At 39.4% G+C, this 63,427-nt stretch overlaps 2 protein-coding genes across 2 annotated transcripts in view; both read right to left on the minus strand.

Annotated features, from left to right (window-relative positions):
* The window catches only part of LOC103721073 (transcription factor asR4), a 1,518-nt gene extending 130 nt beyond the window's left edge, over nt 1-1,388 (minus strand). The window contains exon 1 of the mRNA XM_008811106.4: nt 1-1,388. This exon is cut by the window's left edge and continues 130 nt beyond it. Within this exon, the coding sequence (XP_008809328.1) occupies nt 29-757 (729 nt within the window). The 5' untranslated portion in view covers nt 758-1,388 and the 3' untranslated portion in view covers nt 1-28.
* Nucleotides 1,389-29,977: 28,589 nt separating this feature from the next.
* On the minus strand, nt 29,978-60,520 carry LOC103721247 (cytochrome P450 97B2, chloroplastic). The gene is made up of 14 exons (XM_008811371.4): nt 60,263-60,520; nt 57,160-57,340; nt 53,095-53,202; nt 51,443-51,527; nt 47,653-47,888; nt 45,522-45,695; nt 42,217-42,264; nt 42,017-42,076; nt 41,785-41,871; nt 41,543-41,631; nt 41,144-41,235; nt 32,533-32,594; nt 30,490-30,639; nt 29,978-30,405 (listed from the first exon to the last, which is right to left on the minus strand). Exons 1-14 carry the CDS (start codon nt 60,379-60,381, stop codon nt 30,178-30,180), a joined length of 1,719 nt encoding a protein of 572 aa, XP_008809593.2. The 5' UTR covers nt 60,382-60,520; the 3' UTR covers nt 29,978-30,177.
* Nucleotides 60,521-63,427: the final 2,907 nt, after the last annotated feature.

Genomic DNA, 63,427 nt, shown 5'->3' on the forward strand with positions numbered 1-63,427 from the left:
TTCTCTCCCTAATCCTTTACCTTTTTCCTCATGAGAAAAACCCATTAGTTCTGCTGTCAGTGGAGTTTGTCCTTGGCATCAGTTGGTTGGACATGCCATCCAAGAAAAAGCCATCAGTCACCTCCATGTTAGCCCTTGGGTTGCTAAAACCTTGAAGAAAAATATCATGGCTACCATCAAAAATGGCACCATCATATGATTGCTGCTGCTGCTGCTGCTGCTGCTGCTGAGGTTGGTAGTGCTGTCCTTGATGTTGGTGCTGGAAAGATTGCCTTTGGTATTGCTGCTGCTGCTGCTGCTGCTGCTGCTGCTGCTGCTGCTGGTGAAGGTGCCCGAAGGGCACCACCGTGGCTTGGCGACGAGGATCATTAAAATTAAGCCCGAAGTTGATCATTGGCCGGTTGCTAGGCTGATAACTAGACGAATACGGTCCCGAGGGGATGCCGGTGAATTGCTGCACCATTGCACGGAAATTGGTGGTGTCGGTGTTGAGTAGCGTCGTCGGGGCCCTTCTGGAGGCCCTCGATCGCCGGCGGGCCGACTTCCCCACCCGGCCCTCGATAGCTTGGTGCGAAGTCGGGCTGCCGCTCGATCCGGCGACAGCCGGGCTCGACGTGGTTGTGACCACCGTCGAGTCGGCAACGGCGGACACGCGGCTGAGCCTGGCCGGCGTGGCGGTCGCGGGGGATCCTAAGCCGTGCTGGCCGTAGATCTGAGCCCACTCCGCCGGGCTTGCGCTGGTGTCGCTCGTGGCCATGGCTGGGTGGACTGGTGGAGGCTCCGGAGGGGGAGCCAAAGGTTGGCCTGGTTTATGTAGAGGAGGGTGGCGTCAAAAGGGATGACTCTAGATGAAATCCTGGCCGTCAATCATTCGAAGGAATGAGATCGAGGGGCCGTAGGGACGTCACGTGGGATTTTTGAAGCTTCCTCTTGAGTAGGTCTGGGGCGGTTCTTCGGGAAGAGGTTGAGGTTCGAGGAAGCTTCCTCGATCAATTCTTGTGACGTGGCGATTTCTGAGTGGTGATGTCACCTGCTTCGTGACTTTGACTTGTGGGAATAGGGGTGGGGTGTCGGCTTGGCTTAACTAGCAGTCTTGAGTCTGAACTCTAATCTTCTCTCTCTCTCTCTCTCTCTCTCTCTCTCTCTCAAGCATGTGGTCGAATGTTCTCCGTGGACTAGTTTTGCTGACCATTTTCTTTGATGGAACAAAGCTTTATTAAATGCCGTTCTTTACTTCAAAATAGGGGAGGGTGAAGCATTTCAGAGGCATGGCTGCACTTTGCAGCCCTCTTGTTTGACTTGGATTAATCAGCAATCAGAGCTAAGGCCTTTTAGTGTTTACTTCCATTTTATAGACTTGTATTCTGCTTTCATGCACAAGGCAAAGACTGAAAATAAATAAAATTGTTACTGAAACAAAGACTTGAGTGTTTGATTTTTGTTTAGGAAGCCTCAATCGTCAAATTGCTGCTAATTGGGAAACTATATTTATTTTTTTGGGTACAACGGCCGATCACACTGCTCTAGTGTGAGTGCTGTCCACAGAGTCAAGGGAAAGAACATGGCATAAAGATGGAGGGGCGGCTACAAAGCATGTCTAAAGGACTTTTTCCGAGTGGTGAGCCATGAAGAAGACGACCTAATCTGCAGCTTTATTACCTCCCGATACACATGAGCAGTCTGAAATGAGACGCAATCTCTCACTATCCTGTGGATATCTCTGAGCAATGGGTGGCCATCACCCTCTAATCCTCATCCCGAATCCACTTGACCACCATCGTTGAGTCTCTTTCTAGAAAGATATTGTCAGCCCCTAGGATACGCCTCACGAAGGTGATACCCTTCCACGCTGCCTTGAGCTCCGCCCTAATAGTTATCATGTCATAGATGCGACGCCTCCCACGGCAATCAACTTGGAGTTGTGATCCCTGATCACAAAACCCATATCTCCTCTGTCTCCATCTGCCGATACATTGCTATCAAATTCACCTTGAGATAGCCAGAGGGTGGGGGCTCCCAAAAGACAAACGTAAATTTGGAGGAACTAGAACTTTAGTTGCCTAAGTTATCATAAGATGAGTCATGTGGGCTTGAGAGCTTGAATTTTGGAGCATAAGCCTTGTATGTGTAGGTTGAAGATAGGGTTAAGTTAAGATTTTAACCTAGACCTATACCCATTAAGATTTTGGGTCTAACTTTTGTTCCATAACCGATCATTAAGGATCGGGTAGGGTTCGAGTTCGAGTAAAAATATATGTATCGGGTTTGTGAAGGGTGGACCTTGAGTCCAAGTACCCATAAGGTATCAAATCCTATATAATGATCATGCACTAAAAATTGGAAAGGTATACTTTGCTTAAAATCAAGTATAAATACTCAAACATATTCTAACATTTCATTATTTTTATTTTTTAATTTAAAGATTTATAAATAAAACTAAGATCATATGTATGGATGGATGGATGTGATAAACTAGGTAATTTATGCGAGTTTAGATCCGGTTCTGGTCAGGTACCGAGATTGCATATTAGAGTCACAACTAGGGTATAACATAAGTTTTCTATTCGGCTAGGATTAAAAGTAGAAGAAGGAATTAATCTAGGATGGATTACTAAAACTTGTGATCGCAATTTATCTTTCAAATAAATTTTGATATCCCAAATGCAAATGTTGTTGAAAAATCCCATTCAATTGCTATACTAATCCATCTAATGAAGCAATTCTTCGGTTGTTTCTTTTATCCATATACCAGATATTGTCAACCAGAATCAGATATGTTGGCATCCTTGAAAATTATGCAATATATAATCACATTAGAAAGAGATTAGAAATCCATCCATAGCAAGATTTAAACCTACACAAGCAGAGCCCAATAGATTTTGAGTCTATCTCCTTTCGTTAGAAAAGAGATTAAATTTATCTAATAAAAAGTCTAAGAGATATTGGGGACATCCATCTCCTTTTATCACTATAATCATTTATAAAAATGAGGTGATTGGGGACGGATCTAGGATTACCAATAGGGGGCGACATTACATCATTAAGTCCTAGCCTATCTATGTATAATATAAAAATGATTTTGGTCCCTTCATTGTATTGATCACCTTATATCTAAAGTTTGATCGAATTTATATTTAATTGCCCCACAATTAAAATCATGTGTTTGATGAAAATGTCTTATTTTAGCATCTTGATGGTATTATAACATTTTATTTTTTACAATATTTTGAACTTGAAACAAAGATTAGCAAAACTATACAAAGAAAATTTTTGTTAGACTAGTAAATTTGATTCATAATATTATTGTTTTTTAATTTGTTATTATAAAGTATATGTAGAACTTTTGGCTATTTATCAACAAATTAAGTAATGATGCAAAACTTATTTGGTATATTACTATTATGACAATAATCAAAGCAAATACTTTCTACAGCTCAAACAGATATTATGAGAATATTTCATAATATTAGAGTTTTTCACGAGCAAGAATGGGTACTGGAATAGAAAGAGGCTTTCAAGATGAAGTGATTCTCAACAAATGAAGGGACAAGTGAAAAGAAAATTTTTATAAAGACAATTAAGGAAGTTTTCAAAAAGATAACTACCATCTTTAATTAGAGTTTTTCATGGGTTGAATAAGGTTATTTAAATTTTAATTTACTTATTTAAGAGGTAAGGGGCTTGGAGGTGATTTTACAATTATTATTTTATATCATGCTCTATTAAAATCAGACAATTCAAGATGCTTACCACCTTTGGAACCAAATACAACTAGTGAAATCTTGAATCTTGAATCTTTTCCATGGTATCAATTTGTGCAAAAAAATTTCCAATCATGTTATACTAAAAAGGTCTTCTAATCCTTGTCACTATATACCAGCTGAATCATTAACAATAATCTCAAGCTATCAAATGGTTATTATAAATTAAAGCTAACCTCCTTTCTCTCCTGAAAATTACCTTCTCCCTTTCTTCACTCCTTTTTTATTATGCAATAATATAAACCGGGAAAATTTCTTCTTCAATAGATATTTTATTCTTTAAACTTTTTTCAGTTTTTTATAAGAAACTATTGAGGAGGAACCATATAATATTATCTTTTCTGTGTGTTTCAAAATATACACATACATCTTATATAGGCAAGGCACCCTTCTTTAGGATTGAGGTAAAAATTAAGATGCATTTGAGACATCTCATTTAGTTCAACAATTCTCTGCCAAGGACTTGCCTTTGGTAGAGGTCTTAGATTCAAATCTTGGGCATTTCTTGAAAAAGATGTATCCAAATGAGCTAAATGATTCTCTTCTTAATTTCAATTATTGTCTCTTATAAATTTTATTGGATGTGTGCAATAAAAAAAATCCAAGAAACCAATATGAATAGATAACAAGTTAGGAGGCATTAAGTTGAAAGCTCATAATCCTGTATTTTGTGAACATCATTATATACAGCAGTAGAAATGCATCTTGTATGCTGTGCAAATATTATAAAAGTTGTATGTTTAGGAAAAATGAGTATTTTAAAATAGCAATTATATATATATATATATATATATATATATATATATATATATATATATATATATATATATATATATATATATATATATATATATATATATATATATATATATATATATATATATATATATATATATATAAAATAAAGGAAAAGCCTTTGTAAGTTTATTTAACTTTTATCACAAAATGTTGACATCAAAAAATAATGCTATTTTTTTTTCTTATTCTGGTACATTCTTTTTATGAGAAAAGTTAGATGAAGCCAGCTAATGCATTGTGTTATTTTATGAGATGATATAATATAGACATATTTAAATCAAGTAGGAATAAGGAAATCCACTTGGATGTGGATTTTTGGAAGCATGGTCAAAAGCCAATACTAAAGTAAAGTTGCATTTTTCTTCTCTTTTTTGAATAATACATACATGTCAAGTAGATGTACCCATTAGCTAACAACAAACGAACCATGAATTTTCTATAAAGCTTACATTACCGCCGATGAAATAATTAAGTATTCATTATTAGAATAATATGTCTACATGAAGATACCGTCGCTGCCAAAGATGCCTCCCAAACCCTATGCTATTTTTGCTATGCATTTTGGGGCATAGGTTTTTCCTTTGTACTTCAATTATGTTTGGATAGCATTTCCATCCATGGCATCATAGAATTCTTGATTCATCAGGGCTAATTTCATATGGTTTTGGTGTAATCAATTTCAATTGGTTTAATTGGAATTTTAGTGTCTCACATTGCACATAACGAAAGGAGCCGAACCCCATCATCCATTGCTTTCAAATCCTCCAAGGACCAGTCAAAAAAGTCCACCAACCCTGGTAAACCAAGGTTTGAGACATGACCTCAACGTGCTCCAACACCAGAATCCTCCGCAAACACGCCACCGTCGGTCACGGGCGGTCCTGATATCCCGCCGTCATGCTTTAATTGCCGTGCCCCTGCAGATGTAGCGGGGAGTCCCCCCTTTGGAAGATGACGCCAGGTGATTCGTCCGATCCGGGGGAGCAGGTTTGTTAAAGCGGTGCCGGAGGAACGGGGAGAGGAGAATAGACAGCTCGTGGGTTTGAAGCCGCGCGCGGGTTGAGGCTGCCGCACGGCGCCGACAGTGGGGCCCGCCGCACCGGAACGGGACGGAGGGGATGACGTCAGGGATGATGGGATTTTAAGGGTCAGAAAGGATGACCTAGGGTTTATTATTTTACTATAAATGTTGAACTCTTTTTTAATCTTTAGTGCCTTCTTTTTTGGCCTTTCTTGGGTGCAGCTTAATCTTTAAATAGGGCGCAGCTTTAACTAGGGGTTACGTAGGAGTGGGTCCCACCCAGATCATGACGCTTGGACCCTTTGTGCTTGATTAGCGGGCAGCAGGGGTAAGAGTTATTCCTCCTCGGCTAGTTTTTTAAACCCGTTTGACATAGAAGATAAGTAGCAGTGGGATAACAGTTGTGGGCCAGTTTAGGTGAGTTGTTGGCAGTAAAATTTTTAACAATAAAGTTGTTGGAATCGCAATTTTTATAAAGGGCTATTTACTATTTGATAACTATATTTTTAAAATATTATATTATTTTAATATATATTTGGTAAATAAATTTAGAAAGTACTTTAATGGCCATAAAACATATTACACAGTATCATACAAAAGAACATAATAAAATATAATATATATTAATATATAAATATATGATATAGTATAATATTATTGTAATGCAATATAATATTATTATAATATAGTAATATAATATTGTATACTATAGTATAATAATTTAATATTATTAAATTATTTAAAATAACATATCACTGTATTATGATTTAATATAATATTATATTATATTTATAGTATAATACAATAATAAATGTATAAAATATTATATTTATTAGTGTAAATTAATTTTTTATCTTTCTAACAAACTTTCTAGCTAGACGATAAATATTATATTTATTTTTTTTCTTTTATTTTATTTTTTTCTTTTTCTTTTCTTCTTTTCTTTTCTTCTCCTTCTCTTCTTTCTTCTTCTTTCTTTCCGAAGCTTCTCCCCAAACCTGCCACCAACCACCTCGCTGAATTCCACCGCCTCCTAGTTAGACTCCCCCAGCCCACCTTCATTCCCCTCCATCCCTCCGCCACCAACACCGCCTCCCTCTTCCTCTCCCTCTCCTTACTTGTTGCCCAGAGATGGTCACCCAAGAGGGGGTGAATTGGGTGTTTTAAAATTTTTAGTCTAATTAAACAATACACACAAGTGTAGGTGCAAGAATAAAATTAAAGCGGTAAGCACAATCAATCGTAAACACAGAGGTTTATAGTGGTTCGGAGCTTCCACTGCTCCTACATCTACTCCCCAAACACCTTTGGGAATTTTCCACTATAATCGGCGATTACAGTCCGGTAGTTTTTCGAGTGAACTATCCAACTCGTTGTTTTAACCCGGGCTAACAACGAACCCTACAATCCCCCAATTTAAACTAGGCTTGGGACGCCTAACCCTTGTTCCAAGTCCCTTGACTGGAACAAGCACAATGTTTAAGAGTTTTACAAGAGTTTAAAAGCTTCTATGAAAGCAAATAAATCAATAAAGAACAACAAAACTGGAAGAACCCTCTTTGCCGTTGAAAGCTTGGATGATGGTGGTTCTTCCAATGTGGATCACGTCGGCTTGAATGCGAGCTTTGATTGCCGAGTGGGAGTGAGTAGATGAGCACGAAATCAGATGAAGAAGGCTTGAATGCACTTGATTTCTCCTCTTGAAAGCACCAACTCCCTTGAGACTCTCTCTCTTTCTTCCCTCTTGAATGCTTTTGTGTTAGCTTGGTGAGAAGACCCTTTTCATGCACTTAAAAACTCCTTTTTATACTCCTGCAAGCAATAGATCCGTTAGAAACAAAAATAGAGCCGTTAGGATTTCAAACAAAACCTGCAAAAATGTGTCAGTCGCATTCCAGGCATTCCGGAGACGTCTCCGCTTGAACGAGAGACGTCTCGGCTGCATAAAAAATCCTTCGACAATGTCGGAGTCGACTCGGCGCTTTCTGGGGACGACTCCGAAGAAGAACAGCCCGATTTCTTGTTTTTCTGTTTTTCTGAGAGAGCCGGCTCGCATGCCTCGGGGGACGTCTCGGGATTTTTTGTGCTTTATGCGTGGGGACGACTCCGCGACGTCGGAGACGGCTCCGACGTTTTCTCAACGAAAAACGGGTCCTCTGGAATCCCTGAGAGAGTCGGCTCCGCGTCCTTCGGAGACGACTCACGCCCATCCCTTGAAAACGACCTTTCTGCCGTCTCTGAGAGAGTCGACTCTGGAAAGCCGGGAGTCGACTCCGACCCTACGAGACGCCTCGGCAAGTGCTGGGGACGTCTCCAGACGTCCCAGCTTCTTCTCTGCGTACCGGAGACGTCTCTGGAACAAGCCGGAGACGTCTCGGCCGCCCCTGATCCGTTTTCTTCATCTCAAAAATCTTCAATAAATCCACCGAAAAATACGGGAACATGCCTTGACAATACTTAACAATATTCTTAGTTAAACACCTGAAATGCTCAAGTAATTTGTCAATATAAAGGGAATTATACTCTAGTGTTTTGTATTCATCAAAATCCATTAGGGGGTCAACAATCTCCCCCTTTTTGATGATGACAAAACACTGAGTATATGCAAAATTTAAAATTAAACATATCCACAGTATTTGATCAGATGTACAAGTATTGTGTTTTGGTTAGAGCTAGATACAGTATGCATAATTCAGTATAGTCAATTGTCAGTTCTATACTTATGCATAAGCATTGATCTTAGTAGCTCTTTTGAGCAATTTTGGCATATCATCTATCACTTTTAGATTTGAATCAAGTTAAAGTGTAAATTGATGAAATATTGATGCTAAAGACAATCAAAAGCCAAATACTTTTGACTCCCCCTTTCTTTTCCAGAAGGACAATTATCTTTAAGCCAATATTCTTCAATTTTATCTTTTCATTTTGTTGATTCTAATTAAACTTTCAAGTATGAGTGTGATAAACATAAAAAATTTTGCATTTTGCATTCCATATTGGTTCTACTCCCCCTTTTTGTCATCAACAATGAAGGGGACAAATTAGTGCCAATTTTCAGGATGCCTATTGGAATGGTTCTACTTCCTTTTTCAGATTTGCAAATAAGATTTCAGCATCCATGTTGCTTTTTAGATTAGAATTCAGCATTTATTTCTAATTAACATGAAACATTCAATGATTTGGGAAAGTGAATTTTACTCCCCCTTTGTTTTGGAATTCATTTCAGACCATTTAAATTCAATTATTACAAGTTGTGCTCCCCCTGTTTCATATGCGTTGTCAAGTTGGCAAAATAGTGAAATGGTTGCACATTGTCAAGTTTGAACATTCAAGGTATATTATGACATTTTAACATCCATAGCACATCACAATATTCAAAAAACATACTCCAAGATTCAAAAAGAAAGGATATGGCATTCATATAGCATTACAACATTTGATGCCATTACAAGGATTGATTGCAAACACAAAAGAAAGAGTTTCATATAAGCCTAGGGCTTTACAAAAAGATGAACCCTAGATGTCTACAAAATGTGCCTCACCGGCCAGCACCCTCAAGAGCCCCAGTAGCAGCTTCCACAAACTTATGAATTGCTAGCATTAATCTTCTAAAGTTATCTCCCTGAGACTGATTGAGCGCTTTCATTAATGCTTCAATTTCATGGGATGCTTTATCAATCCTCCCTCTAAGCTGGGCAGCCACACTGCCCAAATTGCCTTCAGGGCTCGTCAGCTCGATCTTGAAGACTATCCGATATGATCTTCAATTCAGCTTGTATCTCAATTGATCTTCTAGTTTGGTTTGATGCCACACAAACCAACTCCTCTGACCCTATAGCTTCCATTTGAGTTCTAATTGCTTTCAACTCTTCCAAAAGTGCTTCATGTGAAGTACGGATAGGAGCTATCTCAGCAGAAACCACTGACCTAATTTCTTCCCTCATTTGCTGGCATACCATGGATGCTAAGGTGTGCATCTGCTCATCCGACAAGAGAGTCGATCCAACAACTGGAGGAGGAGGCATGGAAGTGGATGGTCCAGCCGAGCTGGAAGGTACATCAGGAAAAGGAAAGCTCTCCATATGATTAGTAAAGGGTATAGGGCTATGTGGAGGAGAGAGGTGGACAGGCTCCTGATGATGGATCTCAGGCTCTACAGTTTGGGATTTTCTTTTACAAACCTTAACCCAAGACCCGTCTTTTTTGTAAAAATCCATCCTATGTAGTGTGCTCTCGTTATAGAAGTCAGTGTTTCTCAAGGGTCTCTCTGGCTCATTTTCAGGGATAGGAACCTTAAAATGCTTGAAAAGTAGGGTAAAGACCATCCCATACGGGATGCTGAACCTGGAGTACCTATGACAGATTGAAATGTAGTTTAACATGAGCCTAGGAAGATTTAGGGGAATCCCTAACAGGATGTGGTGCATAATGGCCAAATCTCGCTCCGAAACGAAGTCGAAGCGACCGGTTTTTGGGAACAAGACCCTGTTGATTATGCTCAAAAGTAATCTCATTTCAGCATTGAGGTCTTGGGACTTAACAATGTCAAGAGGACCGCAGTTCTCTCTACCTAGAATTAAGTTTAGAGCAATCTCTCTTTGGGGATGTGAGGTCGGAGCCTCACCGTACTTAGGTATTTGCAATAAACTAGACAAGATATCCTCATTGACTTCTACAAATGTGCCTCGGACATACCCTGTGTACCCCGAGCTCCCTAAGGCCAAATTACCAAAAACTTCTCTCACTAAGCCAGGGTAGGTAGACACGTTTAGGGAACATAGGTGTTCCCAACCTTGGGCATGGAGTCTCTCTCCAATAGAGAACCCCTCACCCGCTAAGAATTGAAAATCTATATGCCTACCTGTTGTTACTGTGCGATTCGCACAGGAGGGAGTCACAGTTGGCGGAGCAACTGGAGGAGACGGCGCGGAGGGCTCTTCCCGCCGTTCCTCGTCGTTCGCCACCCTAGGACGCCTCCCACCGCTACGCCTAGCTTTCTTAGGTGCCATCGACCGGAAATCTAGGGAAATGGGCAGTGATTTTGGTTCGATTGGTGGTGGAGAGAAGATGGATGTGAGGGTTTAGGGTTTTGTTGGGGACAATGGAAAACAGCTCGGGACGGCTCGAGCTGTTTCGGCCTGTTTAAAAAAAAATTCATTCTGTCCTCGAGACGTCTCCGCGACTAATGCGAGACGTCTCGCTGGGGGGACGTCTCTGCGATTTGCCAGAGACGTCTCCGGCACTGAAAAAATTTCAGAACGTTTCCAATCTTCTCCCAATTCGTTTTATTCAACCTCAATGATCAGTTTAATTTCTTTTGGCGATTATTAAGTGAGCTTGCTTGTGATCCTCCCCCTTAATAATTCATCCTATAAAAGCTTGACAATGATTTTTGAATTATCAATATTGAAATGAGGAATGTTTGATCAAATTTCGAATGCCTATAGAATAGGCTCTGAAAATATCTCTATGAAGAGTCCAAGGGGGATAACTATCCTCCGGAAAGTCAAACAATTCGTCATCTAATTTGATAGATTCATATTTTCACTTATTAGGCACTAGGTTTGCTATATGTGACCTTGAAGTGTATTATGAGTTTGAGTAGCATTCATATGTACCTCTAGAGCATACAAAGCATTGCATATGTTTGAGGAGTTAAATCATTTAAGCTATAGCATTGAAGTCAAATCATGCTTGCATTACAAATTCAATCTACTTGCTAGGATCATACAAGCACAAGGCATTCCTTAAAAAATTGAACCTATCTTTACAAAGGGGCTTTGTAAAGATGTCGGCCAATTGATTTTCAGTGCATACATACTCAATCAATACATCATTTTTCAACACATGATCTCTTATAAAGTGATGCCTAATCTCTATGTGTTTTGATTTAGAGTGTTGGACAGGATTTTTTGTTAAATTGATTGCACTTGTATTATCACATCTAATTGGAATATTGTCCATTTTGATACCAAAATCTTCAAGTTGTTGCTTAATCCAAAGAACTTGGGCACAACAGCTTCCGGCTGTAATGTACTCAGCCTCAGCTGTGGACAAGGCAACTGAATTCTGTTTCTTGCTAAACCAAGAAACCAAGTTAGCACCCAAGAATTGACAGGTGCCACTTGTGCTTTTTCTGTCGAGTTTGCACCCGGCAAAATCAGCATCGGAATAAGCAATTAAATTTAAATCAGATTGTTTAGAATACCATAAACCTGCATTAGATGTCCCTACTAGGTATTTGAATATTCTTTTAACAGCTTGTAAGTGTGATTCCTTAGGACATGCTTGGTATCTAGCACACATGCAAACACTGAATAATATATCTGGTCTACTAGCAGTAAGGTAAAGTAAAGACCCTATCATACCTCTGTACAATTTGCAGTCTATACATTTACCTTTTTCATCTTTGTCAAGCTTGCAACTTGAGCCCATGGGTGTGCTGATTTCCTTTGCATCCTTCATCTTGAACTTCTCCAACATTTCCTTGATGTACTTGGACTGACTGATGAAGATGCCTTCCTCTGATTGTTTTATTTGTAGCCCAAGGAAGAAGTTGAGCTCACCCATCATGCTCATTTCGAATTCTCCCTGCATAAGCTTAGCAAACTCTTGACAAAGACTGTCATTAGTAGCACCAAAAATTATATCATCCACATAAATTTGCACAAGCAATAAGTCATTCCCTTTTCTTTTAATGAAGAGTGTTTTATCTACATTTCCTCTTTTAAACTCATTTTCAATTAGGAAGTTACTTAATATTTCATACCAAGCCCTAGGGGCTTGCTTAAGTTCATACAATGCTTTATGCAGTTTAAAAACATAATCTGGATGTAAGTGGTTTTCAAAACCTGGAGGTTGTTCTACATAAACTTCCTCCATTATATAACCATTTAAAAATGCACTTTTTACATCCATTTGATAGAGTTTGAAATCCATGAAGCATGCATATGCCAAAAGTAGTCCTAATAGCCTCTAACCTAGCAACAGGAGCGAAGGTTTCATCAAAATCTATGCCTTCTTCCTGATTGTAGCCTTTGGCTACCAACCTAGCTTTGTTTCTTATTACTACTCCATCTTCATCTAGTTTATTTCTATATACCCACTTGGTCCCTATAATTGAAACATTAGGGGGTCTTTTCATTAGAGTCCAAACTTGATTTCTTTCAAATTGGTTTAATTCCTCTTGCATAGTATTTATCTAATTTTCATCTTTTTCGGCTTCCTCTAGTGATTTAGGCTCTATTTGTGAAACGAATGCAAGATAATTACTAGTATTTCTTAAAGATGATCTTGTCCTTACCCCTTGTGAAGGGTCACCAAGGATTAGATCCCTTGGATGACCATGTGCATACCTCCATTCCCTCAGAAGATCTTGATTTCTTGCTTGGGGTTGATCTTCTTCATCTTGCTGAATTGTATCTTCCTTGATTTCATCCTCATGTTGTTTGTCTTGTATGGAGAACTCCTTCATTCTGTCTTCAAGTATACCTGCATCACCATCTTCTTCTTTTCTAGAAGAATCTCCATTAGCTTCATCAAAAACAACATGAATGGATTCTTCAACAACGAGAGTTCTCTTGTTGAAGACCCTGTATGCTCTACTAGATGAGGAATAACCTAAAAAGATCTCCTCATCTGATTTAGCACTAAATTTACTTAGATTGTCCTTTTCATTGTTTAAAATAAAGCAGCGACAACCGAAAACATGAAAATAACTTATATTGGGCTTCTTATTTTTCAACAACTCATAAGGTGTTTTCTTTAAAATAGATCTAACTAAAGCACGGTTTAAAATATGGCAAGCAATATTGATTGCTTCAGCCCAAAAATACTTTGGTAGATCCGATTCGCACAACATGGTACGAGCCATATCTGCTAGTGTGTGATTCTTCCTTTCTACCACCCTATTTTGTTGGGGTGTCCTAGGGGCCGAAAAATTGTGATTGATACCGTTTTCTTCACAAAATTTTTCAAAATGCTGATTTTCAAACTCGGTACCATGATCACTCCTAATTGCTTTTAGTTTAAGGTTAAGTTCATTTGAAATCCTATTATGAAACTTGATAAAAGCGAAAAAGGACTCATCTTTGTGGGCAAGGAATGAAACCCATGTAAAACGTGAAAAATCATCAACAATTACAAGACCAAACTTCTTACCCCCTAGACTAGCAGTTCTAGTGGGTCCAAATAAATCCATGTGAATTAGTTCTAAGGGTTTTGATGTTGAAACTATGTTCCTAGGTTTGAAAGAGCTTCTTGTTTGTTTTCCTAGTTGACATGCAGCACAAATTTTGTTCTTTTCAAAATCTATTTTTGGTAGTCCTTTAACTAGATCTTTTCTAATCAATTTAGAAATTAAATCCATGCTAGCATGTCCTAACCTACGATGCCATAACCAGCTAGTCTCATTGACCTTGGCATCCATGGCTACAAGACATTGGCCATCTTTCATGGTGAGATCATCAAGATCTACCATGTAAACATTTCCAAGCCTATGTCCCATAAGTATGATCCCATTGTCAATTGGGCTACTAATTATGCATAGGGAAGATTCAAATGACATTTTAAAGCCCTTATCACAAAATTGACTTATACTTAGTAAATTATGTTTTAATCCATTAACTAACAATACATTGTCAATAAATGAGGAGGGTGATATAGAGATTTTACCAACGCCAATGATTTGGCCTTTAGCATTGTCTCCAAATGTGACTACTCCTCCTTCTTTTGATTTCAAGGTGACGAAGTAGCTCTTGTCACCGGTCATATGCCTTGAGCAACTGCTATCAAGATACCACATTCTCTTTTTGCTTCCGGCTGCAAGGCATACCTACAAAATAATCATGTGAAGCTCTTAGGTACCCAAGTTTTCTTGGGTCCTTCTTGGTTAGTGTAGTTGGTTCCCTTAGGAACCCATATTTTGGTTGTGTTTTTACCCTTTACAAATGTGTTCTTATTAGTTTGAATCTTTCTTTGAATGCAAGAATAAGCTTTATGTCCATTTTTCTCACAACAAAAGCATGTAGGTTTTTCAGTTTTAACATCTTTTGCTTTTACAAAAAAGTTCTTTAGATATTTTTGTTGTTTGCTAGTTTTGTATCCTAATCCGGCTTTAACAACTCTTTGAGTGGATAGAATAAGATTTAATTTTTTCGAGCTATGTGTAAATTTCTGCACAATTGGTTTATACTTGTGTAGCTCATCCTTAAGGTCCAAATTTTCTTTAGCTAATACTTCCTTATCATTTTTAAGAGATTTGATATTTTGTGCAAGTGAAGTATTACTATTGAGTAGGAATTTGACTCTTAGATTTAATTCCCTAATGAGTGTATTTGCAGTTTCATACTCAATGCTAAGTTCTGAAATTTTATCCTTTAGGTCAATAATGCTATCATTTTCATAATTTTCCTTTTCAATCAATAGGTTTTTAATGTCATCCTTCAGTTTTTGATTGGAGGCCTTTAGTTCTTTATTCTTTACTCCTAACATACTACAATCATTCATGAGTTCTTGGAAAGCTTCATATAATTCTTCTAAAGTAAAATCTGTAATTGAGCTTTGACATACCTCATCGTCGTCGAATGCCATGAAGCACAAGTTGGCGGTCTCTTCCTTCTCTTCCTCGGAGGAGGATGTGTCACTATCATCCCAAGTCGCTTTCAATGCCTTCTTCTTCTTCTTTCCATAGTGCTTCTTCTGTTGAGGGCATTCGGAGCAGATGTGTCCCGGTCTCTTGCAATCATAACATATGATTGGGTCTCTTTCTTTTTCTTTTTCCTTTTCCCAATCATTTCTCCCTCCAAACTCTTTCTTGGGAAGGCCTTCTTTCTTCTTATGAATTTTTTGAACTTCCTTACTATTAAGGCCAAGTCTTCATCTTCACTTCCCTCTTCACTTCCACTACTTTCTTCTTCACAATTACTTGAAATGGCCTTGAGGACGATTGTCTTCTTCTTTGGCACATCTTCTTCATGTTGCTTCATTGTGAGCTCATGCGTCATCAATGAGCCCAATAGTTCTTCAAGTGCCAAGGTGTTGAGGTCTTTGGCTTCTACAATCGCCGTGACCTTCGCTTCCCAAGTCTTTGGCAAGGACCTGAGAATTTTCCTCACAAGTTCTTAATTAGTGTAAGATTTATCCAAATTCTTTAGACCATTAATTATATCAGTGAAGCGTGTGAACATGCATGAAATAGTTTCGTTGGGTTCTGTTGCTGGAAATTGGACCCGGGGGCTGCCGCGAACCAAGGGGGGAGGAGCTCCACTGCCGGGACGGTAGATGGCGGTGCGTTGACGGGCGGCGTCCTCCTAGAGAGTCCTGCAAGAAAGCCGGTGCCGGGCTTTCCGGCGCCGGCCCTCTGATGCCTAAGTCAGAGGGGGGCTTAATTTTGGAGAAGAGAGAGGGACTGTATGTGAAGTCCGAAAAATCTCTTTGGGAGGAAGAAGCCTCCCTCTCTTCTTTTCAGAGGGAGAAGCTCCCCTTTTATAGGGAGTGTGGTAGGGTTACCTGTGATGTGACTGGGCGAATTAATGGGTTACCGTCACTGTCAGGGAGCTGTCACGATTGATCGGACCCGTTGGGGTGGTTGAACCGTCGGCCGTGGTGGGCCTGGGGTTCGTAGATGGCAAGTGCATTGATTGCTGAGTGAACCGGTGGTCAGCAAGAGCCATGCGCTTTGATGGTTCAGTGATCCGGAGATCACCTTGAGACGTGTTCATTTAATGACTGAGTGCATTGGAGGCCTGAGGGGGTCTCATGCATTAATGATAGGGTGTGCCGAATGCCTGCGGAGATCTTGTGCCTTGATGACTTGGGGATGGTGGCAGATTGTAGTGGAGTCATGTATTTAGTTGTCAGATCCTTTAGAGGGTTAGGCGGAGATTGGATATTTGGCTAAGGCACGGGCCCGGCACGGGTGTCGAGCCAAGCTGGTTGCTTAGCAGAGTGTCCTGTGGCGGGGTTGCCTTTCTGGTCGGCGCTTTCTGGTCTCGGCTTTCTGGTCTCGGCCTTCTGTGCTCGGCCTTCTGTGCTCGGCTCTCTGTGCTCGGCCTTCTGTGCTCGGCCTTCTGGTCTCGGCCTTCTGTGCTCGGCTCTCTGTGCTCGGCCTTCTGTGCTCGGCCTTCTGGTCTCGGCCTTCTGTGCTCGGCTCTTCGTGCTCGGCCTTCTGTGCTCGGCCTTCTGGTCTCGGCCTTCTGTGCTCGGCTCTCCGTGCTCGGCCTTCTGTGCTTGGCCTTCTGTGCTCGGCCTTCTGGTCTCGGCCTTCTGGTCTCGGCTCGGCCTATGAGCTCGAGAGCGGAAGAGCCCGATCACTTAGATGAGCTCGAGAGCGGAAGAGCCCGATCACTTAGATGAGCTCGAGAGCCGAAGAGCCCGATCACTTGGATGAGCTCGAGAGCCGAAGAGCCCGATCACTTGGATGAGCTCGAGAGCGGAAGAGCCCGTTCACTTGGATGAGCTCGAGAGCCGAAGAGCCCGATCACTTGGATGAGCTCGAGAGCGGAAGAGCCCAATCACTTAGATGAGCCCGAGAGCGGAAGAGCCCGATCACTTGGATGAGCTCGAGAGCCGAAGAGCCCGATCACTTGGATGAGCTCGAGAGCCGAAGAGCCCGATCACTTGGATGAGCTCGAGAGCGGAAGAGCCCGTTCACTTGGATGAGCTCGAGAGCCGAAGAGCCCGATCACTTGGATGAGCTCGAGAGCGGAAGAGCCCGATCACTTGGATGAGCTTGATCTTGCTGACGGATTTGGGTGCTATAATTGCACTTGTGGGGTGGTCCATTTTTCCACCAACACTACCCCCCGACTTCCGAGTTCGAGCTGCTTTTTGGCTCGGACGAAGGAAGTAGTCCAGTCGTCGATCGTCCTGTAATATAGCCAAATATGTATAGAGATGTACGTGCCAAGTAGGGTGTACCTCTCATGCAGTTGGAGTTAAAGTGCTCCAGGTTGACTTAACGGCCTTCTTTGGCCTTGTCTGTTGGCGATCAAGCCGAAATCGAGCCGAGCTCGATGTTTGATGGAGATCGAGCCGAGCTCGATGTTTGGTGGAGACCGCATCCCGAAGTATCGGGGCATCCCGACCGGGGTCGGGATAGGAGAACGAGCCGAGCTCGTTGGTCGATGGAGAACGAGCCGAGCTCGTTGGCCGGTGAAGACCGCATCCCGAAGTATCGGAGCATCCCGACCGTGGTCGGGGTAGGAGAACGAGCCGAGCTCGTTGGCCGATGGAGAACGCATCACGAACTTACGAACATCTTCAGGGAGTCCACATAGGTGCTCCATCATCCCGAAATATCGGGGCATCCCGACCGTGGTCAGGGTAGGAAGGCGAGCCTGGTTCCGTGAGCGTTCTTGCGCCGAGGCTGTGAACATCGCCTGGCGACTGAAGACGCTCCTCTGCTCGGAGTCCGTTCTTTGAGGATGCCGGCAAAGATAGAAGAATCCAAGAATAAATGAGATAATGTAAAGATATTAAATGAATGGGTACCTGGTACCGTGAGCGTTCTTACGTCGAGGCTGTAAACATCGCCTGGGGACTGAAGACGCTCTTCTGCTCGGGGTCCGTTCTTTTGGGGATGCCGATAGAAAAATCCGATTGTCAGTCACGGACTTTTCGCTGATCACGAATAGGAAGTTGAATCAGGTTCCGTGATCGATGGAGAACGAGCCGAGCTCGTTGGCCGATGGGGAACGCATCACGATCTCATGGACATCATCCCAAAATATCGGGGCATCCCGACCGTGGTCGGGGTAGGAGAACGAGCCGAGCTCGTTGAATACATCCCGTTGTATGGGGGCATCCTGACCATGGTCGGGGTAGGAGAACGAGCCGAGCTCATTGGTCGGTGGTGGACGCATCCCGTTGTATGGGGGCATCCCGACCGTGGTCAGGGTAGGAGAACGAGCCGAGCTCGTTGGCCGATGGAGAACGCGTCACGATCTCACGGACATCATCCCGAAATATCGGGGCATCCCGACCGTGGTCGGGGTAGGAGAACGAGCCGAGCTCGTTGAATACATCCCGTTGTATGGGGGCATCCTGACCATGGTCGGGGTAGGAGAACGAGCCGAGCTCGTTGGTTGGTGGTGGACGCATCCCGTTGTATGGGGGCATCTCGACCGTGGTCAGGGTAGGAGAACGAGCCGAGCTCGTTGGCCGATGGAGAACGCGTCACGATCTCACGGACATCATCCCGAAATATCGGGGCATCCCGACCGTGGTCGGGGTAGGAGAACGAGCCGAGCTCGTTGAATACATCCCGTTGTATGGGGGCATCCTGACCATGGTCGGGGTAGGAGAACGAGCCGAGCTCGTTGGTCGGTGGTGGACGCATCCCGTTGTATGGGGGCATCCCGACCGTGGTCAGGGTAGGAGAACGAGCCGAGCTCGTTGGCCGATGGAGAACGCGTCACGATCTCACGGACATCATCCCAAAATATCGGGGCATCCCGACCGTGGTCGGGGTAGGAGAACGAGCCGAGCTCGTTGAATACATCCCGTTGTATGGGGGCATCCTGACCATGGTCGGGGTAGGAGAACGAGCCGAGCTCGTTGGTCGGTGGTGGACGCATCCCGTTGTATGGGGGCATCCCGACCGTGGTCAGAATAGGAGAACGAGTCGAGCTCGTTGGCCGATGGAGATCGAGCCGAGCTCGATGGTCGATGTAGCATGACGTTAATCCTTTAACTGGGGGATCCGAGCTTGGTCGGGATCCGATCTTGGAGACATACAGAAGATGGACTTCATTCGTTGGCGATCGTGCGCCCTTATTCGGAGCGGGGCGACGTTGGAGATAGAGATACCCGTAGGTCGTTTTTTGGATTCTCCGACCCTTTGTCACAGAGGCTTACAATCCCATTTTAAAGCTTCATAACTCTCCTTCTCCAGACCTCAGCTTTTATTTCTCTTTCCCCCCAACTCGTTGACGTGAGACTTGGACTACTACTTCTCACTGGTTGCCCCCACATACGTCGTTGCAGCGGGAGCCATGCCTGATTCGAGATGGCTCGGGAGTCGGGAGAAAGTTTCTTCCTCTGCTTAACATGATTCCGTGGAGGCGGCACAGGAGGGGCCTCCACTTGTTGCAGGCTTTGGGCTGCAATGGCTAGCGCTTGGACTTGCTGCACTAGCGCATCGAAGTGCTCGAGTTGGACTTGTGGAACTTGATCTACCGAAGATCTTGGTGGTGAATTCTGGACTGAGCGTTTGGGACTTGGAGCATGATACTCGAAGGGGAAGCCCGCTTGTAGGGGGCTCCGGTTGAACTGGAGCCGGAGGAAGCGATGCCGTCGGGACGCCCCTAGGTTGCAAGCCTTGAACAGCGGTAGCCAAGGCTTGCACCTGTTGCACCAGGGCATCAAACTGCTCCGGCCGAACTTGAGGGGTTGACTCGGCCGGAGGGGGTGAGTTCTGGACAGAGTGTCCAGGACTAGGTGGAGGACGTCGAGAGGCATTGGAAGCCCCCTTACTTCTTAGTTTCATGGCAGCAACTCGGGCCCTTCCTCTAGCGCCAACTGTTGCTGGAAATTGGACCCGGGGGCTGCCGCGAACCAAGGGGGGAGGAGCTCCGCTGCCGGGACGGTGGATGGCGGTGCGTTGACGGGCGGCGTCCTCCTGGAGAGTCCTGCAAGAAAGCCGGTGGCCGGGCTTTCCGGCGCCGGCCCTCCGATGCCTAAGTCAGAGGGGGGCTTAATTTTGGAGAAGAGAGAGGGACTGTATGTGAAGTCCGAAAAATCCCTTTGGGAGGAAGAAGCCTCCCTCTCTTCTTTTCAGAGGGAGAAGCTCCCCTTTTATAGGGAGTGTGGTAGGGTTACCTGTGATGTGACTGGGCGAATTAATGGGTTACCGTCACTGTCAGGGAGCTGTCACGATTGATCGGACTCGTTGGGGTGGTTGAACCGCCGGCCGTGGTGGGCCTGGGGTTCGTAGATGGCAAGTGCATTGATTGCTGAGTGAACCGGTGGTCAGGAAGAGCCATGCGCTTTGATGGTTCAGTGATCCGGAGATCACCTTGAGCCGTGTTCATTTAATGACTGAGTGCATTGGAGGCCTGAGGGGGTCTCATGCATTAATGATAGGGTGTCCCGAATGCCTGCGGAGATCTTGTGCCTTGATGACTTGGGGATGGTGGCAGATTGTAGTGGAATCATGTATTTAGTTGTCAGATCCTTTAGAGGGTTAGGCGGAGATTGGATATTTGGCTAAGGCACGGGCCCGGCACGGGTGTCGAGCCAAGCGGAGTGTCCTGTGGCGGGGTTTCCTTTCTGGTCGGCGCTTTCTGGTCTCGGCCTTCTGGTCTCGGCCTTCTGTGCTCGGCCTTCTGTGCTCGGCTCTCTGTGCTCGGCCTTCTGTGCTCGGCCTTCTGGTCTCGGCCTTCTGTGCTCGGCTCTCTGTGCTCGGCCTTCTGTGCTTGGCCTTCTGTGCTCGGCCTTCTGGTCTCGGCCTTCTGTGCTCGGTTCTCCGTGCTCGGCCTTCTGTGCTCGGCCTTCTGGTCTCGGCCTTCTGTGCTCGGCTCTCCGTGCTCGGCCTTCTGTGCTCGGCCTTCTGTGCTCGGCCTTCTGGTCTCGGCCTTCTGGTCTCGGCTCGGCCTATGAGCTCGAGAGCGGAAGAGCCCGATCACTTGGATGAGCTCGAGAGCGGAAGAGCCCGATCACTTGGATGAGCTCGAGAGCGGAAGAGCCCGATCACTTAGATGAGCTCGAGAGCCGAAGAGCCCGATCACTTGGATGAGCTCAAGAGCCGAAGAGCCCGATCACTTGGATGAGCTCGAGAGCCGAAGAGCCCGATCACTTGGATGAGCTCGAGAGCGGAAGAGCCCGATCACTTGGATGAGCTCGACAGCGGAAGAGCCCGATCACTTGGATGAACTCGAGAGCCGAAGAGCCCGATCACTTGGATGAGCTCGAGAGCCGAAGAGCCCGATCACTTGGATGAGCTCGAGAGCGGAAGAGCCCGTTCACTTGGATGAGCTCGAGAGCCGAAGAGCCCGATCACTTGGATGAGCTCGAGAGCGGAAGAGCCCGATCACTTGGATGAGCTTGATCTTGCTGACGGATTTGGGTGCTATAATTGCATTTGTGGGGTGGTCCATTTTTCCACCAACAGGTTCCATCTTAAATAATTCATATTTGTGAACTAGAATGTTCACTTTAGACTCCTTGATTTGATTAGTACCCTCGTGGGTAACTTCAAGCCTATCCCATATTTCCTTGGCGGAACTACAGGTGGAGACTTTATTAAACTCATTTACATCTAGAGCACAATACAATGTATTCATGGCTCTAGCATTGAGTTGAACCATCTTGCTATCATTCTCATCCCAATCCTCCTCAGGTTTGGGAACCAGAACGCCATTAACTATGTGAGATGGTTCGTGTGGTCCTTTGATTATAGCCCTCCACAAGGCATAATCTTGTGCTTGAACAAAAATTCTCATTCTAGTTTTCCAATAGGAATAATTTGTCCCATTGAAAAGTGGAGGTCTATTGGTAGCCTGCCCCTCAGCAGAAACATTGTTGAAGGGTGTTGCCATCTTGTTCTTTGGCAAAGACGGTTAGGTCTTCAAGAATACACAGAGCACCTGCTCTGATACCACTTGTTGCCCAGAGATGGTCACCCAAGAGGGGGGTGAATTGGGTGTTTTAAAATTTTAGTCTAATTAAACAATACACACAAGTGTAGGTGCAAGAATAAAATTAAAGCGGTAAGCACAATCAATTGCAAACACAGAGGTTTATAGTGGTTCGGAGCTTCCACTGCTCCTACATCCACTTCCCAAACACCTTTGGAAATTTTTCACTATAATCGGCGATTACAGTCCGGTAGTTTTTCGAGTGAACTACCCAACTCGTTGTTTTAACCCGGGCTAACAACGAACCCTACAATCCCCCAATTTAAACTAGGCTTGGGACGCCTAACCCTTGTTCCAAGTCCCTTGACTGGAACAAGCACAATGTTTAAGAGTTTTACAAGAGTTTAAAAGCTTCTATGAAAGCAAATAAATCAATAAAGAACAACAAAACCGGAAGAACCCTCTTTGCCGTTGAAAGCTTGGATGATGGTGGTTCTTCCGATGTGGATCACGTCGGCTTGAATGCGAGCTTTGATTGCCGAGTGGGAGTGAGTAGATGAGCACGAAATCAGATGAAGAAGGCTTGAATGCATTTGATTTCTCCTCTTGAAAGCACCAACTCCCTTGAGACTCTCTCTCTTTCTTCCCTCTTGAATGCTTTTGTGTTAGCTTGGTGAGAAGACCCTTTTCATGCACTTAAAAACTCCTTTTTATACTCCTGCAAGCAATAGATCCGTTAGAAACAAAAATAGAGCCGTTAGGATTTCAAACAAAACCTGCAAAAATGTGTCAGTCGCATTTCAGGCATTCCGGAGACGTCTCCGCTTGAACGAGAGACGTCTCGGCTGCATAAAAAATCCTTCGACAATGTCGGAGTCGACTCGGCGCTTTCTGGCGACGACTCCGAAGAAGAACAGCCCGATTTCTTGTTTTTCTGTTTTTCTGAGAGAGCCGGCTCGCATGCCTCGGGGGACGTCTCGGGATTTTTTGTGCTTTATGCGTGGGGACGACTCCGCGACGTCGGAGACGGCTCCGACATTTTCTCAACGAAAAACGGGTCCTCTGGAATCCCTGAGAGAGTCGGCTCCGCGTCCTTCGGAGACGACTCGCGCCCATCCCTTGAAAATGGCCTTTCTGCCGTCTCTGAGAGAGTCGACTCTGGAAAGCCGGGAGTCGACTCCGACCCTGCGAGACGCCTCGGCAAGTGCTGGGGACGTCTCCAGACGTCCCAGCTTCTTCTCTGCGTACCGGAGACGTCTCTGGAACAAGCCGGAGACGTCTCGGCTGCCCCTGATCCATTTTCTTCATCTCAAAAATCTTCAATAAATCCATCGAAAAATACGGGAACATGCCTTGACAATACTTAACAATATTCTTAGTTAAACACCTGAAATGCTCAAGTAATTTGTCAATATAAAGGAAATTATACTCTAGTGTTTTGTATTCATCAAAATCCATTAGGAGGTCAACATTACTCTCCCCCCGATCCTCCAACCCTAACCTCTTCCAAAGCCTCACCTCCCCGTCTCCCCGGCAGCGGCGGCTCCGACAACATACCCCCTGGCGGCTCTGGTAGGGAGGAGGAGGATGGGGCTCCGACGGTGCCCCTGGCGATCACCACCATGGGGAGGAACCCTCCTCCGATCACGGCGTCGGCAGCCCCCTCGGGCTCTTCCTCAAGGGGTGGCAATCTAGGGTTTCTGCCGACCCCCAGTTCCCCTTCAAGGTCCTCATGGGGGAGCTCGTCGGCGTCATTGCCTGCGTTCTTGGTGACATAGCCTCCCGCCCCAACTTCGGCCTCAACAAGCTCAACTTTGTGTTCTCGGGTATGGATGGAGTGGACGGAGCGGCCGAGGGCAGCGGGGAGATAAAATGGAGACACATATATCTTTTACCAAACATCTTTTTTTAACCTAAAAATACTTTTGGATGGCCAAAAAGTGCTTTTTGGCTCTCCAAAAGCTCCCCCAATGGGCCCTTAGTCCGTCTTTATCTTGGGATAGATCCGTTGTTCCTTGCGTTCTCTAGAACCGGGGTATTCTCGTATTTTTCATCCCACTCGCATCTGTAAAAGGAACAAAAAAAATTATTTTATTTATTTATTTTTATGCTAGGATAGATGTATCATATAGTCCAGGTACGAACACATCCAAAAAAAGTTGAAAAATAACAAGTTCCGGAGCACACCAGGTAACCCCCTCTTCCCTACCGAAAGAATATCTCTGAAATGGTTGGCCACATAAGAGGCTACCCAATCCACTGCCATGTTGGTCTCTCTATACACATGCTTAGCCTGCAAGGTCATTCTACCACCAGCCATAGCCCAAATATTCCTTAGCAGCGGTTGATAGTCGCCCAACCCTCCCGTGCTCTACTGGATCTAGCTAATGAATATCGCCGAATCGCTCTCAAGCAGTATAGCACTAACTTGCAACACTTGCCAAGCATAGCTCATGCCGGCCCAAACCGCCCACAACTTTGCCCCCAGGATTGGGGTGCCGAAAATCTGGCAACCACCAGCCGCAATCACCCTGAAGTCTGGACCTCTGATGATGAAGCTGGCACCTTCCCTACTTCCGCCATTTTATTTACTCTTTTAAATACCCTTAATCTCCTAAATTTTGATAAAAGCGAGAACGGACACGGTACAACTAGCAAAAATTTTACTAGCGTGATAAGCTTTAATTAATAAAAGGTAATCCAAATCGGTGGCGGTCGAAGCCGGCAGATCTTCGATACTTCTGTTATTAGTACCGAGCTTAGAGCCGCATGGGAGAACATCACCTATGCGATGCTTGTTCTAGGTACGGACCGCATCCTCCTTGAAGGGTACTCGTCTACAATGATCGAATGGATTCGGGGTCGGCAAAGCGCTGCTGGTGGGATGATGTTGTTCCACGGTATGTGTAGACTCTTGAGAGAATGTGACTCCTTCCGGGTCACCCATGTCTACCAAGAGACCAACAGTGCTGCTGATTGGGTTGCCTCCTATGTGGCTCATCACTCTAGAAGTTTCCTCTGGAAGAACCATGTGTCTGCTCCTCCTTTTTGCCAACCTTTTTTTTCCTGATTTTGTTGGCTGCACCCACATTGGTCGTGTGTGAGGTGCCGTTGTACAAAAAAAACAAAACAAAAGGTAATAACAAAGTTGAGGGTATTTTTTTTTTCATCCAAATATTTTCACTATGCTGTAAGCTGTAACCACGATACGTTATAATCCTTAGATGGGTATAAAAGTGGTCCGTCTAAATAAGTTTAAATACTAATCCTGTAAGAAACAGGCCAACTAGGCCTTACCTGGACCAAAGTCGGTAGGCCCAGCCGGCTTCTAACTCAGAAGATAAAAAGAGGGGGGAGAAGAGGAGAAGGGGCACAATCTCCTGTCCAAGCTTCCGAATGGCCGCCATAGAGGCTGGCCGAGGGAGGTTGCGGCCAGTAGAGGCGGTTGCAACCATCCAGCGGCCGGTCAGTATGGCCGTTACGGCCTTTACGGCCGTTCGGCATTCTTATCCCTTCCGAAGGGGAGTTATAAAAACCCCTGATCACCCACCCGATCGCGGTCGCCGCAGGTACTTGGTCGCAAGGGCCACTGGCCTCAGCTACAAACACCGCACGCTGCAAGCGCCATAGCCCTTGACCGCGCCACTGCAAGCCTCAACTCTTCTCTTCCCTTGTCCTCCGATAGGGGCCTCTCTCGCTTTTCCCCTCCTATCTCATAGGAAGAAAGGAGGGGAGGGCGATGAAGGGGAAGGAAAGAAGAAAAAGAAAAAAAGAAGAAGAAAAGAAGAAAAAGAAAAGAAAAAAAAAAGAGAAGAAAAAAAAAGAGAGATCCAGGGTCGACTTACCCAGTGGAAACCCAAAGTCTACTCAATTCCATTTCGGGTTGCTTAGAGGTTTTAATTAGATTTTAAATAGTGAATAGCAAGTAATTTATTTTAAAACAATTTTGATAAATGCAACGGAGTTGCCCAACTGAACCTAAAGATTTTTGAACGAACAGAGGTAAGTAGCCTTAGCACAAACCTTAGTAGTTTTAAAAATTATGAAATAATTTTTAGTGGTGAAAAATTATGAATTATATTTGACATGATGGATCTTGTTTTTTTGAAAATATAGGTTCAAGCATGCGATTGATTGATAACCATCCTTGTTTTGGCCAAATAGCATCTTTATTGAATTCTTGTTGTAAATGATTTACATATACTTCATGAAAAATTGCATGAAATGATATATGTGGCATGATTAGAATACTTCAGTAAAAATTTTATATTTGGCATAATTATGTATGTTAAACTTTTGTGATGTCATTTAGCATTTTCAACCTACTTATTAAGGTATGATTTATGAAAAATTATGAAATGTTTTAAGAGCTCTAGGATAGCTATGACCGCCTCTAGAAATAGAGGCCAATCAACACCCTGGAGCTAGGATCCAACGAAAACGGCCCTCTATCAATGGATTAAAGTTGATAATGAATATGAGTTATGAAATCTTGTCGATTACGAAGACGATCCTGTCACAGGATTATAGTCACCATAGCAACGGATTAAAGTTGATAATGAGTATAAATTATGAAATCTGTGAACAATGTTTGGAACTATGATATGGCTAAATAGCAGAAGAATGATTTATGCAAAATGAACTTGAAAATATGTTTGTGGAAAATAAATGATTTATGCATGCATTGCTTTATGACCTGTTTTAATATGTGTTATGAAATGCTTATTTTGGAATATTTGTTATTTTTCTTAAATGATGCATTGATATGAACAAACTCATACTTGATCTGGTAAGGTGGTGCATGGTTACTTACTGAGCCCCAAAGCTCATCTGTCTCTTTATTTTTTTTTCCAGATAAATAAAGTTGCTAGGAGTGGAAAAGAGTAAGTAAAGCTTGAAGAATAGTTACAAGCTACCATAGCTGTAACAATAAATATTAAATATGGGTTATAATCTTGAATACTCAAATATTTAATACAGATGCTATGGGCCTGCTTTTCTTTGATTCGCAAATACAATTGAATAAATTTTATCTTACTATATAAAAGAATATTTTTGTCATGAGCTTCATATTATTGTAGGCAATAAGTATGGTAGCCCGACCATATCATACTTCGGATATGAGGGGGCAACAAATCAAGCGCTGATCCGGGCCGTGACAAATCTCACATTATAATCCCATCTTATCCTGAAAAATACGCCGACAACCATGACTTAATCCTCCTTTTTTTCTATCATTGATGGTTCGGTCAAATCAGGGATAGCTGGGAATTAGCGACTATTCTCCAGGAATAGAGTTATGCCTACGTTTAAGTTTATCCCGACTTGATGCTGGTCACGCTCACCCAGAAAAGGTCACGGAGTCTTGAATGCCCACCAACCATAGTAGCTATATCCGTACCAAATTGAGGGCATGGTAAAAAAACCAAGGTTTGGGGTTCTGCGAGGGTTTTGTGACGCCCCAATCTATTATATACTTCGGTCAATTGGAGCATGCATGAGCAATGACAGAATTATTGTTGCCGGGCACTCCACATCTGCATGTAATGGGCGTGGTTCTCACGAAATTATTTTGATTAATTTTAAGTAACTAGCACCAGGGGATTGATATGATCCGTGGAATTTGTGAGATGCGTGGAAGAGTGGTGGAATAATGAGCCGCCATCACAGTGTTAGCACCCAAGCACGAGAAAATTTTTCCTCTGCGCTAGCAATTATCCCAGCATATTTTCCTTTCTAAATGCATTTATAACGTTTGAAGGAATAATTTTTTGATGTTATTTGTCACACAATCCAAAGCATGATTACAGCATAATTAGACGGAATTTATAGATTATCTAACACCTAAAATAAAGTTCGTCATTTCGGTACTAAACTCCTTACCGATACCACACTAGCATAGTGTCGGTACGATATGGAGTTTTTTTGAAATACCAAATATCGGTACGCTATCCGTACCGAGTACTGATACTGAACCGGTACAGTACGTCCCGTATGGCATACCATGATCTAAAATAATCAAAACTATTATTGGGCCGAGCTATCTTGATCATGTTAGGCAATTCTCTATGTTCATCCGTGATCTTATTAGGCAAAAAGATAGGTAAAAAAATTTTTAGAGGGGTGGCTGCAAAATAATGATTCCCTCTTTTACATTGAAGTAGGGAGGGCTCTCTTCCCCACCATTCCGAACCTATTAAGAGATCTTACCACGTAGCTTGCTTGCCCAAACCACCCACTGGAGAAGCTAATTGCCAGAAGAGCGTCGCAAGAAAGAAACGAGTTTTGTTTACAAAATGACTTCGGGCAACTGAAGTTTAAGGAAGGAGCCAATAAGGGGGAGCAATGAGTTTAATGTACTTGTCAAATCCATTCCTACTTGTACTGTAATGTTTTCGTATCAAAGCACAAAATAGATTAAACGCCTGGTTCTCACCCAGAACAAGCTAAGATACTGTTGGGTCGAGCCATCTTGAATTCATTTCTCCAAAAAAGAGAACGAGTAGATATTTTTATCTTGAATTCATTTTACTTCTTTCTTTCAGAGACCATCTCACTTTGTCGTGCCTTACAAACTCCTGGCTTCACAAATGCAGCAATGATGCACGGTAATGGATGCCTCTGATATTTGTGGTCCAGAATACGAAAAGCATGCAACTCTATTCCATTCTGCTTGATAATGTAGTGGCTAACTACAAGCTTGCACTATAACATGTGTCGATCTTTAGATAACAACATGATGTGTTGCTACCCAATCACAACTAACTTGCTCCTATAAAGCTAAGAACTAAATTTGTGATTCGATCTAACACTAGGATGATAAAATTTATTTTGATGGTTATAACTTGATGATGAGGTGATACTTAAGAGGCAAATACTTACAAATTAATCCGAAATTGCAAGAGAAATACTTTCGAGAGCTTATTAGTCTATATAAAGTTTTCAAAAGCAAGAAAAATTGCTCATGAAATGCATCAAGCCTAATGGTAAATCCATAAAAGTGCAAGCAACCTTGTGCTACAATATTGGCCTACAGAAAGACTTAGAACTACGTGGGCCTAAGGTCCGTTCAGTCACCCTTTTTGAAGGCAGCCATTGTCCATCTCAAACAATTGCCAAGTTGAAGCAAAAGGGATGAAATAGCGTTTTGTACATAGTGTGATGAGAGTATCTCTGCAATGGAATGGAACGGCACGATCGGGTGTCAGTTTATCAGGTCATGGCTGCTTCAAATCTTAGATTACTTGCCTTTCATCTCTGCAACCTAGAGAATATAGGTAAATTCTTTACCAAAACCCAAAAAGAATATATATAAAATTTAGACTATTGTTTGCCGCTTTGCCCTAAATCAAACTCTCAGTATTTTTGGAACCAAACCGTATCCCATCTATAGAAACTTACCCAAATATTGTGGCTTTAATAATCATATACCTTAGAAGACAATGGGAAAAGGCTATCACACTCAATCATGATCATGGTTTTCATCTTGGATGTACTCCTGTAGAAATTGGTGTTAGGCAGCCACAGACAAAGGGCATAAAATCTATTGTTCCATTTCTAATAGACGATATACTGATATCCCAATTGTTCTGTCTCAGCCCAAGTGCATGGATACCTCATCCACATAAAAAATATCTTAAAAGTCTTCATCCTTTTATTGATATTGCCACTTGCCAATATTGCTGACAACTCAGAGTTTATTTACCTTGATCATGATCTGCAACTCCGACAATAAAGGGTGGAAGATATGTAACCAATGAGTCTACTCTAAACCCCAGGGGCATCAATTATTGAATGAGGTTCGTGGCAACTTGAGAAGATGGAGAACCATGAGAGAACTATGTTTGTATTCATTGCAGATGCTCTCTTACATCTGGAATAAGCATTGTAAACGAAGATAAAAATTAAGAGAAGATATTACATTATGTAACTTATCCAGAAGATCTTGCAAAGATCGACAATTATTATACTATGTAGAAGGGCTCCCCCAAACTTTCAAAAACTCCACTGGGCAAAACCATTAAACTTGTTGTAATGTCCTTCTCTTCAGTTTGCACCACAAACCATTTTTAGTGTGAATAGTTGCTCCTGTGACCGGTTCAACGTCATCTGGTGATCCTTTCAACTCAATATCGTACTTCTGTAATAGCATAGCCAATGCTACAGTTGATTCCAAGAGTGCAAACTGGTCACCAACGCATTTGCGTGGCCCACCACCAAAGGGAAGAAAGGCAAAATCAGCAATTATCTGACGACACATGACACTAGGTATCAGTTAGAAGCCTGGCAGTAAAGCAAGAGGAAAATCTTTTAGGAAAGTCTCATGGCAGACCTCGTTCGGGTACATTGCTCCGGCACTTCGGTCAGGATCAAAGCCTGCCCATCCTTCAATGTCTTCGCTCTTCTTTGGAACTAAGAATCTCTCTGGTTCAAATTCATTTGGCCGGTCCCAAAAATGTGGTGATCTGTGGAGGTTATATACCTGGAGATACAAAAGTCTAAATGTAAATGCAAGTTACTCAAGAAGACCACAAGCAAAACAAACAAAAACTCATCCGAACAAAGTAAATGCACTCTTAGAGATTAAAAGCAATAAGCCTTAACCAAAAATTTGAAAATACTGATATTCCACCATTATGTGGATATAGAGGCTAGCCGTGCAAACAAAGAAACAAAAAAGTTGCAAATCAAGGCATTGAACAGGCGAAAACCCAACTGGCAATAGTTGTACAGTGGTTAACCAGAAAGAATTTTGAGACATATTCATGTGAAACAGCTTACATCGAATGTGGCATTAAAGAAACTTTCCAACACACGCTATCATTTGAATTGGGCTATACCTGGGCACAACATAGAAACTTATTTTCAGTTCAACACCTTCCTCTTCCACCTAACATAGCAACACCTTCCTTAAGCACGAAATTAAGGGCAAATCTATACTTTTGCACCCTTATAACATATTTGGTAATTATAAGAAATATAATGCAATGCTTTTTCTAGGATATGCATGCATATGAATTTCTCTGCAGGCTCCAGAATTGCCATCCTGTACGCCAATCAGACACAATATACCCACCATTGAAAGGTGTCATGCCCATGCATCAGTTTTCCTTGGAAACGATACATGTATGAGATGATGGGATAGCTTTACAAGGACATATCTAAAGGCACATCAGGACCTGCCTATTGTTGAGAAGGGGTCTATTTTCCGTTTACAGCTTTCTCTCCTGCGCCTATCTTCATTATTCTACACGATTCTTTTGTTCTCTAATATTCTATCTAATTTTCACAGATTGAATATATAGATTTATCCTACAATATTTGATAGCAACTTAGGAGTTAGCTAGGTATAAAATGTAATTAGGTACAGTTCAAAGTTTTGGATAGGCGAGTAGACATGTACACAACATAAGCAAATTCAGAGCAACGGGTAAAAAAGAGGCTAAGATCATCCATACTGACAGCAAAGGTGGGCCTTCATAGACTGCCCAGTAGCTGGGTGGTTGCCGCCCAGCTTCCCCTTGTAAGTGGTTCTGCATCCGAAACTGGTGAAAGGTATTTTGGGGTTTTAAAATTCAAACAGGAGTAATTTCATGGATGGCGGACTGGTGCAGTTTGGCAAGGGGCATCTTCCAAGGTGTAGTTTGCGGACATGTCTGTTGGAGTTTCCAGCATGGTTCATACACGTGCTGATGGCATGGTTTTTTGAGCTCTCAGGTGCAATCCAAATCTAGTTGTTTTTTGAGCTGAGGATGCAGCCAGTTGGGGGAATTATATAGCTTAATACGTATGCAGCCTATGGACACATGTAATAGAAAAAATAGTAATGGCTAATTGCATGAGAAAAGAACTAAATGCTAAGAGACAGGATACAAAATAAACCATGAATCAGCTGACAGTAGACTAAGGTGTCATCTAATGTGAGATGAAATTGTAGAACATTCTAGAGGCAATTGATTGCATATAAACATGTCACTGATGATGAGTTTTAAGCCATTTTGACACCATTTACCTCTCTGATTCCACTACCAAAATGTTACATAAAATTTACATTGCGCTTGCAATTGGAGTCTGATCTATAGAAGAGAAATTAAAATGTTAATGATTCAAACGTGACAAGTCAGACCTGAATTGAAATTTGGCCATTTAATCACATAAGGACCAATTCTTTAACATAAGGAGCTCTCTTTACTTGTTCAAGAAACCTACTTAAATTAGAAGAATTCGATAACTGTAGTTGTATAAAGGAATGAAATAATGGTTTCTTCAAACATTAACAGGAAGAGCATTAGTAATTTTCCACCAAGATATGTGAATGAAAACCAGAGAATAATGCACAAGAATTTAACATTCTACCAATTAATAATCAACTTACCGAAAGAAATATATCAGTCCCTGCTGGAATTTTATATCCATTTTCATCACCCTTGTATCCTCCTGAGTAATACAATTATATGTGCATGGTTAGTTCAAAAGTGAAAGAAAATCTACTAGAAAAATGGAAAACAATAATGTTTCATATGAATATTTAACATAAGCATGGAGAAATATGGAGTCAAATTCTCATTGACGAAACTAGGATGATCCTAGAACTTCATAATTTCAATTGAAAAAAAAATGACATACATACGTCACTAAAACATCATACTGCATGAAAGAAAAAAGGGGCTGCTTCATCATAATTTTAATATAATGCCTTCTTTCACCATATATAAGGCCATCAAAATTTTATTTAATGAATGAATTGGCATTTGAGAATTGAGATTCATTAAAGGATCCAATAGCTCATATAGTGTTCCCACATCTAAAAACGAAACTACTCTCCAAAACTAGATTCCCTCAATCACAATGCTTAACTAGTTTCAATTTTCTTAAATCTGTCCTTTCTTTATGCAAAGACTCTCTGGCCATGGTGAAGCTTCAAACTACTGAGCTACCTATTATGTTCTAATTTGACATATACTGCATCAGTTTTGGCACTTCACTTCCAAAAATCAATTTCTTTAATTTCTGTTTTCCACTTTTCCTCGTATGTCCACCTCATGCTTTTCTTCCTTGCCAAGTTCAAGTTCCCTCAGCTGGTGTTTTAGATATATTTCATCTTCCAAGTGTCCATGGCATGGCACCTTTGGGATTACCCTCCATTTGAGTCCTTATCCCCTTTTGTGTTGCTATCAAATTGAGACTTCTGCGAACTCCCCAAAGATATCATTTTTTATGCTTGTGCTAGTCACCATCCAAGTGTGGCAGGAATATATGTTCAACTTATTGGTACATAAAACTGTATACCTTGATGGCTTTGATCCAGTTTGCGTTGTATGCTTAACCCAAGGTGAAAAGCTTGATCCCCACCTTGTCTTGTCTATACCTGCCAAATGATGTTGATGATGCCAAAGTTTGCAGTCTTGATACCAGGCCTTCTACCAGTACCCAACAAATACACCCTATACCATGTGTCAATACAGTTCATACCTCGGTACCGACACCCACAACCAGGGGCAACCATTGTATAGAGCCAAGCCTCACTATGATAAGGTATGCCCTGTACCATTGTAGTATGGTCCAGTGCAGCAACCATTGACGGAAACATATTTTTTTCATCTCTTATTATCAATGTTTTGATAGCATAGCAAATATGGACCAACCCCTTCATCCTCTTTGTGAATTGAGTTGAGGTTACAAGTACCAGTTTACATGGGACACTTTCCTTGGTCCATATACGAACTCATACCAAGTTTTAGGCATGGCATTGAAGTGATGAAACAATCACACGCTCCATCATTTCAAGCTGTTCATGCTTCAGGGTATGGGCAAGAGCTTCCTTACTTCTTGATGTATCAACTTGATTCAATATACTTGAGGGAAGTTGTTTCATCACCAACTTGTTTTGGTTGTCAATTTAGCATCTGAGGACCTATAGTTGTAACAGTTCATTAGGTTCCACCAAACATTGGCTTAGAGACTGTGATGCTGCTCTTCTTGGGGTCTTCTCATGGGCTTCCTGTTCCTTGAGAGTGCCAGTGCTGTATTGTTGTAAAACATATTTTAAGAAGAGCATCACAAGTGGCTCAATAAGGGGGCATGCACAGAAAGGCTCCTTACCAGTACTCCAAATGCACTCTATGCAAGTTTCTCTTTAATTTTTGTTCCCTCAGGTGCATCTTAGCACTCTAATCGCCCTCAAAATGATGGTTATGCTGCTTGACCCTTCACATTGTTATAAAGTGGTCCCGATGTTTTCTTGATCTTCTTTATTCTTGTCCACAGAAATCAAACCTCTACAATTTTATTTGTTCCATGTAGTTATACTAGATAATTAAGCGCTCAAGTCCTATTACGAGCAATATTTAGAGTGGAGTTATGTTATAAATGAGAAGCTATGTGCTCATGGAAAAGTTCTCTTCTGTAAAGTAAGTCCCTACTAGTCATAAGTTGTTCGATAAACTCAAGTCCATTTTTACTGTCATACGAAATATAACAAGGCTCATTTAACAACTTGATGATTGATATATTGATCGAGGAGAGTGATTAACAACGACAGCACCTTTGGTACAATGGCAAAGGTATGCACTATTAGCACCTTACATTGTTATTATTGCCCATTGTTGCTTCTTTATGATAATAATTACGGGTGCAAATGGGTCGGGTTGGGCCATGAGTGACCCCGACCCAATCCAATTTCTTGCTTGGGTACTAATTTGGGACCCAGACCTGGCCCGATAGAAGATCGGGTTAGGTCAATCCATCGCTACAATTTTTGACCCATCGGGTTATTCGGGTCGGGTCGAGTCCATGTATAACTCGAACCCAACACAGGTCAGTCCATCGCTACAATTTTTGACCCATCGGGTCATTCGGGTCGGATCGAGTCCATATATAACTCGGACCCAACACAAAAAATTCGTGTCTGGTTCGGAACCGAGTCAGGTCCGGTTCGGGACCGGCTCAGGTTCGGTTCGGGTCAACCCATCCATTGCTTCAAAATTTGTGTTTGCACCCCTCAGACTGCTGCCCACAGGCCCAAGTAATTACCCAAATTTTAAATGGGTCGGGTTGGGTCGGGTTTGAATTCAATAAATCCAAACCCGACCGGGAAAATGGAATGGGTCCAATTTTAAGACCCAACCCGGCCGGGCTCCACGGGTCCTCCAAAATGGGTTGGGTCGGGTCTAAGCGAGTCGGGTCAGGTCGGGTCGGGCCACGGGTCGACCCGACCCATTTGCAGCCTTAATAATAATATACTAACTGAAAATGCCTCTTTATGATAATAATATACTTACTGAAAATGCATTTTCATGCAGACCACTTCACAATGTTTACATGCAACCATCACCTAGCCTTCCAAACCCACTTAACATCTGTTGCCTCAGCTAAGCTATATATGCACTCAACCAATCAGAAGCATTTCAGCAAATGTCGTTCTTATTGGAAAATATCATCACTGTACTCTTTGCAGAAGCACTTTTCCAGCAATATCTTACAAATCCATATAGTCATTCTTTCTGGTTATAATGCTTTCAGTACTTATAATTTTAAGTAACATCTTTGACATGAGTTTAGACAAAGAACCATGGTCCTCTTTGCTATGTATAAGTTGCCTTTTCTCCCTAAAAGTAAATGCCGCAATAGGACTACACTTTCAGTATGATCAGTTATGCCTATGCACACCTACAGTACAATTTATGAAATCCATCAAAAGCTTTGTACCAGTGATGGTGAGCAACTCAACAATTCTACTGATGGTGTATAAATTTTAGTTTAGAATAATAATAATATGTTTCATTGCATTTCGAAGTTTTTTCAGATAATTTTTGGAGTAGGTTTTGGAGTACTATTTTTAGTGGAATTAGCGTAAAAGAGTCCTATTTTAAGTATATGTTGGGTTGGGTAAGTGATAGAGTTGTTGCAATTTGATTTATGATTGTTTGGACTTATGGCTGCTTTAGGTGTCTTTCTATTCTAAGTTTTCCATTTAACGGAAGTTTTTGGAGGCTACTTTCTTGGTTATTAAGTTATAGAAGTTTGTAAAGAGCCTGTTAGGCTGGCTTAGAAAATCATTGTACGTGATATGTTCTGGAAGAAGAAAAGGCCCTTCTTATCTCCCTCATCATGTTCTCTACTCTTTTCTATTATCTCCCCAATTTGTATTATCTCCAGGTTATGGACAATCGTCAATCAACACATTACCATTAAAAACCTGTTTTTAGGACCCATATCCCCTAGAAAATCTTTTGGCTTTCTTGAATTTTACAATCATCAAAAAAAATCTTTGCTTCCCTGTTTTCGGTAACAGGATGGCCAGGAAACTTCTTGACTTAAATCCTAGTTTAATCCCCTCGTTAGGTCCACCAACACACTGCAGGTCATTCCTAGTACGTCCCACATAACCTTCTCGACAGTATTAACTCATTGATGCTATTTGGAATCATAAATTCTGAATTTGGTTTTTCTAATTTAAAACCTTGAACTTCTAGTGGGGGTTGGATCATTGGAAAATTTGTTTCTTCCATTCTTTCTTCTGGTTTTTCCTTAAGTTTCATTAAAACTTGAATGTCTCTCTGTAAAGACTTATGGATTTGACTTAATTTTTCTTCCAGTTGTATTAACTGGTTTCCTATGCATACTAAATATGTATGTGTATAATTTTGGGATCTAATTACAGAGTTAAGTTCTCTGATTGTCACATGAGTATTTTCGACCTTACTTAGATTTAAATATGCTGTTGCTTCTGTTGACTTAATTTAATCAACTGTTGAGGAGGAAATGGTGAAGTTATTACTTCATCTTGTACAGTTATCCAAGTTCTATGAATGACCGATAATTGGTCTTCCTGTTCCTTCAGGTAAATACCAATAAACCATGGTACAAAGAATTGAACATCTTGTTTTTGTTCTAATTCTTGATAATATTGAGTATTATAATATTCTAACTCAAGAGGAGAATTTCTTAGAATACCAATTTCTAAATTCTCTGTAGATTTCTGATTGAAACTCTTTATTAAGAGCTTTTCCAATTTCACTTCCTGGTGCAAAATTCATTGAATGTGAAAACTCATTTCTGATTGATTAGGAGATTCTCTACTCTTTTCTTTTGAATATATTCCATAAGGAATATCATTTTTACTTAATAATTTAAGTGTTTGACTTGATCCTGATACTTGGATCGTCTGTTCTAAAGTCTTCATAGCCATTTTTGAGCTAAAATAGTTTTTCCATCCTATTTCATAGATTTGTGTTGGTGGAACATTAGGAATTGTCCATTTATTCAATTTATCCAGATCTTTTGGATATCCGATTAACTGAGCATTCTTGATCAATTGATCTTTGTTGGATTTTGTTAGGGATGCCAATTCCATTATCAGTTTTTACTGATGATGTATGTGCATAGCTTTATGATGTTATAGATATTAATCTCTTCATTTTAGACCATCTATCATAGTCCTTAAACTCTAGACATTAATTCTCTCACGGATTTAGTCTATGACACATCAATCTTTTTAACTATTATATCATTTCTGAGTTTGATCATCAAGTCCATCACGAAAGCGGCCTTAACGCCCTACTCGCCATCCCGAAATCAACAGGCAAACATGGCCATCCTAATGACTTTAGCACATAGATGATGTTAAATCAGCGATTTCTGCTGAGAATTGACTGCAGTGCAACTGCAGTCAATCAGATTATTCAAAAAGATGTCAAAAATCTTATATCCAAGCAAATCTTTGCTGAATCGCGGGCACAACTGTCTGCCTTTGATTTTGATATAGAATATACTAAATCTGCGAATAATTCTCTTCCTGATTTCCTAACTAGAGAAGTTTTGCAAGAATGATTCCTTTCAGAAGAAATTATACCTGAGGAAGAATGTCTTCCTGAGGTGGCAGGGGACACAGCGGTAATCAGCTTTCCATGAGTTCAGTAAATTTGCTGTCTCATAGAGAAACAGCAAGAAGACCACAAATGGTGGATCTTGCAACCTATCTTAATATAAAAAAAAGGTTGAATAGCAATCTGCTGTAGAAAGAAGTAATGAAACTTCATCATCTTCATAGAAGCCTATGATGAAAGAAGTGTTACAAGAAAATGTTCTTGACACCAGTTATTCAGAAAATCATTCTGAACAGATAATTATGTACCTGGATCATAATGATATTGAAAATTTGAATGACCCCTGGTTCATACATCAAAAATATTTTGACGAATTGGGTTATCCTTCCTAAAAAGAAAAAACAGACAAATTATGGAAGCAGTTATGCTCCTAACTGATTCTGTGGAAATTAATCACAATTTCCAAAATAACAACATGAGGAGCCATATCAACTATAGCAAATGTGCTATGCATAAAAATATTCAACCACAAAAATGGGGACTGGACCCTAACAAGGGCAGACCATTCCAGGTAGGTGGGCAGACAGTCCTAGTAAATTACTAGGACTATGTCCAAGCTTTTACTAATATGTTCTTTTATGAGAACCCCAAGAGAGAACACTCTTGGTTTATACAAGTTAATCCGGAGGTCCTACAGAAGCCTATTCCAGGCTGGTTTCATCAATGGTGGATATATTTCGGTCCAGATCTCACAATATTACCAACCGAAATATTGATTATATGAAGAATGGGTGGATAATCATCCCACCATTAACAAAATGACTGATGAACACATTTGTTCAAGTCTATGTCCAATGATGTATTTTATTGAAAATAAGATTCCATGGATTTGAAAATGGACACTATCTGCAAAATTTACTGACAAGAAAAATCTTCCTATATTAAAGAGAATTTCTCTACAAATGGTGGATGAAAATGCCCAAAAAAAATTATATGATATTATAGCCACCATTAAGAGTAATCTTACTCTATGTAAGAGCATGAATTATCGTGCCATAACTCAGCAATCTGCTGATTATTCTAATGATAATTATTTTAAACAATTAAAACAAGCATTATCTCACAAGCATCCAAATATCACCAATGAAGAAGCAATGGCCAAATGCCTGGGATACATGAAAAATCAGTTTCTCAGAACCTTTAATGATACTTCAATAAAATCTACATCATCAAGGACTTCATCATCCTCAACACCAGAAGACGATAATAAGTTCTTGTGTCTAGCAGGGGAATCACAAGACCCCAATGAAAAGAAGTACAATCTACTCCTACAGAAAATATGTAGGACGGAGTACTCTCCACTAGGCCCCGCAAACAACAGCGGAAACCAACCAGAGCAAAGGCAAAGAGCCAGCTCGGTGAAGGACAACCGACAGAGCAATCTCAGTCAGTATCAAGCATGCAACCCATCAGAATCAACTTTTGAGTCACCGACAACTTCCACGGTGGAAAATAGAGATGCCAAAAGGAATCTACTTTCGGTGCTACCTACTTTACCCAAAGCAACTTTATTAGCCGCCACTTTTGACTTTGGGCAAAGCATCTCTATCCATACTGGCAAAAGATAATGTTTTTCCAACCAATATATTTGAGTTCTGAGCCAGATGAAGATCACTTAGTCAGGAAGAAAAGCATCTTCTCCAGCAAAGGAAATCCCCTTTTGAAAAGCAAAATAGCTTTAAGTCTTTTCTTCTTTTCTTTTCGTAAAGCATCTTTACTTTAGTCTTTTCATGCTGGCTACTTGGCTAAACCTATCCGACGGACTTTAGAATCATCTGAAATCTAGTTTTATTTTTCTTGTCTATAAAAGGGAAGGTCCTCACCCTTGTTGAGGCATGACTTAGAAATAAATCTTAATTTCTTCAATTCCAGTTCTTGCTCCGCTCTGTTCTCCTCTCCTCTCTCGATCCTCTCCTCTCAATTGGTATCAGAACCAAGTTAGCCAAGTTCGGGCATTGCTAAGTTCAATGAATTTTGCACCAGGAAGTGAAATTAGGAAAGCTTTTAATAAAGAGTTTCAATCAAAAATCTACAGCGAATTTAGAAATTGGTATTCTAAGAAATTCTCTCTTGAGTTGGAATATTATAAAACTCAATATTATCAAGAATTAGAACAAAAACACGATGTTTAATTTTTTGTACCATGGTTTATTGGTTTTTACCTGAAGGAACATGAAGACCAATTATCGGTCATTCAGAGAACTTGGATGATTGTACAGGATGAAGTAATAACTTCACCATTTCCTCCTCAACAGTTGATTAAATTACAGTCAACAGAAGCGTCCTATTCCACTCCACATGTAGGCATCTTCTGTACTCTTAGTTGGCCTTAAAGTTCTACGACTAGAGCTCAAGTCCTTCATTTAGTGAAATGCACATGCTTATTGACTGATATTCTGCTGCTAGCTGTGTCTTCCAGCAAGATTCTTTAATCAGAAGAAGCAAGATATGTTTCTTGCTCAAATTCTAAAGCCAAGTAACATGAAGCTCATGATGATAGAAGGTTATTTTGGCTCATTTCTGATCTCTTTAACATGAGCATCCCACATGACACTACCCTATACATATATAAGTGGTACTGTACTGCCAGTACATTTTTTATGAGTGCAAAGAACATATTCAAATTGTCAGTTACAGCCATTGTGTCTACTGAGCTAGTATCACTTACTCCCAACTGCTTGAGCAACTCATAGCATTCTTCACAAAGAAGTGCTTTCAGAATTGTTACTCTCAACGATGATCAGCCATGAATTTAAGAGAAATGTTAGAGAGAATGCTACAAATGGTTGTAACATAATAAGTTATTTGTACATGTATTTTACTCAAATGCTACAAGAGAGTGTTTGTATATATTAAACTGTTATCCTATTGGATTCTATTTCAAGTTAGCTCTTCTAGCACTTTCAAAGTATATGCATAAATGCAAAATAATCATGAAAACTAGGCAATCAAGTTTTGAAATTTTGAAGTACATGGATTAATCAAGCAAGCATATCAATATAATAGGTTTCTCAGTTTCATTTTAATATGCCAATCTACTAACAAATATGCTCAAGCATTGTACAAGAAGCTGAAACATTCTCAAATTTCAAGAAGTACCAGGAAGTTTATCTGGTTTGAGAGCACGCCTGATAAGTAAAGGAGGCTGAGGGTATAGGCGAAGAGCTTCAACAATGATAAGTCGTATGTAACTGAAAAGATGGTAAAGTGTGATAAATATTATATAGTTTCATAATATTTATTTTACACGATGGTTTTTTATCTGTACTCCATATACTATTGATTCTAAAGCCATAAGCTTACAGAGACCAATAAATTTAATGAGCATGAAACCATGCAAAAACTCTCAGACTTAAAACTCCTTTAAAATTCACAAATAAAAGATTGAGCATAAATTGTTAAGAGTTATATTCATAGTTAACATATTATATATTGGAACAAACAACAATATTCTAGTCATTTCAACAGTTAAAAATCACAACAGATTCATTGACCTACTCCAGTCTTTTAAGGCATGCCAGAGTCATTTTCTCTTGACCAAGTACAGAATCAACCTCTGCCTGAGCCTTTCTCATCTTGGAGGGGTTCTGCAACTCAGAACAGATGCTAATATTCAAAAAAAGAAAGTCAATCAATTCTAAAAGAATGGCATTTACATAAGTTCAAGAAATATGGCGTCTTAAACTACTGCAATAAAAAATGATAGCTATGCAAATTCAGTTACTTCAACATGCATGTACCTGGGCAAGTAGAAAAGCAGCCCATGTAAGAACAGCAGCAGTTGTTTCATGCCCCGCAATAAGCATGGTCATGAGATCATCTCTAAGCTGTTGCAAGCAGAAAGGTTTTATAAGATGAAAAATGAAATGGAAATCATGAGATATGATAAAGTCTTCCTTCTTTAGGAGGGAAAAGGTGGAGACTTCCAGTAAACTCATCGTAACATAATACAGAATAAGGGGCAGATTCTACCTGACGATCATCAACATCAGCACCCCGCATATCAACAAGGAACCGCAGTATGCTGACATCCTGCAAACTTAGCCATGAATATAGCACCCAAAGTCAACTAGATTATATGAGCTTCATGAAGCCTTAAACTGACATTTTTTTTATTTTTATTCTAATTCATAAAGTAACATAAGTAATTTCAAAATAAAACATCAGACAACCTTTAAAGATGAATAATCTCTTTGTTGAAGATTCTCAACATCAGCTTCCTGCCATGACACAAGAAGATCAATTTTACCCCAAAGAGAGAGAGAGAGAGAGAGAGAGAGAGAGAGAGAGAGAGAGAGTGGCACACAAGTGATAAATAAAACAGGAACTCAGAAAATAGGTTTGAGAATGACTAAACTTTTCTCATTGAGAGAAGGGCATATACATTGAGCAAAAACTTCCCTAAGAAAAAGTGCAAAATATAACAAACTCCATACATATATAGATTGTAAAAAGAGAAAACAGGATCATATGCAAAATAAGAGAGCACACAGGCTTATATAATATGTCCAGCCCTTGATCCTCCTCAAACATATAATGAACCATAAAATAAGAGACTTGCCAAGAGAAGACATATCAGGGATGCAAACCAAAGATAGGTGCATCAGCAGACAAACAGTATAACGGAACCAGAAAGCAAGCTATCTAGTATGGCTATATCTGATGAGGTGTGGCCAAGATGCCTCATATGACGAGCCAAGATATTGGCTCAAAGACAAATGATCAACGCTAAGAGAACATATGCATGGGAAGACACCTATTTAGCTGATAAATCAAAAAGATGTAAGCGCAGTCTTGGCGGGGCAAGTTCATAGATAGGTAAGATGGGCCTCTTAATCTATAAAGAGTCAAATTGTAACAGATAAAACAACATGCTTTTGCAAAAGCAAACCAAACAGATGGTCAAATATGATGAGTTGGTATTCCTAATAAAGCAAAAACAAAAAACTTTATATTTTGCTTTTCATAGGCTACGGAATATGGATATGACATTGCATGGATAAGTCAATTTGGTGAATCGTGAACAAACAATAAAACTAGATTATTTAGGCTCCATTTGGCAAAGCTGTTGGCAGTAGAGTTTTTTGAAGTAAAGCTTTTATAAAAAGCTATTTGCTGCTTGGTAACTATATTTCTAAAGTGTCGTGAAACGTTAATGTGTTTGGTAAACAAACTGAGAAAGTACTTTTGTTATGACAAAATAACCATAAAGGACATTGCATAGTATTATACAACAAAGTATAATTAAATATAATATGTATTAATACATAAATATATGATATATTATAATATTACTATAATGTAATATAATATTATTATAATATAGTAATATAATATCGTATACCATAGCATAATAATACAACATAATTTGATATTATATAACATAACATATCAATTTATTGTGATATAATGTAATATAATATTATATTTATAGTATAATACAATAATAAAGCTATAAAATATTATAATTATTATCATTATATATTAATATTTTATTAATATAATATTTTTAGGAACTAATTTTTGGGTTCCTTATTTTCTTTGTTGAGATTTCTGCAGATTTCTGTAATATGAAGGAACATTTTCTGTAATTATAATATTTTATTATGGGTATCTTGATCCAAAAAGAAAAAATTTTATAAATCAAAATAGCTTTCCAATGCATGCTAAAAGTGCTTTTCCGAAGAAGCTCTATTTTGGAGCTTCTCCCAAAAAGCTATTTTAGCTTTCTGACAAAACTAAAATAGCTTTCCAATTTTTTTTGCCAAACACATCTATTCCATCCAAATGTACTTTTAGAGGGTCAGAAAGTGCTTTATGGCCCATCAAAAGCTCGGCCAAACGGAGCCTTAGTCATTATTCAAACCACGTCCATACTCCACACAGTGATATCAAGATTACAAACTCTAACATTAACCACATATCATTAAAAGGTCAAGATTCATCAAAGAGGAGGAGGAGATTGCAAGAAAGAAAGAGAGCAGAAAAAGAAAGCCTTCTTCCTTAGCCCTAAAGGTACCACAGAAGTATCTCGAGCTTATCTGAGAAGTATATGCGGCCTTTTCTGAATTTTCAAAATACTTAGAAAAGTATCCAATGTACATCTCAGACATATAGGAAAAGTACCAGTATTCAATACATATCGGTACAAACACAGCATGCAATTTAAGGTATCCATGCTTCCTCAATTCTAGGATTCAGCTCGAATACAAACTCCATGCAATTTAAACATATGGCCTGATGTAAATCAGTGCAGGAACATAATGTAGCTCAAGATTTGAGTTGGACAACCTGGAAAAATAAATGGGGTAGGGGTGGATGCACGAGTAATGTTATTTCTATGATCTGCATGCAGATGTCGAGGTAGGTAAACGTAGCATTATTGTGGTGTCAGGCAGTGAGCACAAAGATGTTGGGTGACATCATTTGGGATATGTCTGCCACATAGACAAGGATCATGGTGTGCATGGACATATTAATAATCAAATATTATTTAAAATATGGACAAGACAGATACTGTTTCAGACAAAGGCAATATGATCAGAATTATAGGGTTGGAATCTAATTTATTAGGAAATTGTCCATATGTATATTAACCATCAGGAGCAAGTCACAAATATATGCATGTGTGCATCGTCACATAGACAGGTTTTTCATTTTGCATCTGATAAATAATCAGTTTCAGAATCAGACTTGAATCCTTGTCTTTATTTATTTGATTTTGATTCACATCCATGTAACTTTCAACCCAAATCCAACTTGCTGATTGGTCTGCTGACCATCTGCATTAGTATTTCCAATGAATAAGTTCTGCACTGTCGTTACAAAGTAAAGAATTATTTTGCACATTTTAAGAGATCTGCTAGATTCTCCTCCTTTTTCAATACATTTTCACTATTGTTCAGTCTTACCTTCCTCTTCTTTTTCCATTTTTTTGCCTGTTCTAGATATCCAACATCTTCGTGACCTAGTTCCATTCTCCTTCTGACATTGAATTTCTTTGTAGACAGACTGATGTTATACCCTGACCTCAATGTATTTAATTTTTTTCTATCATTCCTTATGACATATCATGCCACGACATCTTTCCAGGGGATATATGTGAATGAAAGGACAAGATTCCTCTAAAATTCAAATGCATGGGAAGTAGCTTATTCCAATAGTGTTGCTGCACTAAAACAAATTTAGCAGAACAACCATGTAGCATTTCTTTACTTTCTAATAGTATACAAAATTATAATTAAGTTTAAAGAATTTCAATTAACGAACAGTTAAATAACATGAAATCCAACATGGGAATCTGATTCAGTTTAATGTTATTTAATGAATGATCAAAACAACCAATAGGACTTTGGGGCAACTATGAGGGTCATCTGACAGTAACCAAAATAAACTTCTTAAATAGACAGGAGCCTAATTAATAAGCAAACATGAACAGATTATCAAGTTACATACTCCCTTATTCAAATGTGCTCACCTGTCTTGTCTCCTTTGCATTTTTGATAAGTCCATCAAGGCAGTCATTGATAACCTTGAGGTCATTGTGGAACTTACGCTGCCTAGGAACTATCCATCTTGCAAAAGGGAGTTTCCAATATGGAATGTAAAAGGTTGCTCGATGTTCAGCTTCAAAAAGAGTTCCATACACTGCCTGTTTTACAGTACAGAAACAGAAAGTGAACTTCTGCAATACTCAGTAGCGCTCAAATTTAATGCAGTTATTTCCAGAGAAAGTTATAAGCATATGAACTCCATGAAACTTCTACAAATCTAGTTAAAAAGTTGTTGCATTATCATAAGTAACAACTCTTTTGTTTTTTAGGATACAAATTTATTTTCAAAAAGATATTAGAATTAATAAAAGTTTATACTTGTACTTTGGATACAAACAAAGTTCACTATCTCAGTATCGGGGCCCATACCAGTACCATCATATTACAATGTCGATACATCTGGTATGGTACCCGGTTCGGCATACTGACACCAGTACCGATTCGGTACCGGTACAGTATGGTACGGTCAGTATGCACCAGTACTGACCGATACAGCAAACCTTGGAGATAGGTAGCCATCCACTAAATACCGCACCTCTTCGAGGACACTTTGCTCCAATTTCACACTCATATTGGTCAAAAAAAAAAGTTTTGTTAAATACAAAAAGTGCCATACTCTCAAAAATAGTCACACACTCTTCTCTTTTACAGTTTTTTGCTATCAAGTTAAGCAAAGATTATACTGATTTTATTGTTTGTCATTGTTGTGGTCCTTAATCACTGCAGGCATCTCTATTCTTCCAGGGTAATACTTTTAAGTTCTCTGACAAACCAAATCTTTGCGCTTCAGTTCTGTGTCACATCCTGTCATCAAGCATGCAAACAAGCATTGTGTATAGTGAATGCAATCTCTTTCTTGAGAATAGGATTGGGTCCTTAGTCACTCTTAAGTTCTCTGACAAATATAATTTACGCACTTCAGTTCCATGTGTCATCCTGTCATCAATAAAGCAAACAAGCATTGTGTACAGTGAAGGCAATCTTTTTTTTTCCAAATTGGATTGGCTGGAAGATCCAAAACTACTTATCATCCAAATTGAAAAGAGAAACCATGGGAAATCTGGTCTTGCCACCAGAACTGTGCAAGCGCACACACCATACTCGCCACCCCACTCCTCCAAAAAACCCACAATATAAGCACATTATATGTCATCTACCAGTGAGTCCTAGAATAATGGGGACACCCCAATTATTTTGTACATCCTTGCATCCACCTGCCATCAGTTGCTCGTGAGCATGTAGGTGGATTGGGGCGAGATATCCAAATACGCCTAATCTACAGCCCCAAGTTATCTGCAAGATCAACCACGATGGGCATGCATCTCAGACTGCTTCAAATAGTGCTAAGTACCATTGTTGAAAGAAGACACTATAGCAATTATTGGTCCCATAAAACAGCCCCAACTTGTAAAATTCTGATAATCATTCAAAACCAATCCAGACAATGTCTTAATTTAATCAACAAGAAGTCCAAAGATGTCCAAACTGAAGAAATGCTTCAGTTTGGACAAAATATCATAAAATTAACTTTTCTTCCTGGAGATGAATTTAAGTAGTTGGTTCACTTTTAAAAAGATTATTTATGTATATAATGTGTTTTCTCACTTACAGATCACATAAAGCACATAACAAGAAACCGTATCTAACCTTCACTGTATGAAGTTATGGACAACTATCTACATTCTTGAGCTGAACAGCTAGCTTTACATTCACGGAAGTTGTAAATACAGACACGGCACACAGCAAAGATAATTTACTTTTCTTCCTTTTTTATTTTGATTGGTGGGCGCAAGTGCTCTTCTAATTATCTTTTATCCAAAGAGTTGAAGAAAAAGATAATATAGGCAATGTAGATAGGAAAAGCTACATGAGCAGACATTATTCCACAACATGAGGAGAGTAATCCTCAATTATGCTCACTTGCATATTATAGTGATCAGATTCTCATGGAACAGATGCCTCCTTATCAATTTGATTGATATTGGTAAATATGTCCCAGTGAGAAACAAACAACAATTATGAAGAGTAATAATAGGAGCATATCACTTTTCAAACCTTAATCACAGGAGATTCTTTAGTTACAGAACCAAAGTCGTAGTTGAATACACCCAACCCAATAATGTCAAGTGCCAAACTTGAGAATTCAGCTTCCAGATCCAACTCAATTGATTTTTCACCATGGCCTTCTCTTTCAATGAGTTTATCAAACTTTAATATAGTTCTCTCCGAACAGTTGGTGAAAATTTTGACCATAGCTTCCAGGAACAAAGAATGAAATCCAGGTGTAATAACTGTAACTCATGAAGATGAAACAAAATGGATCAGGATCAATTGGGATTGGCAAGAACTAAGAGCCAAGAAAATTACAGCATTGAGAGCACATTATTAACTTCCTTTCTTTTGGGCATTTGATGAGATTTTTATAGCCAAAGTAGTGAAAAAAGAAAACAAATAAAAGAAACAATTAAGTCGTGATACATGAGAATGACTCCACATAAATTATGGACAGGTAAGTTCATTTTATACGCTGAAGATGTAAATGAAAAGTCCAGTTCAAGATGTAAATGCATCAGACCTTCTTGAAGATGTAAGTGCAAGATGCAAATGAAAGGTCTTAGTTCATGGGTTCCTTCTTGCACTTTCTAAACCCTTTCAGAAAGATGGAGGTCAAAGTAGATTTAAGTACCATGCTGCACCTGTCTCTACAGGCTGTACTATACCATATTGGTGATGAACCAGAACTTGTTATGCCTCTTGCTAACCTACCATACCATTACAAAGTAATTGATGTCACCTTTGTTGTGCTAGCACCATGTACCATACTGTGTATCCATAAGGTACATACCAATACCATACCATACTAGCATCCAACCAATACATGTAGTGATACCAAAATTTTAATCCTTAGGTCAAATTTTCTCTTATTTCACAAGTTTGAGTGTAATATTTTGTAAGTATTGCAGCATTACATCACTATGGCCTTCATTGATACTTCTACAAAAACCAAAGTTAGGCAACATTAAAAATGCAATATGACATACAAATAGAAATTATAGTGCAATTCCATATTAGCATTGCATCCATGCACCCACCAAAGGAAAGAGAAAATGGCAAAAAAAAAATCTAAGGGTCGTAAATGGAATTTGTTAAGAAATAAGGACCCGCTAAGTCATGCTAGAAATGGGCCTGGCCACTCTATTACCTAAGCTCAGCCCGAAAAGTATCTTCAGGCGTTAGGCTGAGCCTAGGCCTGAAAAATCGAAACATGAGTCGGCCTAACCCTGACCTAAGCCCAACCTGAAGTTCGAGCAAGCCCAACAATGGTGGAGCCCAATCTAACCTAACACAAATCAAGCTCCATCTAGCCCAACCTAAAAAAAGAAAGAGAAAAGAGGATCCAACGTCCCACCACCACCCTCCACATCCCCCCACCCAACCCACCCCCATCACCCCCACCCACAACATCCCCAACCCCCCCCCCCCCACCCGCGTACACACTTGGAGTTGGCCAATCAGCCTACCTTTGTCGGCCAAGATTAGAGATATAAAGAGACCCAAAACAAGAGGGCTGGAAGGGGTGTGTCGTGCTATCCATCATGTTGTCAGCCAAGACCACCATCTGCTTGGGAGATAAGTGTCCCAACGACCAACAACATGGTACAATGTACCGGTTGATACTGGTGTGTACCGGTATATCATCCTATACTGAACCGGTATGCAGTACGAAGGAATTTTGAGTATCTGTACGCCAAATCAACCTCCATAACACACGTAAAGATATTGTACCAAGATGTTACCGGTATGCGGTCTAGTACCGAGACAACGAAGCTTCGCCAATGAAGCTAGGGTGCAAGATAAGGAGAGCTTGAGTCCTAGCCATAAGAGGCCTGGTCCAAGTCAGGCTTGTCTGACTGATCAAGCTTTGGACCTAGAGATAGGCTCGGGCTTTGGGTCTAGGTTTAAGCCAAGACTAGACCTAAACCTAGCTTCAAGCTCAAAAATTCAGGCCCGCACCCGATTTGATTCTCATCTAGCCAAGCTAAAGCCCGGCTCATGTCCAACCCTACTGCTAAACAATTGTAAATTTATCGAGTCAATAAGCGAAAAAGCAAAAGAGATATGTGGTAGCAGCAAGGTTTGCCGTACCGGTTGGTACCAGTGCATACCGACCGTACCAAACCGTAACAGTATCAAACCGGTATACAGTACGAAGGGCATATCGACACTCGGTACGCCAACCGGATACTGTAACGCACGTACCGACACTATAATAGGATGGTACCGATATGGGTTATAGAACCAAGATGGTGAATATTGGGTAGCACTCTAGTAAGATAATGATGTAAGATCTATAAAAGGATTGAGTAGATTCTTGTAATAACCAACATCAAACCAAAAATGCACCAAATCTATATCCGATATAAAACGACTCAAACAACGGAAGAGCCTATGATGAAATCTATAAGGAGAATTCCTTTGGCCTTTAATAAATTATTTTGTTTGTTGTTACCTTAATATACTCATTTTACTTATTCATGCATGTGTATGAATATCAGGTTTCTTTACATCTTTACATTTCTAATTTTCTGAATTTTTCAATTATTTGCAAACTTTTAACAAATCTCTCACATACCATGCCCAAATTCAACATATTTCTTTTTAGATAAACCACTACTGAATGTCAAGTTATAAATGTGCTAAAGAGTTCCTAATTATTACTAAACAGTCCAAAACTACATCTAGTAAGATCGAGATCCAACAAAATCCCCATTCTGATAAGCTTCTAGTCCAACTAGAATTCCTTAAGATGATCAACCAAACCTGCTTGTAACCCAAAGTAGTTGATAATAGTTTCCACCAAAAACAACTGCAATACTACCAGACTGATTTAATGCTGAGAGCACCTAAACAATTTCTGCATTGTCTTGACAACTTGAAAGAAGTAAAGAAATTTAACAAAGAAGAAATAAACTTTCTGATGATGTTCTCCTATGAATTGAACCATAGTTTGAATGATTTCTAACCTCTTAAAGTAATCCTATACTAAGCACAAAGCATCTTAGTCTCAGTAATTCAATAAGCTGATGAGCTTGTTGTCAGCGGACTGATTTGATGGTCTGAACTGCATTAGGCCCAAAGATGTTAACTGTAGTGCTAACTCGAACTGAACTATATATTCATCATTACACCTAAGATCCAACAGCAAAGTCAAGACAAACTGCATAAATCTGTATAGGCTACATTCGCAGTGTATCAAGGATTGCATGCATATTATAAGTCTGCAGTAGAGACCTGCAATTTCTCATAATGGTAAGCCACACTGGAAATTCAGGTGGGTAATGGCAGACAAGAAGCACTGTGAAGAGACAGATTAGACAAAAAAGTTGTTCACAGCTAACTGCTCATCAACCATAACAATTTTTTTCTGGAAATATACCAAAAAGATTATATAAGAAAAAAAACAAGGAAAGTGTACATTTACTTCAGCTAAGACTTCAAAACCTTAGATGCCCTACAGTTGACCATACTGGTTCCTAATACTACTGTGGAAAAAACATCCTATATGATACTTGGTAGACCACTTCTGCAATGTAAATAATAGGATCAGAAATCGTATTCCTATATGCTTATGATAGAAATGCACCCAAAAAAATATAACAAATAAGACAATAATATATAGAAGCTACTGAGAGCTTTATATAAGTCAGTATATGTAAAAAAAAAAAAATTAAATGTCATTGTTTATATTGTATATTACAACAAGAATATATGCATTTAAAAAAATTATATGAATAAATGCTTTCTAGCAAAAAAAATATATATATATACTGCACAATTTTCTAACCTTTTCTCCTCATTTTCCAAGTTTCAATATCTGCAGGTATAAGCCCTTTTCCCATTATTGGTTCTAAGATTTCAGCAAGAACCCCCTATTTGAAAATAGAACACATGGTTATAAACAATTAGAGGATACAAGCTATCACATGACAAAAAGAGAAAAGAAGCTTTACTGTGACAGTTGAGACATCATTTATAAGATACTGTTGATACAGGATAGTCATGAAAGCTCATAGCATCATGAGAAGATTTTCTACCTTAATAAATTTCAGATGTCAACAGAAATTACAATCTTTAATTCATATTGGAGTATGGTAGTCAATTATGTCCATTGATGACTACCCTGGATATGGAACCACCAATTTGATGAGCCACAATTTTTTTTAATGTACAAAGAGTTTAGAAACTGCAAGAGTTAACAACTATGAAAACCCATAACAACATTCAGAAAACAAGGGAGTGACTATCTCTCTAGTGAGTTCTGAGATAGTAGTGTGACAACTAGGAAAATCATTAAAGACAGACCAGGAAGGTGACTACCACTCCATTGAATTCTTCAGGTGACTTAGAAAGCAAGATTGTTTCTAAGTTGATAGCTCTAAGCATGGTATGCCATACCAGTACATACCAGGCATACCATACTATACCAGTACCAAACCAATACAAGGTACGGGGGCATACCGATTATCATTACGCCAAACTGATCCTGAACCGGCGTAACGTAATACAAATATGGGGTCTAGTACCGAGATTGTGAACCTTGGCTCTAAGTGCATCTTAGTAGAATGGCACATCTGAGATAAAAATTCATATATTGACAAATATAATAAGCTTTATAATTTATATTAATAGAGAGCAATGGTTCAGCAATCTGTGTATGATAGGAAATTGTCGAAGAAAAGATGGAGTGAAGGAACCAAATAAAGTATGATATATAGCCAATAAATGACTTAGTTGTTGCAAGATCCTACCAAAAGTTGATGTGAAGCCAGGAACAATGACCATTTGCTCTGCTAAACATTAAACTCAAGGAACAAGTGTTGACAGTGAACAAGTAATCCACCAAAAGATAGTAATAGGATAATATCCAAAAATATAAACTTGCAGTTGGCTACGAAACTCCACATATCTCATAAACATTGTAGGTGATAACAATGTGCATATGATTTTACAGCTAAAGGCAAGTTGTGCCCCTAAAAGCCCTCTGCATCTTCAGGTGATAAATTGAAGATACATATATGCATTCTACTGCTAGATAAAAATCAATCAAGCTACTACTTTGCAGATAATGCTTAAATATAATGAAGTTAGTCATCCTGATACATAGAATGGTTCCCATTGGCACAAATCTCTAAAATCTAGATATTATCAGACTTCCATAGAAAGATTAACAAACAGTATAAATGTAGCAGGAGAATATGCACATAATATGATACAACAGATAATTTAGCTTAAGTATTGAAAATATCAATAAATGGCACATAAGCAGGGGATCCAGGGTTCAAAAGCAGAAAAATACAAATCTTTATATGTAAAAACAGTAAAAGGTAATAACTATCTTGTGTAGTCTAGAGAGATTCAAAAGAAAAGCTATAATAAAACAGGGGATGACAGGCTTAACAAAAGATTGGCGGCAAAAAATTCATTACAGTCACATACCTTGTCATAAGAAAACGCATTTTCTCGAAGGATATGCCTTGCCACAATGGGATCAGATACAACAACAAATGATTTTGGTCCAAAAGCAAGTTTGTAAACCGAACCATGCTGCAAGGAGAAATAGAAACATCTTAGAGATTCAGGTTTGTCCTTGATGACTACAAAATCGACAATCACATCATCCAAGTTATGTGAAGGGGAAAGATATTACGAAGTAATTATGGACGGACTATATCTATATAAAGAAGATAATATCCTACAAAAGAAACGATGTTTTGTTTGAGAAGTAATTATGGACAAGGTTTTTGAAGAAAAGAAAAGAAAATACTGTTCAAAGGAAAGTTACTGAAGTTAAAACTAACTAGATTTCTAGTTTGCTGCAGATTGTGGACATCACTAGTCGAGGTGATTGTTGGATTGTTCTGGACACTTAGTTTAGTTATAAGAAATAGGCTTTTCTGGTTGTGAGTGTGTACATAGCAAGGATTCTTTGGACGGCAATATAACTCGATCAATGCAAAGGGAAATGTCTGGTCAGCAATTTGCTTCTAGGATCTAAAACCTGACTTACTGGACTCCAATTTGACTTGACAGAAGGGAGGGAATAGTCCAATTAACGACTTAATTTAGAAATTTAATTCAAGGCTTCTTAGCTTCTAGTTTGACCTAATGGACTCAGAGGGAAAAGTCTATTTAAGAATTTGAATTCAGAAATACAAAAACAAAGAAGTTCTAATTTTCTGCTTTTAACGAACTAATCTGTAGGGATAAATTGATAAAGGAAAATAACATAGGACTTTTTAGATCCCCTTTTTTCATGACCTAGTTAGATTCCAAATTTGACTCGGGGGATTTAGACGGCTAAGTCCAATTAATGATTTAATTTCCAGAGCAGGTGACTTGTTGGATTTTAAATTGACTAAATGGACTTAGAGGGCTAAGCCCAATTAATGATTTAATTTCCTGATCAGAGGACTTGTTGGATTTTAGTTTGACTAAATGGACTTAGAGGACCAACTGCAATCATGAACCAAGATAGTTGAAGATTTTCAAACTTCGTTGCACACTTGATTGATCGACTAATGGGACTAAATCCAATTTGATTTTGCTGACAAAGTCAAAAGGGCTATGTCCAATATCCAATTAGATATTAGGAATCCTATAATTACCAGAAAACTAGTTTTTTGACTGATGGACTTGGGGGATTTAATGGACTTTAAAGACTAGCTCTAATTCAATATCTTTTCAAAATCTAAAAATAAAGAAATTTTAGATCAATGAATGGCCTTGTGGTTTGTATGGAGTCAGTTTGCATGTATGAGGAGTTGCCGGTTCCTAGCACAAAGCATATGGAAGTTGTGTGTCTTAAAAAAAGCATATGAAAGTCTAATTAAATCTTCTGGGAATGTAGGGGCCTATATTTAACTTAGCTAGGCTTATGAGCCTATACTTAACTGAATTGGACATGTAGAGTCCTTTGAGACTGTTGTAGTCTTTTGGACCCAAACAACCAAAATAGGCCTATAGAACCCACTTTGACTACAATGGGCCTTTGGCCCAAGTTAGTTCAAATAGACCTTTAGGGCTCATTTTGGGCTCCAATGAGCTTTTCGGCCTAAGATTAGATCAAATCAGGCTTATAGGACCCACTCTATGCTTTAATGGATCTTATATGCATATTTTAAGCTGAAGTAGTGAGGCCCATTTTAGGTTTTAATAAGCTCTTGAACACATACTTGTGATATGACAAATTTGATTAGTTTAAAAATATGGAGCTCACATTATTACTCAAAAGATTGCTAGCATAGAACCTACTAGCTCTATAAATGGCTTAACCATGTCAAATTTCATAGGCCAAATGCATAATTTTACAAGCCAAATCGGTTGCAAATTGGTTTGTAGGCCGTAGTAGCACTCAGTTAGTTTCAATGTGCGAAATCTATAGAATTCTTTTACTATTTTTTCCTTAATAGCAAATATTAAGTTCTTATGCATATTGGCCCTATACTAGCTAGTACACATTGTCCCAGCCCTGAGCCAATGTAATAGCAGCGATATGTGTTGAGAATGGCCGAACGAGGCCGAGATAACTAGGGGAAGCTTGAACCAACCCTGAATTATAGGGAACCAAGCAAAACCACCAGTTACTAATTGGGATGGGCTTTAAAGGATGATATTGCCTGTGCACCATTTTCAATGCTGGAACAAGCAAAGAAAGAGTGGTGGAGGTGCCCACAACCAGACTTCACGCATATGGAGCTCCAATCGATGTCGTAGAGCAAAATATCTGGTCAAAACAAAAGATAGTTGGGGTTTTGGATTGAACCCCAAAACCTTCCCTAAATTTCACATAGATCCAAAAATAGCCTAAGCAAATGGTGTTTGGTCGGGCCAATTTTCGTATATATTACTGAATACTAGCTATAGACTATTTCATCATGAATTTCAGTAGTGTTTAGTAACATTCATTAATTCAATAGTTTCTAATGAATCAAGTGTTAATTTTAGCATGCATATGTTTCGTATGTATTTTCATTCCAAGTTATCTGAAGTAACATAGTAAGCATATAATACAAAAACTTCAATAAACATCTAAAACAATGACTAGGGCATTTTAATAAATACTCTTACTACATTTCTTGCAAAAACAAAGAAATAACAATATAAGAAAAAAGAGGAAGAAAAATATGGAAGTCATATAGGCCATGGGCATACCAGCTGTACCAAAGTGTATCAGTTGATATAGTTTGTTGGTACAAAACAGTATGTGCACTTTGTTGTTATGATGCATTACTGCACATACCATACCCACACCACATCAATATGATGCTGATACTCAATATTTGAATACTTGCTTGATAGTACGCCAAAATTTATCAAAGTTGCATATCCTAAGATCCTAACAATAAAAATACTACAAACGGGGTCTTGCTTTATTTTATTTTTTTATTATTTTTTTTATTTAAGCAAAATTGTCAGCATTAGAGATGAAACTAGGGCTACAAGTGGATCGCATTGACCCACTCTCGATACTTAAATGACCCAAAAAATAACCTGGTCCTATCTAGGACCAGAACCCAAGTTATTTCAATTAGGCTTGGACTGAAAATATAATCATTTTGAATATGGATTGGACTTGAATCACTAATTACCCTGATCCAAACCCAGACCAGCCCGAAAGTTATACACTATATATTTAAAAAAAAAATTCTTAAATTTATCATATGTAACCATAGGTATCCATTATTTCATGTTGTTGATTATCAATTATACATGGTTGTCAATTAAAATCGTATGTGGAACAGGTTTTTTATAATGTCTATATGCTATTTAGTGATATTTTATTGCACGGCATGTATATGATATAATTAGATAATCAAATTATACAAGCTTATAATGGTTTACATTTGGTTTATTCTTTATCCAATTTGACTCCAAAAACCCCATGGATTGATAAAATAATCATGAACCCAGTGTGATCCAACTGAACGGAAATGGCTTAGGCTTGGGTTCAATTTTTTTATCCAATTCAAATATGGCTTGGATTCAGTTTGTCCCATCCCAGATCCATCCCGACATGCTTGCAGTCATAGCTGAAACCATCAAAAAACATGTGAAAATCATTTTTCTTAAGCAAAACTGGAATAAATTTTCAAACTTTATTGCAGATATTATCTTCAATCGTCGGGATAGTTCAACTCCAGAACCTGATTCAAGTCCAAGAAAACTTTTAAGCGGCTACCTACGAAATGTGTTTTCAAAGAACATATGGCAAATACATTTGCATGCGCCATGTAAAAACTATGGAAGCACATATCCATAGTTGCTGCAATTTTTTTTTATGTTTCATGGACTTCTTTAATAGATAAGTATATTTTTGACTATGACAGAAAAAGAACGCTATAACACTTTATAGAGTTAAAGTTAAAAATAAAAGATATTATAATTAGTGTTACTACATCCTACTTGAAGCACATGATACTATGAATCCATTTAAGTCATACATAATACCGAAAGCAGAATCAAAATCACAAAAAATACAAAGAAAATGGAAGGAGGAAACACCTCGAGAAACCAATCATAGAGTGAAAAGAAAAGAGGCCGACCAAACAGATCAGAGACGGCGCCATCAGCAACTGGCATTGTTTCAAGAATACCCCCACTTAATAAATTAGTAAGAAGGTTGCTTGCATTGTCCAGCAGATTTCTTTTCGTCTTTGGCTTTTCAATACTAGTTGATTGGCACCTGCATGAACACCATAAGCATATTTAATGTCAAGGGTCCAAAGTTACAATATAATCATAATCAGGGGCGGCTCAATACACTCTGGGGCCTAAGGCGAATCCAATGAATGAGGCCTTTTTTTTTTAATAATAATTTTTTTAATAAATATAAAATACTTAAAAAAAATATGAAAATAGATAGCTATCAAGTACACTATTTCAACCATGAATCTAACAAAGATAGACAAGAAGCCTTTCCAATTAATATAATTCTTGAATGAAAGCACATAAAAATAATTATTCTAAATGAAGGGTCATGAAACTGATTAAATAACTGAGATAATACTTGGCAATACTGTTTACCATGTCAAGCAAGAGCCGGATAAGAAAAGGTCATCCCATGGCACTTCATGGTCAAGGTAAAGAAAAGAATTTGTCCATAAAAAAACCTCTCAATAAGAGAAAGTAGGGTCATTATGGGAAATTCACTCCATCAAATTAATAAAAGTCCCATCCACCATCTCCCCTTCAAGTGAGTACCCAAGCAGCAACTGCAACATCACGGCACAGCAGCCATTCAACCCCCTCCCTCCTTTTCTCTCTCTACCACCCAAGAGGGGAGAAGAAACCGAGAGGAGAAAACTAAAAGTATCTCCACCCTCCAAGACGTCCATCTCCAATCCCCCTATCTTTCTTCCGGATGGCCCAGCTGGATCAGGAGTAATGTGAGGGAAGGAAAACCAAGACCAAAACCAAAAAAGAGAAGGGATGAAAGGTAAGAGTGGCTTCAGGCGTCTATCAAGCCAACCAAATCCCTCCTCTCTCTCTCTCCCTCCACCCCCCCCCAAAAAAAAAAAACTATTGTCCCCAACTTCCAAATTGCCCCTCTGCAGGCTAGGAAACTCTCCACCGATGGAGGGGGGAAGATTCGTAGCCAGCTCCTGATCCCGTTTATATGGGGCCTTTGCTTCCTTTTGGTCAGCCTCCCGGGGCCTTAGGCGACCGCCTCAGTCGCCTAAGGCTCGGGCCGGCCCTGATCATAATCATAATCATCTAGCCTTTTCCAACTATTTAGACCCTTCAATTTTTCAAATATTATGCAAGCATCCAAAGTTATATAATATTTTAAAAATGGAAAGAGAAATCATTTCGTGTACAGATAAAACGAAATTCAGAAAATTTTCACCGCAGCAATCACCAAATCTTGATTGTTGGAGTCTAAATCTTACTTGTCCAAATATACTGAATACAAATTGGAACAACAACAAGATAATTGTACTTAGCAGATTTTCATTAGAATAAATATGTCTCCGAATTCATGGCTGCAGAGAGGTAGAAACACCACATGTGATGGGATGCTAGGAGATGTCTTGGGCACTGAGATTCCCTGTCTGGGAGGTATTTGAGATAGAGGAAAACTTCAGTCTGATTTTAAATTAAGAAAGGAAAATCAGAGCTGACATCTCCTGCATGTGACCCTTTTTTTTTAAACAATGTTAGCCCATTATAATTCATTGAGAGCATAAAAACGATATATAAAGGGTTGGAATCAGCTGTATTAACTTCATGTGCCTTCAGTCAAAGATTTCAGAAAGCTGGAATTTAGTTCCAGCAATATAAAGTAATGCAAAGTAATATTTCAAACCCAGAAAAGTTAAATTGATTATATCTTCAATGGAGCCTAAAAGATGTAAAAAGGCAGCTTTATCTTGTTGTTCGAGCTTAGATATTTCTTCCCACATTTAATTCAACACATGTAATCACAAGAGAGAGAAAATTGGAAGGAAACTTGAAGATTTACCTCCAAAGCTCTTGGAAATTAACTTCTTGCTAACTTCTAGGGAGCTGTGATGGATTCACTCCACTGGAAATATATTGGCATTTCACTAAATTTGTTAAAAAAGAGGAGGGTCCCTTATGCGACAAATATCGAATGTAGATTTATTCCAAGATGAAAGCAAGCAACCCTTTTATAGACCTGAATTCAGTGTATATCCCAACTAAAATATTTCGAGTATTCCTTAAAAATTTAGCAAAAGAATAGAAGACAATGAAAAAAAAAAATAAGATAAATAAAGAGCCAGTAGTGGCTCTTTGTAACATAAGGTGAGAGGATTTTTTTATTCGTTGCTTGCTCATAGTGGGCCGTGAAAATGCTTGGCCTTCTTCTATCATATAACTCTCACCCAAAAAGAAGACCCATGTAGAGTTACTTTACCAGTAACAGGTCCATTCCCTCTGAAGTTCACTTAACGGATCTCACTGATGTAGAAGGGATTCACCTTAAACGCCGGAAGAGGCCCTATTTTAATGAAGCAAGCGATTCATCTCATTCTTTACTCAGATAAATCCACATTCCTCAAAACTGAAGAATGGTTAGACAAAATGGCAAGAACAACAGATGACTATCTTAAAAACTAGCACCCAGACGTAACCTACAAATATCACTGCTAACAAATTCTCCAATATATTTCAAGAACCAATAATTCCACCTGCTTTGAAGCAGCCAAATTCTCCAATATATTCATCAAAACTGAAGAACGGTTAGACAAAATGGCAAGAACAACAGATGACTATCTTAAAAACTAACACCCAGATGTAACCCACAAAGATCACAGCGAACAAATTCTCCAATATATTTCAAGAACCAAAATTTCCACTTGGTTTGAAGCAAGCAAACACGTTCATCTCCTTTTCTACTCAGCTATATCTAATTACAAAACGGAAACAGAATAATTGGCAAACAAAACTTCTTGAAAAACTGGTATCAAGACTAAAATCTACAAAGATCTGCCAACAAACTGCCCAATCTAACCCACGAACCGTTCTTTTCCCTTGTTCTTAAAAAATTATCCCTTCTTTAACGCAGTTAGAGTAGCAAAACCCAAGCACGAAACACGTCAAATGGGTAGACAGAAGAGATTATAAAGAAGATGAAGTCCACCTGGTCTGAGAGCGTTTCTTGGGGAAAACCGACCGAGGGGGCCCAATTTGGGACGATTGAGGCTTGTGGAGGCCGCCATTAGCGACCGCTGGGAGCTGCAGCAGAGCTAAAGAATTCATGGCTGATTCCAATTTCCAAGCTCCAAAGCACGAGCGGAAACAAAAAGAAGGCGACAACGACGGGTAGTGGTGCGCGCCGAGCCGAAGCGGTGGCGGTGGAAGCGGTGCGCGCACTCACGCTCTTGTGGCGGTGGGATTTTATATTTTTTCCAGGTTAAGGACAGCCAAGATTCCCTTCTGTTTTTTTTTTTTTGGCTGCTTTTTAAGGGCATACACGTTGAAAAGAAAAATCATCCATGCCCCGGCGAAAAAAAAAAAAAAAATAGATGCAAGGGTAGAACCAGAGCTATCATGGCTCCATTAATGATATTTAACATGCTTTTAGTCTTATCTGGATTTGATTTAGTTTAAAAAAAAATACGTTGATTCAAAAATTTATTTTTTTTGGTAAAGTTTTGAAAGTTTTAAAATATAAAAAGTAGAGATTAAATAAGAAAAATTATGGATACTCTCTAGGCATGCGCCTATGTGCGATTGGTACAGATGCTGAGACCCACAGCTACATCAACCTCTTTTCAAACACCGACCGTTGTAGAATACGAACGTCGAGCATGGGATACTTGAACACAGGAACTGAGTCCACAAGAAAATGTATTATTTCGCTTTTCTAAGCAAATCCTATGTATTTTTATTATTTAAAAAAATATAAATTTACAAAAAAAGTATAATTTATATATATATATATATATATATATACACATACACACATACACATCGAAAATGAAAGGCATGCATTAGAATATATGTAAGAATATATATATATATATATATATATATATATATATGTATGTATGTGTGTGTGTATTTATATGTATGTGTGCGTACGTTCTTGTATGTGTAGAGATATGGTTATGACTTTATCTATGCAAGGTGAGTAAAATAAAAAGAGTTAGAATATCCATGTCCAAAAATATGATTGCGGTTGCTTGTCAAAAATTGCCACACATCTTCCTTGATTTAGTAAAAAAGACATAATTCCATGATTTTGGTCATTTTAGAAACAAAAATAAAGAGATACATCATAATACATTCTAAAACATTAGTACTCCAATAAAACTATGCAAGAAAAAGGAGACAAGTCTAAAAATCCAGCAGCAAATATTTAGTGTGCAAGTAAAAAATAAAATGAAATAAAATAATTTCACGCATCATTCTTTAAAAATATAAAAACAATAAAATGAATTCATTTCAAACGAGAATAAAACACCCACTTAGGTTCATGTAGTCAGTGCATGGGCTAAAAGGCTATGCTCATAGAAATTGATTGGCATACCTATTATGTGTTGCGATCTAATTATTTCAATAATATAGTGTATGAATCGAATGATACTTCACATGCATAGCGCGTGCACTATATGTGTGTGCGCACGCATGTACACACACAAATGTGGTCATAAATCTATTAAGCTTCATCTTTAGAAGGTGAAGAGTAAAAATACCTGGAACCACAAAGTATGTTTACATGGTGGCGAACAAAACAGCAAAGTACATGGCGTCCTATGTTGTGGATCATTCAAGCAAAATATTATGGACATACGTGCTATCATACCTTCTCTTTTCTAGCATTGTTTAGTTTCTGATATAATTCGCTGCACTCAAATTAGATGGATCTAAACTGTCTACTTTTAGTGAAAAAAATATGATTACTTTGCAGTCAAGAATTGCTGCACATATGCTTTGGTTGGTACCAGATAGAATTCGACAATCACTATGTATATATGTAGATAGATAGATAAGGTAAAGGATCCTATGAAACTTCATCTTTGGAAGGTGAGTATAAGGGAAAGAGTAAGAACGTCTAGGTCCAAAAATATGATTACTTCATGGTTGGGAATTGCTACACATCTTCATTGGTTAGCAATTTTTGTGAAGATAGAATTCTGTAATCCTTGGCGGAGACATGGCTTTGGTCATTCTAAATGCAATTTGTTAAATTTTTATTGTACAAATTGCATGGGTCTCCCATTTCATTCCAATTGTCATTGATGAACATATCAAGTGGAATGACCGCCTGGTCCTTGAAGTGAGTAAATTATTTCTTTTGTCTTCAAAGTATTAATGTTTTGTATGATTGCATTCCTTGTCTCTCATACGGAATTAACACTTGTGATATGGTAAGGAGGGCATCAAAGCATTTTGCAGTTGAAGTTGATGGCATAAATAAATTTTAAGATGCATCAGTGTCAAGGAATTTCACAACAATAAAAAAGAATTTTTTTTTATCTTTGTAGTAATTAGACCACAGCTTAAGCCAAAAGGAGTGTTGTAAAATATGCAATTGCTTAATACAATGCAGTGTAAGAATCACTTATGATTTATGTAGATGCATACTTCATTCATATCACTTAGAGAGATTATTATCTCTCCACATTTTATATTATCATTACGCACACATATTTTTTTATTTATTTCAATCAGTATCTATTTTGCATGGTTTTTTGGCATTTTTTATGAGTTTTACTACTCATCTAGTATTTTCTATTGTATCAATGCTATTTGTGACTTATGACATAGCTTGTTGTGAGCTTCAAAAAAGAAGAGATAAAATCACCCAAGTCAAAAGTAGTGGTGGCAAAATATGATCCGACTTGCCAACCCAACTCGTGTTCGACCCGCCATAAATAGGTGGGTTTGGACTAAACAAGTTTGGGTCGTAAACAGGTTGACCTATTTAACCTGTTTATTAATTGGGTCGGATACATATTTTAGATGTCTGACCCGTTTAACCCGTTTAATATATGAGTCGAGTTAACACAGGTTAAACAGGTCGGGTTGGGCAGGTTAAACAAGTTGGGTTGGGCAGGTTAAACAGGTCGGGTCATGATGGGTTGGGTTAAACAAGTTAAACAGGTCGGGTCGGGTTGGGCAAACAGATTAAACAGGTCGGGATGGGTTGGGCTAAACAAGTTAAACAGGTCGAGTCGGGTTGGGCAAACAGGTTACCTGTTTATTAAACATGTTAAACGGGTTGGATCGGGTTACCTGTTTATTAAACATGACAGGTTCAGGTTGTAATTTCGGACCTGTTTAATAAACATGTCGGATT

This window comes from Phoenix dactylifera, chromosome 1 (assembly GCF_009389715.1).
Source record: "Phoenix dactylifera cultivar Barhee BC4 chromosome 1, palm_55x_up_171113_PBpolish2nd_filt_p, whole genome shotgun sequence".
NCBI lineage: Eukaryota > Viridiplantae > Streptophyta > Magnoliopsida > Arecales > Arecaceae > Phoenix > Phoenix dactylifera.

Coding starts and splice junctions, on each gene's coding strand:
- LOC103721247 (XM_008811371.4), bottom strand. CDS start 60,381: ATGAATTCTTTAGCTCTGCTGCAGCTCCCAGCGGTCGCTAATGGCGGC. Junction 57,341..60,262: donor AAGAAACGCTCTCAGACCAG/GTGGACTTCATC, acceptor GTGTTCATGCAG/GTGCCAATCAACTAGTATTG. Junction 41,632..41,784: donor CTGCTTTTCTACTTGCCCAG/GTACATGCATGT, acceptor TCTGAGTTGCAG/AACCCCTCCAAGATGAGAAA.